General features: G+C 38.5%; 6 protein-coding genes and 1 long non-coding RNA gene across 7 annotated transcripts; 1 reads left to right on the top strand and 6 right to left on the bottom strand.

The window, feature by feature from the left end:
- Window positions 1-2,843: 2,843 nt before the first annotated feature.
- LOC110873286 lies at window positions 2,844-4,501 on the bottom strand. The gene is made up of 4 exons (XR_002555015.2): window positions 4,132-4,501; window positions 3,920-4,040; window positions 3,303-3,555; window positions 2,844-3,217 (listed from the first exon to the last, which is right to left on the bottom strand). It is a non-coding gene; the product is annotated as an uncharacterized LOC110873286 (long non-coding RNA).
- A 3,086-nt stretch (window positions 4,502-7,587) lies between these two features.
- LOC110873285 (ammonium transporter 1 member 3) lies at window positions 7,588-9,210 on the top strand. Its single transcript, XM_022122219.2, has one exon. The coding sequence runs from the start codon at window positions 7,654-7,656 to the stop codon at window positions 9,046-9,048; it is 1,395 nt and encodes a 464-aa protein (XP_021977911.1). The 5' UTR covers window positions 7,588-7,653; the 3' UTR covers window positions 9,049-9,210.
- Window positions 9,211-19,603: 10,393 nt separating this feature from the next.
- On the bottom strand, window positions 19,604-20,788 carry LOC110870284. Its single transcript, XM_022119472.1, has 3 exons — window positions 20,377-20,788; window positions 20,171-20,289; window positions 19,604-20,089 (listed from the first exon to the last, which is right to left on the bottom strand). Exons 1-3 carry the CDS (start codon window positions 20,786-20,788, stop codon window positions 19,604-19,606), a joined length of 1,017 nt encoding a protein of 338 aa, XP_021975164.1.
- A 17,651-nt stretch (window positions 20,789-38,439) lies between these two features.
- LOC110873284 (dehydrodolichyl diphosphate synthase 2) lies at window positions 38,440-42,756 on the bottom strand. Its single transcript, XM_022122218.2, has 3 exons — window positions 42,526-42,756; window positions 42,393-42,448; window positions 38,440-38,992 (listed from the first exon to the last, which is right to left on the bottom strand). Exons 1-3 carry the CDS (start codon window positions 42,754-42,756, stop codon window positions 38,551-38,553), a joined length of 729 nt encoding a protein of 242 aa, XP_021977910.1. The 3' UTR covers window positions 38,440-38,550.
- Window positions 42,757-43,747: 991 nt separating this feature from the next.
- LOC110870283 lies at window positions 43,748-45,201 on the bottom strand. Its single transcript, XM_022119471.1, has 4 exons — window positions 44,992-45,201; window positions 44,803-44,894; window positions 44,382-44,693; window positions 43,748-44,249 (listed from the first exon to the last, which is right to left on the bottom strand). Exons 1-4 carry the CDS (start codon window positions 45,199-45,201, stop codon window positions 43,748-43,750), a joined length of 1,116 nt encoding a protein of 371 aa, XP_021975163.1.
- A 3,844-nt stretch (window positions 45,202-49,045) lies between these two features.
- On the bottom strand, window positions 49,046-50,085 carry LOC110870282 (bromodomain-containing protein 4-like). Its single transcript, XM_022119470.1, has 2 exons — window positions 49,878-50,085; window positions 49,046-49,770 (listed from the first exon to the last, which is right to left on the bottom strand). The coding sequence occupies exons 1-2, from the start codon at window positions 50,083-50,085 to the stop codon at window positions 49,046-49,048; spliced, it is 933 nt and encodes a 310-aa protein (XP_021975162.1).
- A 6,160-nt stretch (window positions 50,086-56,245) lies between these two features.
- LOC110870281 lies at window positions 56,246-58,445 on the bottom strand. Its single transcript, XM_022119469.1, has 6 exons — window positions 58,205-58,445; window positions 57,928-58,159; window positions 57,567-57,813; window positions 56,919-57,143; window positions 56,514-56,866; window positions 56,246-56,306 (listed from the first exon to the last, which is right to left on the bottom strand). Exons 1-6 carry the CDS (start codon window positions 58,443-58,445, stop codon window positions 56,246-56,248), a joined length of 1,359 nt encoding a protein of 452 aa, XP_021975161.1.
- Window positions 58,446-71,603: the final 13,158 nt, after the last annotated feature.

Here is a 71,603-nt window from a genome sequence, read left to right as displayed (position 1 = left end):
CCTAACATGCTTAGCATCACTGAACTGGGCAATTTGCTCGGGACAACACGACTATGAGCAAACATGGTCACAATATTTACACGTGCTATATTATACGTCGAATAATTCTTATGCAAGCACGCGGACCCAGATAGGGAATTTCTCTCAATGCCGCCTCAATCGTTGGATTATTATATTCGATAGACAATCTCGAACTTGGCACAAGCGTTATGTCAGACATCTACACACAAGACTCACAAGTGACAGGTTCTTAATCTCATCCTTAAATATGGTACTCATTCATAACCTGATAGCTTGACGGAATACTCCATAAGTTATATATTTGCTTTTCAAAATGACCTGATAATTCTTGCATATATTAAAAGGGTGCCTATTAGAATGGCCCGCTAAACGAAAAGTGTCGATAAAGGTTTCACCCCTATTGTACGCACACTTATTTACAATACGTTTAAATCGATTAATAAGCATGTTAGAGTCTTCTTCGCATGTTATACTTGCTTGTCGATTTCTTTTTAGTACTTATCAAGTTCAAAGCTACTAACATACTTTAGTAGCACTGAACTGGGGGGCTAGCAGGGTATAGCACTAGTACGCCTTAAAAGTGATCATTTTCTCATAGGCAGCACATTAAGGTGATATCCACTGCACATTAACCCGCATCGACCCTTATATAATGTGGATGTTTCAATACGTCAGACAATATTTATACTTCTCACATCATTTGGCCTACGACTATACCACTTGACACGCATATGCAATTTGGTAGTCAAGACAAACGCACGACAAAACTAGTATACTTGACTATTCGAATAAGTGTTCCACACGCTATGCGACAGGAAAAATACTTATTCGGATATGTATTCTCCACACCAGTCTGCGACATGGATAAAAGAAAACCCTCACGCCACAGTCGGCGAGGTAAACAGACATGCCGCCTACTATAAGCATTCCACACGCCAGTGCGCGTTTAGGAAAGGCATGTAGTAGCTTACATAAAGTGCTCATTCACGCCTAACGCGTATAAAGCATTTTATTATCTCAACGAGTGTTCACTCACGCCAAGCGCGTAGAAAGCACTTTGTTGTTCAAGTGTTCATTAACGCCGCGCGGGTTATAAAGCACTTTCTGATATCTACAAGTGTTCATATAAACATTTGTAAACACAACATACCACCGCATTTGAACTGCATATCACGGTAAAAAACAACCCTGACACGAAATATTTTTCATAACAACAAAGTCAGATGATCAAATTATACAGCGCTAAGAGTGGGCATCTTGGTAATAGATGTATTCAGCCACTACTACTCCAGTGGGTATCTTGGTAATAGATGCACAACCACTGATGAAAAACCAAGTACTTGTCCCACAATTATACAAACATTGTGGGGGAACATAAATAACGCTCTAAGCACCCTTCCGAGGTCACTGAGCATAGCAAGCACTTCTGCAGGGGTGCATTGCATGACATTCTTTCCGATTGCAACGATAATTGCTATAACCGGATCATCAATAACGACAGCTGGTACAACCGCCAGCAGTTCTACATTTGCCTTAGGTGGCAAAGCATCTACATGTGCATCTATGACCACTAATGGCTGCACACTACGACAACGGAGATCCTGATGACACGGACGCGTGGTAAGGATCGTTGTCACATCAACATCAACTCTTTCAATGGGTTGAACGCCGTTAGCGCACTATATGCTAACCAACAGAAGTTACATCAAAGGATGAATATTTTATAGTAGCCCACACGACCGTTCGCACCACAAAAGTCATCCAAGGACGAGACACTGAATTACCAAACTCAGCCTGTTCCAAGGTTCGTACGCGGGACCTAACCGCATACGCACAACCTTAAAAAGATCATGGTAATTCAAATGACAATTGTCTATAACCAATCAGCGTGCATCAGGTTTACCCAACCAATTTCCACGATGAGCAATCGTATAATTTACGTCGAAATGTAGATTGGCTCACTTACCAAGACGCTAATATCAGTAAATACGTCGTGGCATTGTACAAATCTTTAAAGTCATAATGGAAACACAACATACGTGCAATATTAAAGTTTGAAATAATAATATAAATAATTAAAAAAACCAAGTGTTTATGTGTGCGAGTGAAGGAATTAAAAAACAAAACCACAAACTGAAAGTCAAAAATTAAGTAGTGTATTGTATGTGTGAGAAATTGAGAATGAACTATGAAGAAACTAAGAAAAAAGGAAAAGTTATTTGAGAAACAAAGAAAAATAAAAAAAGGAAAAGATATTTGAGAAACAAAGAAAAATTCTTGTGAGTTGTGACCGAGGCAATAATGTAAATAAGCTCTAAATTTTAGACAATTCTTGCCCTGTTCACAAGCTTCAACGTCAATTGTTATTATACTAGGTTGATCCACCCGCGCCTTGCGCGTGTTTCATTTATGTAAAGATTTTAAAAAATTGGGTTCCGATTTTACAATTCTTCTAAACTGCATATGTATACTGGCTTACCATATATATGCCAGTGGGTCTTGCTGGTGGGTGGCGGTTAAGGTATCATAGCTATTTTTATTTTAAACATTGCCTTCTCAGCGTCTTGCTAGTGGGTCACAGTATAGTCTCTCTAACAACACATATCTATAGAGCTTCTAAATACAGTTCAAATGTTGTGCCAATGTGTCAGCAATGAAACTGTGTACAACACTTAACTTATACAAATAAAAAGTGTGATAAATTGATAACCATAGAGCGATAGTTGACCCGAAACATAGTTGAGCAATGCATGAGAATTAAGTGTAAACCATGTAAAATGAGCAAAGAAGCAAAGATTATCAATGGAGTTAGCCAATAAAGCTGAGATAATCAATACAACTTTAAATACAGGCTAGAAAGTATTAAAACATTATGCCAAAACACTTATGGACAATCTGTTTAAAGGTATACAAAGGTAGTCAAATAAAACTAAGAAAGCAGATTCAAGACAGGTTAATGTCTACACAAAATAACCCTTCCCCTCATTTATACAAACCTCAAAGGCGACCGGAAGGGAGGCGAGCGAAGTGTGAAGCCACTTTATAGTCCAGAATTTCATAGAGACAAACGGCTCAGCCTCTTTCTGTGCCTTTAGAGGATTAAATTTGCTAAGTTCCTCACCTCTATTTCGATGCTTCTAGGCACAATTCTAGTTTTCTTGAAATCCTTTGTAGTGTTCCTATCCGATTCAAGAACCTGTCAAAAATTGACCTCATGATTACAATTTCAGGAAAAAAATGAAACCACAAACTTACAATACGAATGAATCAAAGATACATACGCGTAGATAACGAATCGAGGAAATAAGAAATTGCTTCAGGGGAAGATGATAACTATCTATGCCTCACAAATCCAAATAAGAATTTTGTTCCCTAGCATTCAAACCCATTCCTCGTAATCAAAGCCACAGATCTAATCACCACGTCAATGGATTCCATTTATCGTGTTTTTGCCCAAATCTCCATCAATCAGCCTATCAATTTTCGGTGTTTCCTCATCGCCATACCTTCGCCACTGCCGAAAACCCCCAGCTGCTATGGTATTGTTGGAAATTTAGAGGAAAATATTTTACTACTTTATAGATAGATACCTCTTTATTAATCTTCCATGCTTCTAATTTTATTCACAGTCATGTTGCATTCAAATTGTATGAAAATTTAACACATTTTCAACTTAAACCCACATCTAAATACCCATCTAAACACAATTTGTTTACTTATAAACAAAATCCTGTTGCAAACGAATCACTAATCATACAAAAACACATGACCAAAATACCAAATCAAATTTCATCAAACAACAAACAGAATTTGTTACTCTCAAACAAAAACCTTAGAAAAAAATTATGACTAATTCAGATCAAGTTAAAAAAAACCAATAAAGTAATATAAAACTCACCGGCGCAGCTACAGAAACGATTCGTAGATAGCAGAATGCAATGATCATTTTTCCACACAAACGGTTCTTAAGCCTCTGGTGGTTCAAGTCGTCTAGTCACCGAGAACCACCGTCACAGTCCCTTATCAAGATCAAATATACGAAAACTGAGTATCACTAATTTGATCTAAACATCTAATCAGAATTATAGTGCAAGTGTACACAAACCTAACCTTAACAATCGAGGATTGCCTCAAATTGGTTCACCCTTCGTCGGAGCAACCATCACTTGGACCTCAGATGTCAACCTATGAACCCTAGCCGACGGTGTGTGGTGTCAATCGAACCATAATCGGTTGAACAAACACCACCGATACCAGCGTTATTATCCCCCTCGAGTTATGAACCCTAGCCAACGGTGTGATGTCGATTGAACCAACACGCTTTACAATTAGCGAAACGAACATCACCACGAGGATCGCCATCCTCGGTACCATCTATTGATGCGTTTCATGACCCGGATACGTTACCGGAGCCTCGATGGAGGCTCTCTTCCTCTCTCTATCTCGTAACTGATTTGCTGCCTTTCTCTAGCATCAACAGCTATCTACATAAGTAAATACCTAAAGTGCCCCTTGGCACTGTACATAGGGGTGAGCAAAAGGAAAAACCCGACCCTACTCGACCATTACCCGACCTGACCCGAGAACTGATCAAACATAAAATACAGAACCGATTCACTACCCTAAATATAGGGTCGGTTCCGGTCCATAGGTTCAAGTCGGGTTTCACCATGAAAAGAACCGAGAACCGATCCGACCCGATTTTATATGAAAAATTGGAACCAATCTAAATACCTAGGTACTTGGGTTAGGGTCGGGTTGGCTATATTTTCGGTTCGGTTCTCGGTTATTTTCGGTCCGGACCTAAACTTGCTCACCCCTAGTACATAAGAACCTACCGTAAATGTTATATAGATAATATAAAAATAATAAAAATTAATTAATAATTGATTCCAAATAATTAATTAATTAAAAGGGTTAAAAATGTTTAATTAGTTACAAATCATTACACGGGTTTGTATAGTACCCGAAAGTTAATTTACATATTTATAATATTAAAACACAAATATTAACGTATCAATATAATACAATCAGCAATAGATATATTGAACTGAAATATGTTATTAATTGTAATACAGTGCAATGAGTTCGTCATATATTACAACTAAAAAATTAACTTTTTAATAATTAACGATTCCAAACTCGTGTAATATACAGGTTCGTAATACACGTGTAATAATTAATTAAAAAAGTTTATAATTTATATTTTTCTTTTTATACGGGTTTCCAAATAAAGCCACGTATCACTCACTTGTATATTAGTAACAAAATATTAATCTACTTATTTATTTACCAATCTCAAAATAATTATAAGCAACAAATTAACGATATTATCTTTTTAAAACTATTTGTTTACGATAATATCTATTTATTCAACCCGTTTAATACACGGGGTTTTATTCTTGTACTTTAAGTCACTTTTGTGTTTTTCAAGAACTCACTTCTCACCTTTTCAAGCTCATTCAACTGCCTTCAATCGAAAGATTTTGACCAAAATCATGACTAGGCAATATGTATGGAATAAGGCAAAGAAATCATCGTGAGGTTTATTATATTGACACACATCAACATCATTGTAAACAATTGGTATCATGATCACAAAACACATTATAGTATGTTGATGTTGGTTGGTCTCTAATTCATGAAGTACCAAGTATAAGGAGTTACATGATGCATATCGTAACTTAAAGATATAAATAAATAAAACTGATAAGAGAAAAACAATCTTGAAGGTTTACATGAACCCTTGGAGGGTTTATTTGGGTTCTCCGTCGTCAGTGTGATACCTGTCTCTGAGATGATCATTAAGTTACACGATGTAACACCACAATAGGCGGATGTGATATTTGTGGTTTATTATTATGGATTATTGGATTTTAATAATCCTAAGTTTTACCTGTTGGCCTGTTGGCCGATAATAATCCTAACTCTAAAAATTTCCTCTAACAATTCCAACTTGTAAGAATTTGCCCCCCACCGATCCTTTTCTTAATTCATATTATTTAATCACATGGTTCGATCCTCCCTCTGTTCCCCAAATAACTGAAAATTATTGGAAACACTTTTTCTAAAATCTAAAATAATCTTATTAACAAGAGTAAAGTACACGAATAGTCCCTGTAGTTTACCAAAAATTGGATTTGGTCCCTAGCTTTCCAAAAGTACACAGATAGTCCCTGTGGTTTGCACTTTGTAACGCATTTAGTCCCCAACATTTTCCAAAAGTACATGGATGATCCATATGTTATGCACTTTGTAACGCATTTAGTCCCTAACTTGGCCATGCTAAAACCTTTAGATTTGTTGGCTGGGGACTATATGTGTTACAACTTACAAAGTGCAAACCATAGGGACCATTCATGTACTTTTGGAAAGTTAGGGACCAAATCCAGAATTTTGGTAAACCACAGGGACCATCCGTGTACTTTACCCTATTAACAATTATTGTTTAAAATATGATTATAGAAGTTATATTTAAGAGTGTTATAAGTATAATTTCAGTTTAACCTGTAGCATTGAGTTATGTTGTGTTTATTTGTCTTGAGGACAAACCTGTTAATAGGATGAAGGACTTGATGTGCATGAATCTAAAAGTTCAAGGGCTGAATTGTATTTATGAAGCCAGGGCTTTATATGAAAACCTCTTGTGGTCCTCATGATGAAAATGAGATGACTCCAACCAATGATTCGACTGGTTGGGTTTTGGATAACGCTTTGGCGATGTTTGTTTCCCCATAACCATAAAAGAACCTGACCCCTACCATAGCGTTGTTAGTCATGGCGGAATAGGAAGAAAGTGAACATATAGAAAAGACCATCTCATATGTTGGTTAATAGTGTCAATTGATGTTCATCATTTACAATGTCTTGTTGAACTTTAAATCATACTTTCATCTCTCAAATAACATAGATCTTATAACTACTTTCATTATTTTTTTTTTGTATATTATAATCTAAAGCTTTATCAAGATGTTATTATACAAAGATGGAATTTTGTAACAGTCAATGACCATTTTTATGTGTTAGGGGCTGTTTGTTTACCTCTTAATGAGACTCTTAATGGTTCAGACCTTTTACTGGTTCAGCACTTAATGGTTCAGACTGTTTGTTTCACGAGCAGATGTCTAAATGGTTCAGACATTTGTCTCTGAATGGTTAAGATTTATACAGAGTCTGAATGGTTAAGACCTCTAATCTGAATTGGTCAGACATTTGCCTTTGAACGGTTAAGCATCATACATGCTCTTAATGGTTCATACCTCTTACTGGTTCAGCACTTAATGGTTCAGACCTCTTACTGGTTCAACACTTAACCATTCAGATGTTGCCAAAGAAACCCTTACTTGAAAAGTGCATACATAAAGATTCCATAAAGATTCTATGGCCTAACCAGTTGGTACTTTTTTAAATAATCATTGAGTCAAACAAGTTGGAGGTGCTATCCATATGTTGAGTCAAGCCACTGGCTTAAAATGCTTGAGTTGTCACATGAACCATGGGACCATGGATGTAGCTATAGTTGTTTGTACATCTTCTACTTGCAATATTAATAAGTTAAGCCCAATTCAGTATCACCATACCCTCACATTTCTTAGCTTACACACAATATAGTGTGTTTGTGTGTGTGAAACTATGGAGGTTTCATGGGAAACAAGTGTGACAGATTCAATCAATGCCATCTACCTTCTCTTTTCAGCTTACTTGGTGTTTATGATGCAACTAGGCTTTGCAATGTTATGTGCGGGCTCGGTTCGGGCCAAGAACGCCATGAACATTATGTTGACGAATGTTGTGGACGCAGTCGTTGGCAGTCTCTCGTATTTCCTGTTCGGGTTTGCATTTGCATTTGGTGGCGGGGCGGACTCGAACCCGTTCATTGGTACTCAATACTTTGCTTTAAAAGATATCCCCTCAAGTTCTTATGACTATAGTTTCTTTCTTTATCAATGGGCTTTTGCTATAGCGGTTGCCGGGATCACTAGCGGGTCGATAGCCGAGAGAACCCAATTCAGCGCGTATCTTGTTTTTTCATTTTTTCTTACCGGGTTCGTTTACCCGATTGTGGCCCATTGGGTTTGGTCTTCTAACGGTTGGCTCAACCCGGCATCCACAAGCTTGTTGTTCGGGTCGGGTTCTATCGACTTTGCGGGTAGTGGCGTGGTGCATTTAGTTGGTGGAATTGCTGGGCTATGGGGTGCGTTAATCGAAGGGCCGAGGGTGGGCCGGTTCGATGCATTTGGAAAGCCTGTTCAAATGCGTGGCCACAATATGACTCTAGTCGTGCTTGGAACATTCTTGTTGTGGTTCGGATGGTTCGGGTTTAACCCGGGCTCATTCAACAAAATTCTCGTCTCGTATCCCGATAGTTTCGATCAAGGAAACTGGACCGCAGTGGGCCGGACTGCGGTTACAACAACACTATCCGGATCAACCGCCGGCATTGTAACCTTGTTCGGCCGACGCTTACTCGTGGGCCATTGGGACGCTTTAGACGTTTGCAACGGTGTGCTAGGTGGGTTCGTGGCCATCACATCCGGTTGCTCGGTGGTGGAACCATGGGCCGCGATTGTGTGTGGTTTCTTCGCGGCCTGTGTTCTCATTGGGCTCAATATCATAGCCATAAAGTTGCAATACGACGACCCATTAGAAGCGGCCCAATTGCACGGCGGATGTGGGGCTTGGGGGTTGATTTTCACGGGCTTGTTCGCAAAAGAGGAGTTTGTTATCCAAACATACAACTCGGGTAACATAGGGATAACAAGGCCATATGGGCTTTTGTTGGGTGGGGGTTGGGGGTTGATTGGGGCCCAAATTGTTGAAGTTGTAACTATCATGGTTTGGGTTAGTGTGACAATGGGCCCATTGTTTTATCTTTTACACAAGTTGAGGATATTAAGGATATCAAGTGATGAGGAAATTGCTGGGCTTGATATTTCAAGCCATGGTGGTTATGCCTATAATGCATACTCAGAAGAAAGTGGGCCCCAGCGGTATGGTGATTATCTAAGGCTTCAAGATCAATCTTAATCACATATCAACCGGTCTTTGTGATTTGTATATATTGTATATGATGATGATGATGTTTCCTATTTATGATGTTTGTTGTTAATGATTTATGGTATTCTTTTGTAAATTTGGGGTACTTGTTCTTTTGAAAAAAAAAATATTATGTATATTGAAATGAGATATGTGAGTTCACTATTGTGTATCCAAGTTGGGTATGATATTTAAGGCATGAACTTTATACAATGAGTATCACCAATAATTGACATGTCATTTAAAACATAAATAAAGAGATCGTTATGTATTTGTGCTTTTTTTTTAATATTAATGGTAATCCACACATATTAAACTTATTTAAAATCACAAGATCAATAGATTCTGTGGTTGGTTTGTATTGTATGGACCAACTACTCTTGGGAATGACTTTGTGTAACGTTTTCAACTTATCAAAAACGTGTTTTGTAGTTGCACCTATATGTGGCACCTAGCAGCAAATGGAGGGGTCTACTCACAACTCACTATTACAAAATATAACATTTTTAATTACATCATACCAACATAACATAGACGATGGAGATTGGTGGCTAAACGTTGTCTTTAAACTGCACTTTATTGTCTTAGAAGACAACACTCCAATCTAACCATTGGACATATCTAACTATTTGTACTTTCTCAACATAATGTTGAACATGTTGGTGTTCATGTGCTCTCGTATTTTGCTAAGTTGAGAACGTTGACAAATTGCTATCATCATAATAAGTTAGCGACCGATGTTAACAATATAATGCATTATTCCTAACATACAATGCTTGTTTAGAAATAATGCATTAGAGGAGAAAATGAAAATCACTGATTCGCTAAGAGTTTATACCTTATCAAAATAGGTTGGTACAAACACATAGTAAAGTGCTTATTTTAGGCATTCTCCCTGCAACGCCTCTTTCTTTTGGCACAATGCTAAATGCATTTAAGCCTTGTAGTACTACCAAAGGTGAACTATTTTTTAAACCCAGTTTCGAAATTATTAAAGTGAGAATCGTTTGCCTACGTTCTTAGCTTAACATGACACGAGGATGTTTCAACATAGTTAATGTAAAATGCTATTAATGTCTACCTTACGAATGTAGTTAACTCAGGATATGCGTAGCTACACAGGGGCGGAGGTTAATGGAGGCCCGGGGGTGGCTCGGTGCCTCGGCCCCCACCTATTTTTGGCTCATAGTTGTCACACCCCAACCGATAGCGGAATCATCAGGGCATGGCACTGAGCGAAACAGACTGTCCAGAAGTTTCCATAACAATTATCATTACTATTTAGTTTAAATAACACGTCCCATACCATGTCCCAAATAACAAACAAATTATTACAGATAACAACCAGTCAAATATTCTGTTCCCGACAACTCAGATTTAAATAAAACAATTAAATATTGTTCAAATGCTCCGAAAGACCCAGCCTGACAAGATCTACAGACAACTATGCTCTAGTTGTTCGTTCCTGACAGACAACTATTTGTTGGGGGCCTCTAGAGCTTTATTCTAGCCTCGATTTCCTAGCAAGCAAACATCTTAAACACCTGTCACATACGTTAAAATAAAGTCAATACATATAATGTAAAGGTGAGCATACAAGTTTGATAATAGCATATAGAGTTCGAAATAGTTTACGCATAACCAGCACGTACACAGAGGAAAATGAAGCATGTTAATTATCGACATGGACTTATCGATACCAATGACTGCGGGTTGACTGTCCGAGACAGTTCGAAATACATGATTACCACCGTAATCCATGCAAGTAATTGTCCTTAACAACCCCCGTGTGAACGGGTGCTGAGTCCAAACTATAGTACTACGTCGTTAAGGCAGGTAGACAACATTCCACGTGTAAACACAATCAACAAGCATTCATTTAGTCACATAATACCTGCATAATGGTTAGCGTTCAAATAATTGAGTAGTGTGTTCGATTGTGATTTTGATAAGTAACGTATGTAACACCCAAAAGTGCTATAAGTAAAAAGGGATCGAGTATACTTACAGCGATTGGTTGATGGATTGAAGGGAGCGCTTAAGAGTAGGGTTAGCCTGAACAGTTCGATAGCATAACGATGAATACACGTGTTGGTGCATTCATCTGTCGTATTCGTCTTATGTCGAGTCTCAGTTTCGGTGCGGATCTGAACAAGCGTGACATCATCAATATGACATCACAAGTGACATCATAATGATGACATCACAAGTCATCATTAATACAACATGCACGTGTAGTTAGAATTCATGAATTGTGAAATATGTTGAATTTAGTTTGAATAGTTGACCGTTTGAACAACATGTACGTTTGAAGGCTTTCGTTTGAACATGTTCGTTTGAAAGGGATGGCCGTTTGAAGAGTGGTGTGTCACCTTCAAACGGTCAGGGTCATCTATTATAAATAGGCTTCAAACTGTCATCATTTGTAACAGTCTTGATTCCGACGCCGTGGTGCCGTCGAAGTGTCTCCGTGACTGTATTTGCTGTATAATCAATACAAGAGGCATTTATTAGTGAATCCAAGCTAAACGAAGACCAAATTAATGTATTCCGCCTCTGATTCGGTCTGAGCGCTCTTCTGATCGACTCATAAGGTCGTTTCACGGTCCTACATGTGGTATCAGAGCTCAGGAGGAAGAGTTCTTACCGTTTAGCTCGTTTTCGCTAGAAAATTCTAACTTCTACACCTTCTTTTTAAAACTGAATAAGTTTTCACGGTTAAAATCGGCTATAATTTTCACAATGTGTGCGTAAGTGCATTTTAACAAACCCTTGAAAGTTTCAGCTTAAAATTCGAAGAAAAAGTGGTAAAAATGGATTGAAAATTGGTGACCGTATGAACGAAGTCTGACTGACCGTTTGAAAAATGCACCTTACCGTTTGAAATTGCACATGACCGTTTGAAAAATGCACCTTACCGTTTGAAAATGTTGGGTTAACCGTTTGAAGCAAGCACCTTCCAGTTTGAGGGTGTCACCGTTTGAAACATTGTCACGTGAAAGTTGTTCAGGTCATTTAAAAACATGTCAGTTTGCATGTGAATTTGGGTTGTTGACACAATCAAAGTAAAATTAGACATTAAACATTTGCATGTGAACATTAGTGGATATTAAGGTCCAATTAAAATACAATTGGTATTATAAAATTGTCAGCCTTTAAAAATTTTGCATGGGTAGTTGATAAAACATATTGAATCGGCCCAATGAAATTAATTTGGGATTGTTGATTGTCGGCCATATATCATGTGATGCCATTCATTGATCAGTGTGCTTGTGATAATAAGAATTGCATGTGAAGGTGTCAGCCCACTAAAGTTGTCGTTTTGTGCATAAGATAAGCCCATAACATCGGTCCAATAGATTTGTTTTGAGTATTAATATTGTCGGCCCATGTGCTTTAGCTGATCATTGGTTCTCGGCCCTATCATATCGATTTGCAAATTGATTTAGCTGATGTGATTTGTTCTAGTTTTTGTTGACCACTTGTGATTATAAGTGTTGAATTGAGTGTTTGAACAGTTTGTGTTTGAAAAATGGAAACGGTTTTTGATGAAAATGAAAACAAAAATCTTGAATGTTTAAATAGTTGGTATATGAGAACTGTGGATACCAATTATAGAAATGTGAGTACGGACATTTGGGTTAAAAGTTTTGAACATTTCATGTGTCAAAAGGATGAAACGTTGGAGGAGTTGGAAATACGGTTTAAAATTTTAACGGGCAATTTGAGGAATAAGGATATTAGAATATCAAATGATGAAAAGATATCGAATTTGACAAATGCGTTACCTGCTAAGTGGGATGAATTCTTGGTTGAGCTAAAAAAGAAAGATTTTTTTCAAGAACTTTATTCAAAACAGTTCTTTAATGAGGTTAATGCAGAGTTTCGTAAGGAAAATAAGAAAAAGAAGGAATTTTTGAACGAAATGGAAAAGAATTTACAAAAATTGGAATTGGATGTACTTACTGAAATTGATAAAAGAATTCGTGTGTGTCTTGTAACAAAGAGTAGTCTGAAATATGATGTTAAAAGGAAATGTTATATTGATGAAAGTATGAGTCCTTTTGATTTCGTTAAACTCTTTTGTGCAGGAACATACAAGATGAAGACAGAGCAAGTTACAAAGAATGAAGAATCTGTGAAGCTTGGATTTTCAAGTTCAGAATCAGTGTGCTCTAAATGTGACAACTTTAAGACTGACAATGACAAACTCTTGAAGGATGCGGAAAGTTTGACATCGGAAGTCAAGAAGTTGAGCGATGAGAAGCAAGCTGATATTAAACAGATTCTGGATTTACAGGGAAATTGTAAGAAGTTGAAATCTGAGAATGTTAAACTGTTAAATGACTTAAACAGTTTAATATCAGAAAACAAGGTTTTGAAAGAAAAAGAAAAAGACTTTGAAAGCAAAAAGAAATCTTCAGAAAATGAAGATTTCTGGATAAAGCTTGAGAACAAAAATTTGAAAGCTAATGAGACAAAAATTCAAGAACAGATAAAAGTTTTGGAAAATGAAAAGTCTGTTCTTGAAAACATGAAGAATGAAAATGAAAAATCAATCAAGTCTCATCTTGAAAGAATATCTCAGCTTGAAAATGAAGCTGAGAATTCAAGAAACAAGATTGATGAACTTGAGAAGAAATTGAAAGGTTTTGTGACTTCCTCAGACAGTTTAAATTTTCCTTGTCCAAAACCAATCAATTCCATTCCAATAAGTGACGATATCACAAACTTTGACAATGTCAAAGTTGAAGATTGTGATGTGAAATCTGATGATGAAAATGAAAAAATTGAAAAACAAAAATTGTTTTTGAAATTAAAGAAAAAGTTTCAGAAAACTGTTCTGCAATCAACTGAAAAAGGTGAATGCTCTAAGCAAAAACCTTTGAAGAAGAAAGCGGAACAAAAACAAAAATTAAAACTGAGAAAATTGTACAAAAAGAAAATAAAAGCTCATCAGATCGATCATCCAATCAAAATCAAAAATCACAAAAATTGAAAAATGAAAACTCAAAAACTGTTGGCAATAAGTGGTGCAGGTCGGACCACAGTGCTCAAAAGCCAAATCTAGCAAATATGAGGAAGGAATATCACCAAGCCAGACAATGCTATGATCTGAGCATTTGGTGTGAAGGTGGTACATGGTACGATAACAGAGTGTGTTACCGATGCGGTTATCAAGGACACATTGCTGTTAACTGCCAAAGTTGGAGTTATGAGACGAGAAGATGCTTTAACTGTCAAATTAGAGGTCACATTGTCAGAGATTGCCCAAGGAGATCGAATGAAAGATTGAGGGCTAAGTCTCAGAAATTGGCAAAGATTCCAGTCAAAGTCAAGCTCCATGAACAGAAGGTTCTAAAACCTAAAGTTCAAGAACAGACAATTCAAGAAAAGAAAGTTAAACTTTCATAGGGGCAGAAAGACAGACTGAGGAAGAAGAGGAAGAAGGCGAGAGAGTATCTCGAGAAGATCTTGTCCTCGGGTTCATCCGTGGGTAAGAATAAGAGTTCTGATGAATCAACTTCCGCGATTGCAAAGTCAAACAAGACGAATTCATCGGATACAAATATGAGGACGAAAGAAAAGAAGAAGAAGAAAATGGTCGGTGATGAATCTGATGCGTTAAAGTCAGACAAGCCACCTTCTGGCGATGAATCTGACAGGTCAAAGTCAGACAAGCCATGTGCAGGCAATGATTCTGGTTCGTCAAAGCCAGAGGAGCCATTGGTTGAGGTAAAAATGGAGAATTCATGTTTAACAATGGATGATGCAAACTTTCCACCATTGTTGAACAAGAATTCGAAATCACCCAAGGACTGTCAGGCTTGGGTGAATCTATTCAAATAGAAAAACCTGACTTGCCGGAGTTCCCAGGTTGGTAAGCGTGGAACATGAATCGGCACATTTCTTGAGAAATTTCACTCTGGTGATATTTCGCCTTACATGTGGTAAATCAGGGACATTAAGTTGTACTTGATTTTCTACAAATGGTTTATGGTAGAACTGGAAATGATAAATCTTTTAAATGTTTGAATAAAACAATGTGATGAAGTAACCCTGAACCTGCAAATGATTGGTAAACAAACTAAGGTTTCCTAAAAAACCATTTTGATTAAAACAAACTTAAGTGTTTTGAGATCACAATGGGAAAATAGTTTGTTGTGAGGGGGAGTTCTGATTGTTTACGCCATGTGGATGGAGAATTGATGCGATTCTCATCAAGTTGTCAGTTTTGTACAGTTTGTTTCAAATTTTCCGAGAAAATCAAAATTGAAACATATTTTGATTTTAGGGGGAGTAAAATTTTAAAAAAATTAGAAAATTTGAAAATGTCAAAAATATTGAAAAATTAAAAATGAGTTTTCATGCGAATAGGGGAAATGATAGTACATCAGCTAGACTGGCACAGTACGCTAAAGATTTGTAGTGTTTAAAATGCAATTAAGCAGTCTAGCTAAAGATGTGCCGATAGGTTTTCTCAGAATTAGTAGATCAGTTTGGGATATAAACATAAATTTCACTTGCGTCTACGTGGGGAACACCTCCAGGATATATAGGTAACCCCTGAAATCCTGTTTGAAGGGTCCCGTATTCTGAGATACTAGGTCTTTATGCTCAGTGATATTTGGGGTATTATCTCGGGACTTCTGCTGTATGGAAGTACTGACCTAGTCCCCAGATAATACTTTCTGCAAAAAGCTTTGAAATATAAGCTCGCCCTCAGCATGCTGATGAAACAATAAAATTGATAGTCGCTGCTGTTGTAAATAAAAGATCCTCTAAAGGGGACACACCTTAAAGTCGAAGCCGTCATCTCTCTGCATATACGGAAGTATCGACCTGAGCTCTCACGACCCTCGCATCTACCCCTTAACAGATAACAGATATCAGCTGTGGTATATTCACATGTAAGACTGAATATTGGGGTCTGGATACGGGAGTATATACTGAGGTGGGACACATGTAGATGTTTACGTTTTAAAACACTAATTCAGTATCCCGAACAGGTTGAAAGTTTTGTGAGAATTTAAGTGGATCAGTATATCGGCAATCAACGCGAACTGTTTAAAAGCTTAAAATGAAATAACAGCTTAACAGTGCTAGTGTCTAGTCGGCAGCTGATATGATCCTCTTGCACGAACTCACAAAAATATGTTTGTACATATTTCATTTCTGCATTTAATTTTTGCATTTATGTTTCATATTTTGTAAAATTCAAAAAGATTTTTGACAACTGATGTTGGAGAGCTGATATTCAAAATTTCAAAGGCTAAACATGATGTACAGATGGTTTGGTTAATTGTTTTGAAATGTTTAAAAATGATTCGTTAAATTGAATCAGAATTTAGAATGTTTCAAATTTTGAAAAGTTCTTTAACGAGAAGACTCTAAAATGTTTAGTTGATTCATTTAGTTGAATCACAACTTTGTTGGTTTGTAATAGAGTGTTTGAGATGTGTAGGTTTCTGATCCTGCTGCTAAGGAAAGTCAGGAGATACATCAGAACCTGAGATGAGCTTAAACAGAGATAAAGCTAGGATTTGATCTCAAGGTGATAGCAAATTCCAGATAGCGATCCCATCATGATGAAAGGGGGAGTCTGACGAGGCTAGAGCCAAAGAGAAGATCCTGGTATATGCTAAGAAAGAAAAGAGACTGATAAAGACTGAAGATGCGAAGACTCGACACTTAAGACTCGTCAACATCTGAGGGGGAGTCTGTTGGTGCATTCATCTGTCGTCTTCGTCTTATGTTGAGTCTCAGTTTCGGTGCGGATCTGAACAAGCGTGACATCATCAATATGACATCACAAGTGATATCATAATGATGACATCACAAGTCATCATTAATACAACATGCACGTGTAGTTAGAATTCATGAATTGTGAAATATGTTGACTTTAGTTTGAATAGTTGACCGTTTGAACAACATGTACGTTTGAAGGCTTTCGTTTGAACATGTCCGTTTGAAAGGGATGGCCGTTTGAAGAGTGGTGTGTCACCTTCAAACGGCTAGGGTCATCTACTATAAATAGGCTTCAAACTGTCATCATTTGTAACAGTTTTGATTCCGACGCCGAGGTGCCGTCGAAGTGTCTCCGTGACTGTATTTGCTGTATAATCAATACAAGAGGCATTTATTAGTGAATCCAAGCTAAACGAAGACCAAATCAATGTATTCCGCCTCTGATTCGGTCTGAGCGCTCTTCTGATCGACTCATTAGGTCGTTTCACGATCCTACAACACGTAAAATGGAAACAAGTGATGGTGGGTCGAATAGCCTGGTCGAACGAACAATTGGTTCGATCGAATGGGTTGTTCGTTCGGCTAGACAATCCGTTCGGACAGTCTGTTCGATCGGCCGGTAGGCTCGATCGGTTGGTCTGTTCGAGTGGATTGTTTCTTCCTTTGAGTAGGATGTGTTTATGTATGATGGTTTGACCTTTTGAAGTTTTCGTTGTAGTATTGGAGAACACTGAAGTGTTCTTACCTTTCAGGTCGATCGATCGAACGGTCTGTTCGATCGGCCGGCTTAACCGATCGGTTAGGAACTTCAGTAGTAGTCCTCAGCAGGATGTCACTCGATCGTACAACATACTCGATCGAACAACATGCTTGATCGGGTGGCATTCCAATACGTCCAACGAGTTGAAAATCGATTAAGGGTTGAAGCATAGTATCTCATGATCCGATGAGTAATGTTATCAAACGGCTCGTTCGATCGAACATCACCTCGTTCAATACTATACATCATGAAATTGTCAAAGTGTGGGACCATATGCTAGCCGATCGGCTGGCCTGGTCGATCGGCTGACATGTCCGATCGGTTGGGCTGTTCGTTCGAACAGCCTAACCGTTCGGTTAGCATCCTGACCTGGTCGGCCTGTTCGTCTAACACTTGGCTATTCTGTTGAATTGACGTTATATTGAGGTAGTTTGACAACGAGCTGAACCACGGAGCTTTCGTCCTTACTTGTTCCCCTGCTCGGACAGGAATCACCCAAGCCCGGCCGGTGAACTGTTCGGAACGGTTAGCTCAATGTTTACCCGAAATCGGTGAACCTCGTTGATAAAAATCCGAATCTTGAACCACTCATCCACTAGAATGTTTGGTGAGTTAACTCAAGCTCCGTTTCTACCGGTTTGAAGGCATTGAGTGTAAAAGAGTTGAAAGAAAGTTGGAAATCCTTCTTTCAATCCTTCAAATCATGTAAATGTTTAGCTCTCTGATAGATCTTAGCTTGTTTATGTGGAAATCGGTTAGATCCGAGCTATTCATGGTGGATTGAGGCCAGAACATGATGTTCTTGATGAACACCATGATGACATCATCCTAGAATGCTTAGATCTTGATGATTTCACGGTTAGAAATCAAGATTCGAAAGATAGAAAGGTGTAGGAGTATGTTTTGATTAAGAAAGTACAAGATTTAGGAGGAAAACTTACCGGAATCGGAAGAAATCTGAGAAAATGTGAGGAGCACGAGCTGGTCGGTCAGAGGGTTTCCAAAAGTGGAAAGAATGACAATGACAGCCCTATTTATAGGCTCCAAAAGAGGAAAGGGCTGTCCGATCGGCCAGGCATCCCGATCGGACAGCCTGCTCGATCGAACAGTCCGTCCGATCAACTGAGTTGTTCAATCGGCTGACAGCCTGATCGATCCACAGCCTGGTTCGAGTGTTCGGTGTGACGATTTTTGATATTTCGATTTCGATGGATAACGATACGAATACGATGGAGTTTCCTATTCAAATTACTTTTAATCCCAACCACTATATCTAACATACAATCATCTACATTCCATATTCGATTTCGATTTTGATTGCATTTGATTTGAGTTTCGAGTTTTGATTCGAGTTTCGATTGATTCGATTGAATACCATACCCAACATAAAGTAAGCACGCACAGGTAACACATAAGGCACTCACACACGTATAACAACAACCAAGTTCGCGTAATTCGAGATTCGAGTTCGATGATGGTTAGATCGGTTTGATTACTGATTAGTTAACTTTATCGCATTGTTACTTCCTACTATTCACAGTCGTAAATCGGTTCACGTTGATTAAACATTCGATTACTTCGATTCTTTCTGATTAACCACACTTACTCCACATAATACAGGTAAAACATAAAATAGACTAATTATAGTCAAAGAAAGTCAAAGTTGACTTGGACTTTGACTTTGACATTCGAAAACATGGGGTGTTACAATAGTGTTAGTTTTACCATAGTTATCAAATGCGTTAGGCGCACTCTAGGCGCATAGGGCTCGCTTCTCGCCTAGGCGAGAAGCGCAAAAAAAGCGATGGCCTGAGAAAAAAAAAGCGCAATCAAATAAAAACATTAAAAAAACAAAGTTATGAACCGAAAAAACCCAAATCCTCAAAATTCCGAAATTGTTCAAATATCATAAAGCTTAAAATAAAACCAACATTATTATGAATGACCAAAATATCCCAAAACCAAAACGGTTAAGACTTGAAAACAATAAAGTTCTTCCAAAAGTAAATAAAACTCAAAACCAATTGTTCTTCAACTTTAAAGATCATCATAGTCGGAATCGTCATCCACAGCAATTGCTTTGCCTTTTCCAGCAGCAGCATTCACTTGTTCTTCCTCTTGTTCTTCTTCGGAATCTTCATCAACCAATCTTCTTGAACTAGAAGGCTTTGAAGTTGAACGCCTTGAAGCAGACGGCCTTGAAGCACACGGCCTTGAAGCAGATGCCCTCGAAGCAGACGGCTGTGAAGCAGCCGACTGTGAAGATCTTGTATTGTGTATACGCTCCCCTGCTCCGCTCGCTTCTCCTACAACATCCCAAACCAAATCTCCATCATCAGTAAAAACTCTATCTTCACCCATCTTTCCTACTAACCATTCATTGCTATCATCAATATCAGTCAATGAAATGGGATCATATGCCGCATCCACATCGCGTCTATTCTTTAGCATGTTATTGTATTTAACATAGACGAGATCATGTAGTTTTTTATGCTCTAGACGATTCCTCTTCTTCGAATGGATCTGTTTAAGATTTGTATAAATATTAGATACAAGAAACGCTCAATCATAATTCATAATTAAATTTTATATTGGAATACTTACATGCTCAAATGTGCTCCAGTTTCGTTCACACCCGGATGAACTGTACGTTAAACTTAGCACTCTAATAACTAGTTGTTGCAAATTTGGAGTGCCTTTCCCATACAACTTCCACCATTCAACTGTTACATACAATCCAATTTGACACGTTATACATATAAAAATAAATTCAATAATCTAGGTAAAAGGTATGTTAACAGTTAACATACCAGGTGCTATTTTACCGTGTTGTCGCTTTGCTGTTTCTAGACTAAAAAATCCAGACTGGTTCACCCAATGAATAAACTCAACATTAATCTTATCTTGTGTGTCCTTGTTAGGCTCAAGCTTGTTAATACATTCATGTAGTCCAAGGGACACTTCGTTATCGCTTTCAATGTCAACATTGTAGCAATAAAACTCTGGGTTAAGATAGTAACCCGCTGCGTGCAAGGGATGGTGAAGTTGGCAGTTCCATCTCTTGTCAATAATTCCCGACACAACAATGTCTTCTGCATTATCTTCTCCTCCTAAAGCTGCTGCAATTGCAGTTTTTGCTCGTTCCATACCTTCGTACACGTAACCCATCGCGGGTTTTTTCTCATTGTCGACGATTCTAAGCACTCGAACAAGAGGACCCATGATTTTTAGAGTGAACAGGACATTGTTCCAGAAATTTGGGGTAAAAACAATGTCATTCGCTCTTGCTCCCTTACGTTCTTCAGCCTATTTACTTGTCGTCCACTGTTCGCTAGCAAACATATTTCTAAGTGCAGATTTTTGTTTTTGCAAGCTTTGTAACGTAAGAAACGTGGTTGCAAACCTTGTTACTCCACTCCTTGTTAGCTCGTTGTTTTTAGTGAACTCCCTCATTAAGTTCAAGACAAAACTATGGTTATAAATATAACCAACAACGAAGATAGCTTGTTCAATAGTTTTTTCACATCCGGAATCTTACCGATATCTTCTAGCATTAGATCCAAGCAGTGCGCTGCACATGGTGTCCAAAATAGATTTTTCCGCTTTTCCATTAACATTTTACCTACAAAAAATTGTAAACTAATTTGTTATAAACAGGCTGGTGCAATTTGATGAGTAATCATAAACAAAAAAATCAAAAAATAAATTAACCTACTAGCTTAAAGTTGGCCCCATTGTCGGTAATAACCTGAACAACATTTTGTTCCCCAATCCTTTCCACAAACCCATCTAGGAGCTCAAAAACTTTTCACCAGTCTTCATATACGACGATGCATCAACGGATTCCATAAACACTGTTCCTTTAGAACCGTTGACAAGAAAGTTAATCAACGTTCTTTGCTTCCTATCTGTCCATCCATCCGACATTACCGAACAACCGTACTTCATCCACTCAGTTCTATGAGTTTCGACCCACTCCTCCACATGTTGTACCTCATTGTTTAGTAACGGAACGCGAAGCTCATGGTATGATGGAGGCTTTAAATGCGGCCCATAGTTCCCAACAGCCGCAAGCATCTCTTTAAAGCAGTTTATATTAGCCACATTAAATGCAACCCCAGCCTGGTAGAAAAACGCTGCAATGGACTGTATTGTTTGGGCTCGGATCTCTTTATTACAAGCATCCTTGATGCTTGTTTGAACTTGTTTTCCTTTACCTGTTTTTATAAACATTACATACAACTGAGACAACCATAAAAACACTACTGAATTGATTAATAACACAGAATTTAAAAACATTTATTAACTGAGACAGCCATAAACAATACTAATTTGATTAAGTCAGACAGAATTTATAAACATTAATCAACTGAGACACACAATAACAGACAACTGATGTGATTAATTAACTGACACACACATTAACAGACAACTGATGTGATTAATTAACTGAGACACACATTAACAAACCACAGATGTGATTATAATTAACTGAGACACACATTAACAGACCACAGATGTGATTAATTAACTGACACACACATTAACAGACCACAGATACCACAGATGTGATTAATTAACTGAGACACACATTAACAGACCACAGATGTGATAAAAAACAATTTATCATACCTTTTGACCACATCACATCTAATGGCCCCTTCACATTAGTCTTCTACCTCTTATTTTGCTGAGTAGGTATCTCTATAACTTCATCATCCTCCTGTTCATCAGCCAACCCATCATTTGTTTTCTTGGCCTTTTGGCTCGCAACATATGCCTTCAACTCGTCTTTAACCTCTTGTGGACACCTCGTACATGACTTGACGTTTCTATTTCCTCCAATTTGGTGTAGTTTAGCACGAAAAATTCCACCTTTTGTGATCTTCTTGCAAAAGTTGCATGAAACGACATTTTTATCATCAGGATTCCTCAGATGATTGTACTTCCATCCAGGGTCCGTTTTCCTGCTCTTGGATGGTCCATCATCTTGAGAAGCCATAGCCTATAGCAGTAGCATAGTTCCGAAGGATCAACATGTACATGAATGATAAAAGAATAAATAACTAACTCACAGAAACACATACCTATACTTTTAATTTGCCGGCAGAAAGTAACAAAGCTGTGAAGGTGAATGCTGTTGCTGCGTATAGTCTGTTATATACAGAATGATATTGTATAAAAAAATAATATATCTCTTAAGTTTTTGAAATTCAAAATATCTTTTAATAATATATAAAGATTTTATGAGATATGATTCATAAATAATTAAAGTTAGCTGTTAAAAAAATCCAGTTTGTTATTATAGATAAGGTTTTTTTTTTAAAAAAAAGATCGTTGCCTTTTTCATCTAGGACATCAAAGCGGACATTGGTCGCCTTGCTCGCCTAGGTCGCCTAGGCGATCCAAGCGATCGCTTTTAACAACACTGAGTTTTACAAAAAAGTTTCGATATTTTAGTGTAAAATATTGGATTTTTAAGAGTTCGGCCCCACCGAGTTTTTGTTCAACCTCCACCACTGTAGCTACACAAAGCTGGCATAGGATTGGAAACTGTAGGAACCGTTTGCGTAATTAAATAAAATAAAACAAATTTTATTAATACGATTACAATACAGAAAATAGAAAGCTAAAATTCTAGTATAACTACAACTGAAATAAACCAAAATACAAGAAGGAGTAGAAACAGAATAGCTGAGGCACGTGTAAACACGCTTCCCTTAAAACAAATTCTGAGTCTCCCAGGAGCACTCATTTTGTTTCCCAGGGTACAACAGCCGGAGCAGTAGTACTGCCGGAGTTCGCCTACAACCCGAAGGTTACCTTGAAGAATGCAAGAGAGAGATTAGAAAAGCTGTGGAGAGAAAGTGAATTGCTGTTGTGTTGCTGGGTTTTCGTCGTGTTCTCTACAGCAAGGTAGGGAGCTGTACTTATACAGCTCCCGCTTTGAAACAGCCAAAAACGAATTAAATGAGAGGTTTAAATTGCATTAAACGTCTTCAATGCAATTTAATACGTCATTTAATTCTCAGTCAAAGCCTATTAACTCGTCAGTTACGAAGCTGGACTGAAACTGCACTGTCATTCAATGCTGGAAGCTTCTGCGCGCGCGTGCGCGCGCAAGTCACTCTGGTGCGATCGCGCCCAGGTCTGCGCGCCCATGCGCGGTGCGTCCTCTTGGCTCACTGCCATGCGCGCATGCGCCACACTGGCTCAAGTCCATGCGCGCGTGCCACGTCACCTGTGAGCCCATACGAGCGCGCCACACAGTCGCGCCGTATTGGCTCACTCTGGTGCGCCGCGTATCGAACCCGTACGCCATTTCACCACTTGGTCCTTGCAGCCTCTGTGATCCACCACGCGCACATGGTCAAAAATACAAAGGAGGCTCTCAAGTGGCGATGCGAGCGTGCGAAGTGCAAAGTGCGCCATCAAAGCGCCACATTGCGCCTCATCGCCCACGCCACGCGCGCGCACGCGAGCGAGCATGTGCGAGTGCGAGTGCGCGTGCGCGTGCGAGTTAGGGTGCTCCGCACCCTTCGCGAGGACACTAGTGTGTGCTTCCATGAAACAATAAGGATGGAGAGTTCCACCTTAAATACCCATTTAAGTTCCATCTCTCCTCCGATGTGGGACAAGGTGCTACTTTCCCTTTAGTTTCAGCATTGAATGTTCCAAACACCCAACTTTGAGCATCGATATCTCATTCATCCTAGCTCCATTTTGGACGTGGTTTAGTTCGTTGCGAAGCTCTTCCAACATAGAACACAAACTCACAAATAAATATATAAAACTTGCTCATTTTGTTATATTTATTTCTAGTCCAAAATAGGAAAAATTAATTTTCCTATATTTGTGAAAAATGCTATTTTCACCTATTTTTCCAACAATCCCCCACATGAAAAATGCTATTTTCATCAAATTTCCAACAATCCCCCACATGTATGGAAATGGATCTTTTCCTTACACTTTTCAATGATAAACTTCGATAGTTGAGTATTGCAAGATAGGTAGGTTGTCACCTTTGAACCTTCTTTTGTGAAGCACACTTAGCTTACTAGCGGTGTGTAGACGCGATGTCCTTGAACATACCCCCATTTGTTTAAACGACAATACACTTCACACAATACTCTCCCTGGTTTGGCCAACTCCTCATTGTTGTGTCCTATTATGGTCCTGCAACACTAGCCTGGTTCTGCGAGAGCTCTAGGATTTGCGCACCCCACAAATCCATTTGAAGCGACCCCACTTCTCTCTAACATAGGTGATTCTCCTGAATCATTAAAAGCATCATGGTTATTTGATTTCCCGAAACCGTTAACCTTAATATGCTTAGCCTCACATCAATGTCACTGATTGGAATGGACTAGGAAATATATATAACTCCCTTTTATTTAGTTTGTTTGGGGTACTCCCCCACAGTGACTCCCTTTTGGTAATATGATTAAGTTGTCCTATTGAACTTAGATCTTGGGATCTCCAGTCAACTAAGTTAGGTTTCCCTCATATTCCATTTACCACGGGCTTTAGTCCCATTCCTCTTGGCGACGTTTCTACCAACTCTTTGCTTAAGCCTTTTGTAAACGGGTCCGCAATGTTATCTGCTGATCTCACATAATCAATTGTGATAACACCCGTTGAGAGTAGTTGTCGTATCGTGTTATGCCTACGTCGCATATGCCTTGATCTGCCATTGTACATCAAGCTTTGAGCTCTACCAATCGCTGATTGGCTATCACAATGTACACATATGGCTGGTAAAGGCTTTGGCCATCTTGGAATATATTCCACGAATTGACGTAGCCATTCCGCTTCCTCGCCTGACTTATCCAAGGCGATAAATTCAGATTCCATTGTGGATCTCGCTATGACCGTTTGCTTAGAAGACTTCCAAGCAATAGCAGCTCCCCCTAGTGTAAACACGTAACCACTTGTTGATTTGGAATCTTTATTATCCGATATCCAGTTTGCATCAGTGTATCCTTCGATTACTGCTGGTTGTCGGGTATAATGCAGTCCATAATCTCTTGTGTATCTTATGTATCGAAGCACCCTCGTGATAGCCTTCCAATGATCCGTGCACGGATTGCTTGTGTATCTACTTAGCCTACTCACCACGTAAGCCAAGTCGGGTCTAGTACATGTCATTAGATACATTAGACTACCAATAATTCTTGAATACTCTAACTGAGCAACTCTATCTCCTTTATTTTTCTTGAGATGTTGGGAGGTATCAACTGGAGTTCGAGCTACACTCGTATCTCCCGAGTTGATTTTTTCAAGAATTTTATCCACATAGTGAGATTGAGTTAACACAAGACCATCTTGGGTTCTTATGATCTTTACTCCAAGAATCACATCCGCTAAACCCATGTCTTTCATGTCAAATCTCGCTTTCAACATGCTTTTAGTAGCTTTGGTAATTTTATCATTACTCCCAATGATAAGCATATCGTCTACATAAAGGCATAAAATCACATAACCTTCATTTGTGTCTTTGAAATAAACACATTTGTCGCACTCATTTATTTTGAAACCATTGTCAATCATGACATGATCAAACTTTTGGTGCCATTGTTTTGGTGCTTGCTTCAAACCTTCAGGTTGCTCCATGTAAATCTCTTCTTCTAAATCGCCATTTAGAAATGCGGTTTTAACGTCCGTTTGGTGAACTTCCAAATTTCTTAAAGCCGCTATAGCAAGAACCAATCTAATTGAGGTTATGCTCGTCACAGGCGAGTAGGTATCAAAGTAATCTAGACCTTCCTTTTGTCTAAATCCTTTAATCACCAACCTAGCCTTGTACTTATCAATACTTCCATCAGTTTTCATCTTCCTTTTGAATATCCAACGATATCCAAGTGGTTTGCAACCAGGTGGAAGATCTACTAACTCCCAAGTATGATTTTGCAATATAGAATTTCATTCCTTATTGCTTCCTTCCATTGAGGTCCTTCTGAAGAGGAAACCGCTTCGCGATATGTATTGGGCTCGCCCTCAACCATATAGCTAATAAAGTCTGGACCGAAGGATTTTTCAACCCTTGGCCTTTTACTTCGCCTGCGATCACTTTCTTCAACCTCAGGTTGTTCATGTGTCTTATCATGAACTACCTCCTCAACTGGTGTAGAAGAGCTTTCACCTACTTCAAAAGTAGGTGTTGATGACGTTGCATGTGTTTGTCTTCTCAAAGGAAACACATTTTCAAAGTAAGACACAACGTTAGGATTCACCTCCATATAGTGTTTACGTGTACATCTGGATTCTTGGACTCATGTACAAGAAAGTGATGTGCACTACTTTGATGCGCATACCCAATAAATATGCAATCAACAGTTTTGGGTCCTATCCTAAGAGCCTTAGGAGGTGGTACAATCACCTTTGCTAGGCACCCCCACACTTTCAAGTATTTGTATGAAGGTTTCTTCCTTTTCCATAACTCATATGGAGTTTCGTCTCTCTTTTTGAGTGGTATCTTGTTCAAAAGATAATTAGCCGAGAGAATGGCTTCCCCCCACATTTCCTGGCTCACCCCAGAACTTATCTACATGGCGTTCATCGTTTCTTTCAATGTGCGGTTCTTTCGTTCCGCCACGCCATTTGATTGTGGAGAATAAGGAGGTGTACACTCATGTACAATGCCACTTTTTGCGCATAAATCGGCAAAAGGTGCAACATATTCACCTCCTCGGTCGCTTCGCAAAGCTTTTATCTTCTTTTGAAGTTGATTCTCAACTTCATTTTTATACAAGATAAATTTACTTATTGCTTCATCTTTACTCTTTAGTAAATATACATAGCAATATTTAGTACTATCGTCAATAAACGTGATGAAGTACTTATTTCCATCTCTAGTGGGTACCGCTTTTAAATCACAAATATCGGTGTGAATTAAATCAAGGGGTTCGGTTATTCATTCAACCGATTTCGACGATGATCTTGTAAGTTTGGATTCTACGCAAGTTTCACATTTATAGTGTGAATCAATATGGAATGTTGGTATACAATTTAAATTGATTAAACGGCGTATTGAATTAAAATTAACGTGAACTAATCTACCATGCCATTTATTCGAATCAGAAAACTCTAGCATATAAGTAGAAGTAGTAGCAATTTTATTCATGTTCTTGACAGCCATTACATTCAATTTGAACATACCATTTTGGGCATAGCCCTTGCCTACATACATTCCTCGTTTAGTTAGTACAAATTGTTCGCTCTCGAAAACTAAACGAAATCCAAACTTATTAAGCAACCATCCCGAGACTAGATTCTTGCGCAAGTCCGGGACATACAACACGTTGCTTAGAGTGAGCTCCTTCCCCGAAGTCCACTTCAAGATCACTGTTCCTTCACCCATGATGTCAGCGGTGGCTGCATTTCCCATATACAGCTTCTCTTCTCCAGAAAGCGCTTTGAAGGTGGTAAAGAGGCTTTTGTCTACGCAAACGTGACGGGTCGCGCCCGTATCAACCCACCATCCTTTTGGAGTGTTGGTCACAGTATTGACCTCATCCATCATTGCGCTTTTGTCGGAAATCATTGCCACCAAAGGCATTCCGTCTTCATCCACCATGTGCACACGCTCACGCTTTGGTTTCTTGCATTGGTTAGCCCGATGCCCCGGCTCGTCACAGTTGTAACAAGTCCCTTGGAACGTTTGAGGTTTCTTTTTCACAACCCCTTTCTTCGGTCCAAGGTTGCTAGCCTTTGCTTTCCCTTTGTCCTTTTTCCCCTTGGCCTTCATGCCCGTAGAGGATTGCCCATGCTCAACCAAATTTGCGCTAGCACTAGTCTGCGCAAGGCTGCCTTTTTGGGCAATTCTATTGTCCTCTTCAATTCGAAGACGAACAATAAGGTCCTCTATAGTCATCTCCTTTCGTTTGTGTTTAAGATAATTCTTAAAATCAACCCAACTAGGAGGTAACTTTTCAATCATCGCTGCCACTTGGAATGTCTCGCTAAGTGTCATGCCTTCCGCAGAGATGTCATGAAGTATAATTTGGAATTCTTGGACTTGATTCATTACTGTTTTAGAATCAACCATTTTGAAATCCAAAAAACGGGCTACCACAAATTTCTTTGTGCCAGCATCCTCCGTTTTGTACTTCTTGTCTAAGGCATCCCAAAGGTCTTTGGAAGTCTTGACGTTGTAGTACACATTATACAACGCATCCGACAAGCCGTTTAACACATAGCCACGACATATGAAATCCGAATGCTTCCACGCATCTACCGCACACTGTCTTTGTGTGTCAGTCTCCCCTTCCACAGGTTGGGGAGCGGTTTCCGTTAAGAACCTCGCAAGGTTCATGGTGGTCAGATAGAAGAACATCTTCTGCTTCCACCTCTTAAAGTGTAGACCCGAGAACTTCTTGGGTCGTTCAGCGTGATTGGCCACTGTGGACGCTCCCACAGTGGTGGCGTTAAGGGGGGTTCCCGTCACAACACTTGTGTTGTTAACGTTGATGTTTTCGTTCGACATGCTGAAAATTAAAATTTTAAAGTGTAGTCCAAAATTCTGATTTACGCAAAAACCAGAAGTAAACTATTAAATTTTAATTTTACCAGAAATTTACTGTTTAGGCTTTTAAGTCCAACTTTGAAGGCCAGAAACAAATTTTTTTTTAATAATTAGAACTTACTGATTGGCTTCTAAGTAGGGATGGCAAAAATACCCGAGCCCGAAGGGTATACCCGAAACCCGACACAAATGGGACGGGTATACCCGATACCCGACGGGTATTGGGCCGGGTATGAGATTAATTTTAAAAATTTTCGCGGGTATGGGTCGGGTATGGGATTAGGTGATACCCGACCCGATTACCCGAAATCACATACCCGTTTACCCGAACTATATACCCGATTTTTTTTTAATTTATACTTTTATTTTCCATTAACCCTTGTCTATTAGTGATTTATTTTATTATGTTTATAATGTGAAAAAAAATAAATTTTCTTTTAGTATATGCTTTTGATAATAATATTTATATTTTGTATGTTGTGAAGTATATGCATGTGAGTGTATAAGTATTATAAACTTATTATTAATTTATGATAAAACTTATATGTATGTATGTACATTTTTAATTTATAATAGTTGTTGTATAAATAAAATAATATAATAATTACAATAGTAAAAAATGTATATAGAAATCCCAACGTATATCTTTTAACAAACTAATGGGTAACCCCGATACCCGTGGGTATACCCGATACCCGACGGGTAATTACCCGACAAATACCCGACGGGTATTGGGTCGGGTATGGGACGCGATTTTATAACCGGGTACGGGTATGGGATTACCAATACCCGGCCCGAACCCGACCCATTGCCATCCCTACTTCTAAGTCCAACTTTGAAGACCAAATCAGAAAGTTTATTACCAATTTATAGGACAATTCTGAAGTAATCAAAATTGTTTCCAACCAAAGTCGTTCCTTTGAAGATGAAAACAAAAAAAAATCTGTTTTTAAAACACAATCTGAGTGAAACAAAACCGGTTTGAATCACAAAACAGAAAGGTTTTGATTACAAGAACGATTTTAAAAATTTGTTTTAAGATTGTAGGAACCGTTCGCGTAATTAAATAAAATAAAACAAATTTTATTAATACAATTACAATACAGAAAATAGAAAGCTAAAATTCTAGTATAATTACAACTGAAATAAACCAAAATACAAGAAGGAGTAGAAACAGAATAGCTGAGGCACGTGTAAACACGCTTCCCTTAAAACAAATTCCGAGTCTCCCAGGAGCACTCGTTTTGTTTCCCAAGGTACAACAGCCGGAGCAGTAGTACTGCCGGAGTTCGCCTACAACCCGAAGGTTACCTTGAAGAATGCAAGAGAGAGATTAGAAAAGTTGTGGAGAGAAAGTGAATTGCTGTTGTGTTGCTGGGTTTTCGTCGTGTTCTCTACAGCAAGGTAGGGAGCTGTACTTATACAGCTCCCGGTTTGAAACGGCCAAAAACGAATTAAATGAGAGGTTTAAATTGCATTAAACGTCTTCAATGCAATTTAATACGTCATTTAATTCTCAGTCAAAGCCTATTAACTCGTCAGTTACGAAGCTGGCGAGGACACTAGTGTGTGCTTCCATGAAACAATAAGGATGGAGAGTTCCACCTTAAATACCCATTTAAGTTTCATCTCTCCTCCGATGTGGGACAAGGTGCTACTTTCCCTTTAGTTTCAGCATTGAATGTTCCAAACACCCAACTTTGAGCATCGATATCTCATTCATCTTAGCTCTATTTTGGACGTGGTTTAGTTCGTTGCGAAGCTCTTCCAACATAACACAAACCCACAGATAAATATATAAAACCCGCTCATTTTATTATATTTATTTCTAGTCCAAAATAGGAAAAAATCATTTTCCTATATTTATGAAAACTGCTATTTTCACCTATTTTTCCAATAGAAACAAATGTTATGAATACTAAAAGGTTATGAATACATATCAAGAAAACTATTTTCACTAACATTTAGTAAATAAAAAGTATGTTTTTGCGTGCATAAGTACCAAGTGTTTCATTGTGCACAACAATTCCACGTCAAGTTTTGGCATTCTTTAACTCCAACAATTGTTATGTGATCAAACATGCCCCCAATGATAAATGTGATGGCATTTCTAACTAAGGATGATCAAATGGTATCGGGTACCGATATCAAATTTTCTAAACCGATTTGATTTTTGATACCGATTTAGTACCAACATTTAGCATTTTTGGTACTGATTCGGTACCGGTATTTACCATCAACTACCTGTCCGTACCGGTACCCATTTTTTGGGATTTTCGATACCGTTACCGGTTGGTACTGATCCCTAATTCTAACATTCCGAGGTGCTTGCTCAACCTTTGCACATAATTTTGTTTGCCAAGTGTCAATAGATATAAGTAAATTCATGAGTGATATTAGGGAATTTATAAATCTACTCTTACTTATCTATATGTCATACAAAGTACATGTTTTCAAGTAAATTGTTAATTAATTAAATTTTGTAAACATCAACTGTACACAGCTTTATGTTTCCCATGTAAATCCAAGTTACAGGGCCGGCTCAACTATTTTGGTGGTCTAAGGCGGAACAAAATCTTGTGTTCTTTTTCCCAAAAAAATGTATGTAATTGAAAGTTAAACTTGAAGGGCCCAAGTGTAATTATTTGAAAGATTGTGTTAAAATTTAAAAAAAAAGGTGTTAAAATTTAAAAAAAAAGGAAAAAAAAAATTGCTGAACCAAGGATTCAAACCCGGGTCTCCAACATCCATAAATACACAAAACCACTACACTACCAACCATCAATCTGTTGATAACCCACACCCTAAATCTTTTATAAATGGACTGTGATTTCATCAAATTATGGAGGCCCTATAGTTTTGGTGGCCCAAGGCCCAAGTCTCATTTGGCTTACCCTTGGGCCGGCCCTGCCAAGTTATGATAAGGTTTAATCACAATGTTTTGTGAGATTAGGGGTCTAAATAAATTATGAACGTTCAAATCATACTAGCATTCTGGAAGTGAGGATTTTACCTTGGTTTTCTTGTAAAATTCTATATCACTCCAACGGCTCTCATAAGTGAAATTCTTTGATTCCACTTGAATGATGTCATCATAAACTTTAATAACATAAAATTAATATCTACAATCAAGGCTAAACACAAGTATCACAACATACCCTACAATACACATACACACACAGAAATGCAATATACTAATGTAACCATACACATGCACGTACACATATATAGCCACACACACACACAAACACATGCGTTCACATGTATACACATACATGCATAGATATTAGATCTCGAAATTGAAAATGACTGCCTCAAACAACATGTTAAGGGAGACAACAATGAGCGAACGATGAACAACTTTGGGTGATAGTAGTGTGTTGATCAGTTCTGTTTAAGGCATCATGGAAAACATAAAAACATACATGTGATTGCAGACATGTCAGCAGAGAATCCAGTAAGAGATGCAGCCATCGAGTTCGACATGCTTGTCAGGGTGATCTGGTTCCTCCTTAGGGTTCAATCTAATGATGGTGATGATGAACCGATAAAGGGTAATCGGTTGAGAAAGAGAGAGAGAGAGAGAGAGGCGAAAATTGATGTTGTTGAGTAATTAGGTTGTCTAACCCTTTAACCTCTATATTAGTCTCCTTATATATGCACACAAGAGGAAACCTAATTCGTTAATAAGGGTAATATGGTCCATCAACAATTACCAACTAATTATTTAATATGTTGTTATATATTTTGATCTATATAATGTAAATGATTATAATGGCTACTAGATTAAATACAACATCATAATATATTTAATCTTAAATGGTGGTTATACATATGCAACATCGGTGGTCATGCTGGCTAGCGAAGGGAGTGTGGAGGTAGAGGGAGCGAGGTGGAATGAGTGGGCATGATGGATTGAAAGGGGGTCGATTGCCTTATTCAAAGTCTTTTATTTTATTTAAAATGATGTGTTGTTTTACCGTATAACAAGTTAAATTAGTAATACCAAGTCATTTCGATATTAATGACTTATGTTAGATCATAAGTCTAATATATGGTCCTTAATGGGTAATGTTATCAAATCACATATATCAATCATACCCGTCAACTTTAGTTTGTAAATAGAACAAATCAATTTGATGTTTGACACAAAGTCAAATATGTTTACACTGGTATAAGACTCCATGCCTGCTACGCCAATGCGCTCACAGGACTCATCAATACATCCTCGTTAATCATCAAATCATGGATTTTTGGCAGTGGCGCTACCGACGCTATGAATGCGATTTATCAGATTTATGTTTTAAATCGAAACCAAAAATTAATTGTACTACTAATGGGGAACAGTCCTATTAAAGGGAGGTGGGACTATAGAAGTCTCCCCTAATCTAAAACTTTTGAAGTGTCTGTACATCCCTTCCTTGTCACATAAATTACTATCTATTAGTGATGTTACAAAAGAATTAAATTGCTCCGTTTTAATGCACCCCACCTTTTGTATCCTACAAGATATCAGGACGGGGTGATCATTAGACGTGACACTGAGCGACAAGGGCTATATTAGTAGACGAAATGACTCATCATGGTACTCCTATGTTGGCTCACGGGTCTACAAATAGGGAGGCATGGTTATAGCATAGAAGATTGGGACACCCTTCTGCTAGTTATTTACATCTTTTATTTCTAAAATTATGTTCGTCAAATAAACTATTAAATTGTGAGACTTGTGTCCTGGCAAAAAGTCATAGTCTCATATACATACCTATTATTCAAATAATACAAGGGTTACTTTATCTTTTTATCTTATTCACTCTTATTCACTCGGATGTTTGGGGACTAGTAGAAGTTATTGGGTGACAAAAAATTAGTTTTTTTTTTCTTTTTATTGATGATTGCACATGAAAGACATGGTTTTACTTTTTAAAACAAAAATATGAAGTCTTTGAAAAATTTACGATATTTTATACAATGATACAAACTCAGTTCAAAACCAACATCCAAGTCCTTCAAGTTGATAATGGAGGGTTATTTATAAATAAACCAATGGAACAATTTTGTCAAGAAAAGGAAATAATTCATCAAACGTCTTGTTCAATTCCCACACACCTAAACAAAATGGCGTTGTTAAACGAAAAAAATCGCACTCTCTTAGAAATCACTAGGGCCATCTTAATAAAATCACAAGTCCATAAGTGTTTTTGCTCCAAGCTCTAGCTTCTGCTGCTTATCTCATCAATCGGTTGCCAATTATATCCCTTAATCTCAAAACCCCGTTCCAAAATCTATCAAATCGGTCCATGTGCTGAAAAGTTCATGTTTGTGGGCTATGGTGTTAATAAAAAGGGATATCGGTGTTATAGTCCAAAAAAGACGACATATGTACACTACTATGGATCGTAATTTTTTAGAAATTGGATTTATCTACACTACCCAACACAATGGACAAGGGGGAGAAAGAGTATTATGAAACACTGGGTTGGTTAAAAATTAAAATATACTTCTATCTCAGAAGAGGCTAACTATAGTACCCACGAGGGCCAGTTCAATGAGCCCACGACCAGTGACACTGACTAGGACACTCCTAGTCTTGTACCCGAGGTAAGTAACTTCCAAACTCTTGATAATATACATAACATTGATATATCTAACCATGAGACAGCCACAAAAACTATAGAACAAGTTGTACATGATGAAGAATAAAACGAGGATATTGAAGATATACAAGAAGAAACGACCGAGAAATATGTGCTTCCTCCAAGAGCAAACAAGGGGCTCCCCCTAAACGGTACACACCTGAAAGATAGTCAAAATCATCTAGGTATCCTATGACAAATATTTCCAAAAGAAACTTATCCAAAGAAGCTAAGGCCTTTGCTTCATCTATATATGCTGAGCAAATCCCAAACTCAGTGGAGCAAGCCTTAGAATCATAAAATTGGAAGAAAGCTATGGAAGCCTTAATAGAAAATGGCCCATGGGAAAAATGTGTCCTTCCTACAGGAAAGAAACCTGTAGGATGTCGATGGGTCTTTACGATTAAACACAAACCGGACGGAAACATTGAGAGATACAAAGCTCAGCTAGTAGCTAAGGGCTATACCTAAACATATGGGATTGACTATTCAAAAACATTCTCACCAGTTGCAAAAATTAATACAATTCGTATACTCTTTTATATAGCCGCTAATGAAGGATGGCTTCCACATCATCTGGATGTCAAAAATGCTTTCCTTCATGGAGAACTAAAAGAAGAAGTATATATGGAAGCTCTAACCGTTTTTTCTCCAAAGACTTCAAGCCAAGATAGATATGTCGATTGAAGAAGTCCATTTATGGGCTTAAACAATCACCGTGTGCATGGTTAGGAAGGTTCACTCTAGCGATGAAAAACTATCGATTCCAACAAAGCAATTTTGATCACACATTGTTTCTTAAGAGGAGGGGTAAACTCGTGACTTGTTTGTTTATATATGTTGATGAGTTGATTATTACAGGTAATGATGATGAAGAAATGAAGAAATTAAAGACGAGCTTATTGTAGGAACTAGGTTCACTTTTTATTAAAAATATTAATAAAATAAATAATAACGAGACCTCGTTATTTGTGGGAAATTTTACTAGTACAATACCGATTACATAAACTAAATAAACAAATGTAAAATACAATATAATTGTACCAATCTTGATTCAAGCAAGCGTCTTTGGAAACTTCAACCGAACCTTCCAGATCGAAACTCCGCTGCAAGACAAGCAAAATATCGTTGACAGTTTTGGTTGAGGCACATGTTCAACACGCTTCCCCTAAAACAGATTCCGCGCCTCCTCTCAGATGGTTCTGTCTCCCAGGGTACAACAAACGGAACAGTATGTGTACTGCCGGAGATGACTCTCATGCCCGAGATAACACCGGTATAATTTGGTGTTCATACAATTAGGAAATATGAAGTTGTGAATAATTTAGAGAATGCTCTCCTCTAAAGTCTCATAAGATGTAGAGATTGTTCTTGAGTATATCATTCTTCTACTTCACAAATGAATAAACCATATTTATTATATAATGAGATACCTCAAGACTCATTAAACCCTCATAATTTTGACATAAACAAGATCATTAATCTTGTAATTAACAAGATAATTAATCTTGTAATTAACAAGATAATTAATCTTGTAATAAAAAGGGTTAAACTCTAACTTAATGGATATTAAGTGGTAGTAAAAAGAAATTGCCATTCAACTTATGTCACCAGTGGAAACCGTCTAACATTAACTCTCTAGTAAGTAGACTGGTTTGACCGGTCGAGCGCGCATGCAGGCGCACCTTAGTTGAGCCTGCACTACACTTCCGCGGAGACACACCTTCTTGCGCCACACGCTAATTGGAAGTCGCTACGCACACCAGGACGCCACCTGGTTATGCGCCATCCATACTCGCGCGCCACACGGATGCCACTTTGCATACTTCGCCATAGCCAATGACGTGCGTCTTGCGCCTAAGGAGCTCGCGCCGCATCGACATGTGTCATGCCATGGCATCCGCCTACGCCACCCAAAGGTGCGCCATAAGCGAACCCGCCATGTATCTGACCACGCGCTCATGGGCAAAAATACAAAGGCGGTGTGCGAAGTTCAAAGCGCACCACATTGGGCTTATAACCCCACGTCACGCGCGCATGTGTGCAGGTGCGATGCACCCTTTGGGTCCCCACTAGTGTTTGCCTTTCAAGGAGTGCTCCTCCTTATATACCACTTTAAGTTTTGTCATTCCACCTATGTGGGACAAGGTGACAAATCTCAATCCATTTTTCTCATCTTTGTTTTTTCCAAACATACAACTTCAAGCTTCGATATCTCATTCATCTTAGCTCTATTTGGACATAGTTTGAACACAAACCCATAAATAATTAATTATACAACACATATATAAATATTATTGATGTCCAAAATAATTAGTGAAAAACTCATTTTCACTAAATTTCCAACACTTATTCACCGAATTCGAAATGATAAATTTGAGAAGACTTAAGTACTTCCTTGTGATTGAAGTACTTAGGTCTAAATGGGGTATGTTTATATGCCAAAAGAAATATATATTCTTAACCTTCTAATAGAAGCATAAATGATTGATTGTATGCCTGTCGATACTCCAATGATGATCAACCGCAAACTTTACTTGGAAGAGGAAGCAAAATTAATGGATAAAGAGAGATATCAACGTTAGTAGGTAAACTTATATATCTTTCACATACTCGTCCTGACATTGCTTATGTTGTAGGGGTGGTCAACCAATTTATGCACCAACCTCAAGTTACTCACATGGAAGTCGTACGGAGGATTCTAAGATATCTCATATATCTCATAGGTAAACTTATATATCTTTCACATACTCGTTCCTGACATTGCTTATGCTGTAGGGGTGGTCAACCAATTTATGCACCAACCTCAAGTTACTCACATGGAAGTCGTACGGAGGATTCTAAGATATCTCATAGGGACATCAGGTCATGGGGTCTATTTCAACAAAACAAACATCTTAAAATCCAAGCCTACACCGATGCAGATTGGGCTGGAGGCAAAGATAATCGAAGATCAACATCAGGATACTTTACTCTAGTGGGTGGAAACCTGGTCACATGGAAAAGCAAGAAGCAGAGAGTAGTGGCTTTATCTAGTGCAAAAGCCGAATTCTGGGGGATTGCTCAGGCCTGGCTGAAGTTCTTTGGATACATAAACTCTTTACTGAGATCGGATTCCCGCCAATCGAAGCAAGTAAAGTTATGTGTGACAACAAAGTTTCAATTCAAGTTTCAGAAAACGCAGTTCAACATGATCGAACAAAGCACGTGGAGATCGATAGGCACTTCAACAAAGAAAAACTTGAGACAAGAATTATAGAAATTCCATTTGTCCAATCAGGAGATCAATCGGCTGATAATCTAACCAAATTAAGCCGTTAGTGATAGAAGTTTCAATTCCTGTCTTTACAAGTTAAGTATTGGAGTTCCCACTACTCAACTTGAGGAGAAGTGTTATAAAATAAAACATTTTTTTTTTTTTTTTTTTTTTTTGTGTAAAGAAATCTCTGGATCAGCATAACATCAGTTCCATAATTTGAAGATTTGTGCCATTCCTCCAATTACTAGTTGCAGACCATTGCAACTCAATCAAGGGGATTTGCCAGCACATGATTTGTTTCCTTAGTTCTATTTGTAATGTCTTTATAAGCCTCTTTGTGACTCTTTGTAAAACATAACAACAGCAATAAAAACCTTTTTATTCCAACTGAAAACACTTAGTTACATATCCTGGAGATCTTTTAAATTCTTATATAGTTAACAATCCTGAATCCTTATTCTTTCAAATTACAATAGATTTAATAACTATTTTACTAAACACTAATACATAGTTTTGCAGTTTCTGATCATTGTATTATTGCTATAAACACCAAGTAATATATAGTTTTTCACTTTCCACCAAACCGTCTGGATCTTTTCTGGTACGAGTCTAACGCCTCAATAAAACTAGTCTTGTTAAATTCAAGATCCTCATTTTCTACAAAGTAGAGTTCAGTATACGCCATTTGCCATATCATAAAGTTGTCAATGCTATACTTCCCACCCGTTCGAATCATCAGATCCGGGTTAGGAAACTCTGAGCACTTCGTCTCCAGTTCTTGCTGGAAAACATTTTCATCGATATCCTCGGGTTGTATAACACCATCTTTCACCTTCTCAGCAAGAACCATGCAAGCCTGAATGATGTCGCCACGTCCTGTGTAATCTATCGCTTCGATAATATGAAGCGACTTGTTGTTCTTTGTAGTTTCTTCCATCTTGTTTATGATGTCTAGCAATGAGTCTGAAATTGAGTCCCTTTTGCCTATTACCGAAACCCTAATATCATTTCTATATGAAAAAAAAAAAAAAAAAAAGTAAATGGTTTGTTAGAACTAAGGGGCAACACATTTTCTTAAAATAGAACTTAGAATTTATATACGTGTGAATTAAATTTCGGTGACTTGGGTCCATGACGAATACAATAATTTTCAGTAGGGGAGCAAAATATAGACTGGTAAAAAAAATTTCTGATAAAAATGCTAAGGACACAAATTATATATATTAGTGGTGAGGGATGATGAACAGTTTGTTTTTGTCTTTTACTTGCTTTATTTTCTTTTATATAAAGGTTGATAAGAGATTTTTATAACAATCAAGTTTGGTGCTCTGGTGGAAAAGAACCTTTCTTATAACCTTTAGCTCCCAGGTTCAAATTTCAAATTCTGAACTCTACCGGTTTTATTGCTTAGTTTTTTTATTTGGCAAAAGCAAAAATGCTTCCAATATTAAGAATTGGTCCATCAACTTCAACTATAACAAGAAGCCTTCAACCAGTAAGGCTAACAAAATACTTGGTTGACTATTTTTATTTAATTTAACAATTTTTTTTTCTTTTCTAATTCAAACTAAATGTATTTATATGTAGTTAATGATATTTTTTTTGATATTAATGATTTTTTTGTTATTACATAATAGTTAGTATTGTCATCTTAACAGACCAATGTTGATACCAGTGTCGGTTCTATTAAAATTATTATCGATACCAAAACAGGGTTTCGGTTCCGAAAGTATTTAGTACGGTACCGTATCGGATCAAAAGTAAATAACGGGTGCCGAATTGGTACAAAAAAATGGTTTGGTTCATTAGGTATCGGTACCCAGTATTATTTGTTCATTCCTACCTTTATAACTTTTACTTATATATATATATAAAAGGCAATTTGTATATACACTTGATCAAGAACCATGAATAGTAACTTTATTTTTATAAGAATATATAGCTTCTAATTATTTTTTTATTTAATGTATTATAATAGTTTATTATTATATTTGCTTTTAGTAATATATTTTTAACTTTTTTTCTTTTTTGAAAAACGTATATTTCCTTTAATATTTTTTAATAATTCTTTTTTTCTTTTTTAGAACATATATTAATTTATCGATTAATTCGATACTTCTTTAATAATTGAAGTTTATAACTTTATTTCTAAAAACTTAAGTACGTAGTTGTGTTTGATTATTTCCCTGACATTTCGTTATAAGTTTTGTTAAAAACGAAGCTATATGCAAAATAAAGTATTTATTTGGTATTATAAAACGGTACGATGATAAACTAAACAGTTCTAATGGTTTGTCTTTCTAAACAACATGTTTTATTTTTAAATTACGTTTGTTTTACATTATCATTTGTTCGGTTACGCCGCAACGCGCGATGTCAAATATACTAGTTTAATATTAATTTCCCATAACTTCTAATAAACAAAAAAGTTGGTATAAACAAAAGTTACATAAAAATAATTAACATTGATATTAGAAATGAAGAAAAAATAGAGTTATATTAGGTTCCACTACTATAAACATATCTATACTTGCATTGAAACAGAAGGTAAACGGTTAACGAACTGCGCCACTACTCCTTTTTAAATAACAAAACTAATTATTTTAAAAACTATATCCATAGATCTCGAGATTATAACATTACCATGGATGATCATTTGAATTTGACTAGGTAAAGTCATAACATTATTATGTATGAACCTTTGAACTTGACTAAATAAAGTCATAAAATTACCATAAAAGAATATTTTCAACATAGGTCACCAAGCTTTTGATTTTAGGGAAAATCTCGAAAATGCTCATTGTTCAATACCAATTTCCAAAATGGTCACCTCCCAAGGAGAAAAGTTTCACAGATCCATGTACATGGGAAGCGTCATCCAATACAAACATGACACGTGGCGCCTCCTAGAAGTCTCAGACGCTTCCCAAAAGTCTCAGACGCCTCCTAGATGTCTCCTCGAAGTCTCAAACGCTTCCTAAATGTGAGGAGTTCAGAAGTCTCAGACTTTTCCCACATGTCATGTTTGTATTGGATGACGCTTCCCATGCACACATGGATATGTGAAACGTCTCTCCCAAAACGGGATGTGGCCATTTTAAAAATAAAGCTTGGTCAATGGTTATTTTCTAGATTTTCCCTTTATTTTATTTATTTTTAATAATAAAAGGTCATACTTCTTCTATGGGCCTCATGACAGGGCCGGCTCTTGGGCCGACCAACCCCTGCCGTCGCTCGAGGCCCAAATATTTAAAGGGGCCGAAAGGTTTCTATGAGCTTTATATATATACTTAAAATTATATATTTAATATATGCATCTACTCATAATACAAAAAAGTGTTGGTTGTGAAGTGGAAAAACCATCTCAAGATAATGTAAAGGTCTCAAGTTCAAGTCTTGACTCCACTATCAAGGGTTTTTTTTTTAATTCGATTCCCCAACCACAATTTTCAATTTTGGGTCCAAATTTTTTTTGTCGCCTGAGGCCTAAATTTTTTTAAGAGGTCTCGGGAACGGCTCTACTCATGATCTTGTAATTATTATTCCCTAGGGGGTCAAGTTATTCTACAAAGGCTTCTAATTGTAAGAAGTGTAAGAAGGATTTATAGAGTGACAAGTGTCCAATGACCTAAAACTAAACCCACTACATCACCACCAAAAACCTAAACACCCACCCCCACCCCACCCCACCCCACCACCACCCAAAAACCTAACCCCCCCCCCCCCCCCCCCACACACACAAAAACCTAACCCCCCCCCCCCCCGGCAAAAAAAAAACAAAAAAAAAAACTATACCTCATTAAAAAACCCCCAAAAAACCTAACCCCCCCACCCCACCCCCAAAAACCTAAAAAAACCTAACCCCCCCCCCCCCCCCTCCAAAAAAAAAAAAAAAAACCTAAAAAAAAACTAAACACCCACCCCCACCCCCTCTCGGCAAAAAAAAAAATGTTTTTTTTTTTTTAGGGTGGGTGATGTGGGGGGGGGGTTTAGGTTTTTGGTGGTGGTGGATGTTTAAGGTTTTTTTTTTTTTTTTTTTTTTTGTAGTGGGGTTTTTTTAGGCTATTGGACACTTGTCACTCTATAAATCCTTCTTACACTTCTTACAATTAGGATCCTTTGTATTTGATCCTAATCCATTCCCTAGGACCATAGTTTTAAGCTAAGATGTTTGAAAAATGGAAACAACTTGAGTCTTATTATGTCCAGGACCATAGTTTAAAGCTAGAAATGTTTGAAAAATAAAAACTTGTGTGAAGAACTGATCTGCCTATGACTATGAGGGGCCTTTCCCCATGCTACAACACTGAATCCGCTTCTGTCTGGTCAACGGACCCTCATGACCTTTGTTTCATATATTTAAAAATATATGTTTTTTATGTTTCACTCAAATAAAGTTTGTGTAAAAACCTTTCAAGATCTTCCAAGCACAGTTTCGTTATGTTTGTTGTAACATCAACCTCCTCCTGCATTCATAATAAAAAAATTATAGCCAAGGAAATAGGAATTTAAGATGCTTGTGATTCTTGGTAAACTTTCTTACTTTGGATCGATGGACATTCGCAGAAGAAAGCGTAGAGATAGAGAGAACTTTTATTCGGAGCTCGCAGCAAATCCGTGCAATATCGTTCAACTGTTCGCCGCTAGCACCATCCATGAACATTATCGCGACGTGTGTCGGCAACAATTCTGCTTGAAGTCCATCATACAATGTTTGATATTTTAGTTCTGCTACACTATCCTCTTCTTCAGCAATTAAAATCGATGGGGCCATTTTCTTGTTTTTTGCTGTTGTATGTGTCAACCTATTTCTATTTATAGAAGGTTAATTTGGAAAAAACAAATAAATAATTTGTATCCATTATTAAAGCTCGATGGCTAAAGGCTGCTGGGCTAAACCTAGAGGGTGGCTCATCAATTTAGGGGGAGTATATTGACTTTAGTTTAATTAAAGGGTCAGGGATGAAAATGGCAAAATCAAAAGATAAATGTAACTTGACAAAAACACATCTAATTAATTGAACAAAGTTGAGGGTCGGATGGAAATGACAAAAATAGGAACCTCATGGACACAAATGAAAAAAAAAAAAAAACTGTTTGGACTAAAGTGACATTTTTGACTAAACCACATAGACTAGAATGGCAATTTAATCGATATCTTAACTATCCTGATTAAATGCTAATTGGATGGTTTATTATCTTTACCTGGTTATAAGTTATAAGCTTAAAAGCTCATTGTAACTCTTAGTTTTACCGGTTAACTGCAAGTTATCATTAGTTAGATGATTGGACTAGACGCAAACCAAAAAATTGAACATCGAGTTAAAAGACAACTTGATGAGGAGCTTATCCAAAAGTTGGCGAACTCTTACTTGGAAGAGTTGGACAAGGGAAAACAAATGCCCAATTACACCATAAGGCAGAAAAACCCATTTGCCTCATAAACCTCTAAAAGAAAGCTCCAATTAACATTGTCGTACGTCTTCTCGAAATCAATTTTAAAAATAAACGCTTTCCTACCCGCTTTTTTAAGCCACGACCACACCTCGCTCAAAATCAAAGGGCTGTCCAAAATGCATCTATCTCTAATGAAAGCAGACTGGGACTCCGAGACAATACCCTCGATAACGCCCTTTAACCAATTGGCTAAAATCTTAGAAATAACTTTACTAACCAGCCCAATTAAGTTAATCGGCCTATAGTCTTTTAAACCGATCGGGTCGACAATTTTAGGAACAAGAGAGATATAAGAAGAGCTGCAACACCTATTCGTAAAAGGAAGCCATAATATCTCTAAAGTCATCTTCAAAATATTTCCAAAAGTGCTTCAGGAATTTAAAGTTAAAACCATCCGGACCAGGAGCTTTATCCGACCCGCACTCAAAAACCGCGTTCTTAATCTCTTTACCAGTGAAACAACCCGAAATACCTGTAGCTTCCACTTCCGAAAGCCGCTTAGTGTTGTGCCAAACCAGACCAGGTCTGTTACCCACAAACTCCGTAAAGTGGTTCCTGAAAAACCCCAAAATCTCTTTCTTAACCAACTTTGGTTTCGAAACCCACGAACCACCTATCATGAGCCCTGGAATACCATTTTTCCTTTTCCTATTATTACAAAGTCTGTGGAAGAACATAGAGTTTTCATCACCATCTAACGCCCACTTACATCGAGACTTTTGCTTTAAATCCAAAAGCGCCCACCGCTCCCGTTCCCGAATATTATTAACACATTCCTCCTTAATCCATAATTCCTCTTCGCTTAAATCCCTGTCCTCACACAAAATGTCCAAAGCTTCCAATTATTCCTTATCTCTTTCCATATCTTCTTTCTCTTTTTTCAATGATTCTTTTCTCCGGTCTTTAATCCTATCTCTGATGAATCTCAGCTTCAAAGACAACCTAACGTCGGGACGGGCATCAGGATTATCAAAAGTATTGACCGCGTTTTCCACCACCTCTTCTAGATCATCCCTCTCGAGCCAAGAGTTAAAGAACTTGAATGGTTTAACTCCAAAATTTCCGCTGCTGGTCACCAGAATAACCGGACTATGATCCGAATGTAATCTCGGGATAGCTCTCAAACATGCATCAGGCCATTTGTCGAAGAAATTTTTGCAAACCAACATCCTATCGATCTTGCTAAGTTTGTTTGAATTAGGGGCCAGGAAAGTAAAACTCCTACCTTTCATGTCGTATTCAATAAGATCGTTCCTGTCAATAAAATCATTAAAATCTCTGGCACACACACTATTAAAGCTAGAATTTTTTCTTTCCGCCTGGCTTCTAACCGCGTTAAAATCTCCCAACAAAACCCACATACCGTTCCCCGAGCTGACCACACCCGATAAAGCATCCCATAAACCTTTTTTCTGACACCCGCTGAGGGTCGTAAACGTTGATTATGTTGATAAACTGATTGGAACCCACCAAATAACTACAAAAAATGGAGGAAATATCTATCCTTCGAAACCCCCTAGACCCGAAAAAAATTGGGATCCCAAATGCTAACCAAACCCCCCGATCTACCCGTCGCTCCCACAAAATCAATCTCAAAACAGTTATTGCCCCATAATTTGGAAGCCGCATCAGAGCTAAATTCCCCAATTTGAATTTCTTGCATAGCAAGAAAGCTAATCTTATGTTCTAATTTTAAACCTTTGATCCAAGCCGATTTAAAATCAGACCCCAAATCACAAATATTAATCGAAAGGAAATTCATGACGTACCCAACTGGATGCCTTCTTCCTTGATTATCTTCTTCACCAAGTGTTGATGGTTATCTAACTCAGCTCCAATTTCTTTTCCCAGATTAGCCGTGCAATCCGCTTCACGAAGAACCCAATCCTCAAAAGGTTGAACCTCTTCTCCCCTGGCATCCGCTTAAGTCTCGATCTCTTCTTGCAACGATTCATTGGCTGAGAAAACCCCCCTTATTCGGAGAAGACCCCATATCGGCATCTGCCCTAACGTTAAGGTCTAAAGAGAAGGCCTCATCTTCCGAACTGATCATATTGTCTTTCTTCGTTGACTGTTGACCAGCATTACCTAAGATATCGAATGAATCCAATGGGTCCTCAATCATCCTCCTCTTTTTGCTACTAGGCTTCCTGGATTTACTAACAAAAACGTGTGAATGGGCCTTAGGCATCCTCCTGGACAATCTATTTTTAGCCTGGACATTAGGCCCACCTTCCATATAACCTCCATTCTCAAAGCTGTTAATATTAAAAATATTTTGAAACTCACCCTCTAAATTTTTGAAACTCCCCCCATTTACCTTGGAAACTTGCACCTGCTCATTAATTCCCACATCCACCCCCATGCACGTTTCCGCCTCTACAACTTCCACATCTGTGTGGCCGGCGACGACCTTCGGACTTCCAACTCCCGACGAGAACTCCGGCGACCGACAAACAGGAGCAGGAGAATCCGACAAGTCCTTCCCCAGCTTCGTAACCTCCTCTTCAGTCCTCTCACCACTATCTACCAATCCTTCACCCTCCATAATACAATCCGGGATCTAGTCCCCTTGTTCTTCTGAGACCCAAACTTTAAACTTCCTATCGTTCCATTTCAGCGTAACATAATTGTTGATTCTTTCTCCATCCCCGACTAAGACACCAACTAAATCAGAGGTGGGATCATTAACCTCGCTCGACATCGAAGACGCATGTACCACCTTCCCGAATAATCTGCCAACAGTATCAAAAATCTCGATGTCTACCAGGTGAAGAGGAACACTGATGCGTGTGTAGCATTATATGTTTTTATTGATATTTTAAGCCCTTTTTAACATATTAGTCAAGTTTTAAATTTATAAAACACGATATTCTACTAACACTAAACACACATATGGGCAAGTGCACCCATTGTGAGCGTAGTATAGTGTTGGTAAGATACCGAGGTCGTCCAAGGACACAAGAGCTTTTAGTACCGGTTTATCCTCAACGTCTAATCAACTCAAAAGTTTTAGAAAAGGTTTTTAACATGAAAAATAAAAACTAAAAATGCTGAAAAATAAAAATAAAATAAAAACAGATAGACAAGATGAATCACTTGGATCCGACTCCCCTTTAAAGTAACCACTGATGATTTCCGCAATTTTGCACTTTTTAAGAGATTATCTTAGTTATAGTAGTAGGCCCCTCTTTTGAAGGTGACGTTACCCTCAACCCAGTGGTTTGAGTCAGCAAGGATACAATCCTAAAGGGTCGGGATATTGAAAGATAATTAATTAAGTTATTAATGCGTAATGTGGTAGGCCCCTCTTTTTGTAGGATCGTTTTGAAGATCAAATGAGTAAATCAGAGACAATACACAACTGTTTGAAAGGCGGAATCAAACAAACAGCCTAGAATCAGTGAAAGAAGGTGTAGAAAACAGAGTATATACTTAAAACAAGCTTCTCATTGATATATGACGTGAAAACACGGTGAAAATCCGACGCACTTCGTTACACTTCAGGTAGTTCCGTACCAAATGAGAAACTAGACACACCTATTTATAGGCATGTAATTCCGCATGGAATTACATGTTCCAGTTTAACGGAAATTACCGTAGGTAATTTCGTGCGGAATTACATTTCATCCTTTCATGCGAAATTACAATAAACAACCCTAAACTTTACATATTTGACATATTTGACATATTTGACCCCTATACATCATGACCTAGACTTTAGACGTAGGCTATAGACATTATGCACTAACAAACTCCCCCTTGGATATTGCCGGAGTCTTCAGTCTGGTCTTCAACACTTTCTTTACAACGACTTGAACTTCTCTTCCCTCGGCTTAGGCTTTTTCTTCAGCAGCTTCCTAAGCTTCTCGTTCTCGTCAACCCTTTTCTTTTCTTCAGCAGCCATTCTTTGATTAACTGTATGCCTTAGCATGTTATCTTTGTCTTCACGAGCTTTTCTTCACTTCTCAGCTTTTCGAGCCTCTTCTTTCTCAATCTCTCGCCACTTTGATGACCATTTGCTTTCAGGATCGATACCTTTTTGGAAACAGATGGATACAACCTTCTGAAATTGCATAGCCTGGTCTTTATCTTCAGCTTTAAACCCTATTTTGTTCACAAACAAGCATTCAATGTCTTTGGCCGAGCAGTTAACCAGCCACAGAGGATCATACACATGAATGTATCTGACTTCAGCTTCAACTCTGTAAGTAAATACAGCTTCAGTCATCAAACAGCTATATACCCAGTACAAGAACCCCTGATGAAAATCTTGCTCCATTTTTGGTACTGGAATGTTCTTGATCACTCTAGGTTTCTTCACATGCAAGATTGTTTCTTCAACTCCAGTCACTGGATCTACCCTCTTCACTTTCTTCGGGTAGTGAGGCTTCCAGTGTTTGAATCCTCGGAAGGCTTCAAATTTCTTTAAACCCCAGACAGGTACATCATACTTTCTCACCGGATAATCCAAAGTTCTCACTTTCGATAACTCTTCCACATCCTACCATGGAAGTGACATGATATCCTGAATGTACTCAAAGTATTGAACACCAAACTCTCGCCTGATAGCATACACATTCACTTGAGGCAAGAATCCCCAACTGATGATATCCCCGAGTGACACATCCCTGTCTCTTTTGTAATACTTCAATGGCCTTTTAAACTTTCGCTCATTACTCTTTCTGAACCATTTCTTTCTTTGTTCCTTATGTGCATCTTTTGTTGTACCATCAAAGTTCTTGTCTTTCAAACATTCAACAACTTTCCTTCTCAACTCATCTGCATTCTCTTGACTAAAAAATTCAACAAGAGTTGGAAAGTTTGAAGTGTCTTCAGTCACACTTTCTTCATCAGTACAATCCTCAACCTCAACCCTATCATAGACGTCTGCCTCTTCAACATACTTGTACTCACAGTCAGGTTGTTGGTTGATATCGAATGCATTCAATTCTTCTTCAAAGTTAAACTTAAAATCAGGATCATCAATTTTTGTCAACTCGATAATCTCAGCCATTGTATATGTATGCCTGATCTCACCTTCCTCTACTTCAGGCTTTAGACGCAAAATTAACTTCTCAACTTTATCAACACTTTGATCATCCACTTGCTCCCCCTCACCTGAAACATCCTCAGCCTCTTCATTCGCATCACCGTGAAGAAAATCATCAACATTTTGTTCATTTGATGCTTCAGTAACTTTAAAACCAGTACCACCCTGATCATTGTCATCATCATCATCATCATTACTGTGACTACTTGCAGAGAATACATCATCTGCATCATCAACCTTTTCTTCATCATCATCCTCATCAACATCTTCCTCGTCATTAATCACGTCATCTATCAACACGTCTTCCTCAAAAATAGCGGACACTGCTGATATAGGACGAGGATTTTGGATATGAGACTCAGAAACACCAGATGGAACTATTGATCTTTCAACAACTTCACTAACACCTTCAACACCCTTGCCTTTATTCTTCATCTGAGCATCAATTTCAGCTTGACGTTTAGCTCTAACCTCTTCAACTTCAATTTCTTCTAATCTTTGCTTTACAGACTTTCCAAGCATATTTTCTAGCACTTTATTCATCATATAAATCTCATGTTCTTTCATAGCTTTTGCAGCTTCCAATTCTTTGTTTTTTTAACTCAAAGTACTTATTTTTCTCATATCGGTGTGCTTTCTTTTCTTCTAATTCTGCAACTTTGACTTTCAAAATATCAATCTCTGTCTGATCAGCTTCAATTTTCTTTAATAATGAAGTATTTTCAGCTTCCACAGACTTTACACGCTTCTCTAACTTCCTTTCTCTATCCCACAACTTCTTATTCTCAACCAATACCTCTTCCATTTTCTTCTCTAATCTCTTCACTTGTTCATCATTGGCAAACCCAAAATCTCCAATTTCTTCAAGAGTTATACCCTCTGGAACAGTTGGAAATGTTTTGTAACCAGAAGAACCAGGTGTAATTTGGACATGTGGTTGTGTGGACGGAGGTGTTTGAAAAAATTGTTGAGATGTAACAACAGGTTGTTGTTCGTGTGGAGGTGTAGCAACATGAATATGTGGTGGCGAAAGATGTGGTGGTGATAGATGTGGTGGTGATTGGATTGGTGATGGTTGTCTTGGTGGTGTTTGATGAAGTGGTGAATGAATTGGTGATAGTTGATGTTGTGGTTCTGGTGGTGGTGTTGGTGGTTTACTTGGTTTTTGAAATGGTTTCTTCTTTAACAAAATTTTCAAACCCTTTGCTCTTAGAGTAGCAACTCTCTTTCTAGCAGATTGCTTCTTCCTCCCATCAGATGATGGAGGTGTTTGAGATTCTATCACATGTTCAGGAGAAGGATTATACAACTCATCATCTTTATCTTCTTTCCTCTTTCTCTTAAGCTGTTTTATTTTTCAATCTCAGCTTTAATTCTCCTCGCACGTTCTGTTTCATCAATATCTTCATCAGACGAACTTGATGAGCTTTTATCACCATCATCACCTTCTTCATTACCAGCTGCAAGTTCTTTATTGATAGCTTTTAACAACTTTGCAGACTCAGGAGTCAAACTAACTTGATCTCCTTCAACATTACCTTCTGCTCCAGTTTCAGCTTCAGCTTCATCTTCTTCCGGTTCATCAACAAGCATGGTTTCAACCTTTTTCTTTTGACGCTTTCGTTTAGGTTGAGAAGATGAGCCTTCTTCCTCTTGAACTTTCGGAGTTGCTTTTTCTGCTTCTCTTCTTTTTCTCTTCTTTTAAGAACCACTCGTTGCGAGATTCTTTGAAATCTTCAAGAACTTTCAGCTCATCAGCATAACTCTTTTCTTTCATTTCTTCTTCATTCCTCCAGTTCTGATGATTGATTGGATCTGGACCTTGATACTTCTTGTCTTTGATGAAGCCAAAGAATTCAACTTTTGACGATGGCTCTAGATGGTTTGGATGATATCTAAGCAACTGCTTCAAAGACTCATTATCCATACGAAATAATACCAACAGATCATTGTTTTCATTTCGCTCCAAATCAGGATACACAGGATCTATCATCATCTGAATAAAACGTGGATACACCCAAGTCTTGCTCTTTGAAGTGATATTTTCCACCATGTAATGAAATACAATCTTCAAAAAGTTATACTTCTTGTTAAGCACGAGAGCTGTCACCATATTCATTTGATAATCTCTCATCACATCGTAACCTCCCTTCCTGTGACTGAGAGCAATCAGCACTGAATGAATAAGAAACTTGTAAAGCTTTGGAAAACACGCTTTCAAATAGTTCGCCTTGTTTAGTGGACCATTGTAGCCTAACCGCAACATGCATCCCTTTACCATCCTCTCCGGAAACTTTGTAGGAGAGTCTTCATCATCAGGAAAGTTTATCACCTCTCTAACAAGCTGCTCTGTGATAATTATCGGTTTGTCTTGGCCATTTACGCTCACAATCGAATTTATTGTCTTGTTTGCCTCATCATATGTTGCATTCTCCCAAAAACGTTTAATGTGAGATCTAAATACCAAGTGTTGATTTGTTAAAGTTTTCTGAATCAGCATTCTTTCCATAAACTCAAGAATTCCTGTGAATCCAACCATCTTTGAAATCTCTTGATCATAAACACAACAAGTGTTGTGCAGTGGATCAAATAGCACATTCGAAGCCTGAAAAATAACAACATACAATCAATTCCAGCACTTTGAAAATTTTACAAACCAAGACATATTCAAACGAAATTACACTCCAAACGAAAATACATTTTGAAGCGAAATCATGGTTTGAAACGAAATTAAACTTTATGCTGAATGACTGTTTCAAACGAAATCATATCTTCAAACAGAATACCATTTACAAACGAAATTACAGTTCAAACTGAATGGCATTTTGATGCGAAATTATCTTTTGACACGAAATCACCAATTGAAACGGAATACTTATTTCGTTTGAAATCCACTTCTAATTTCGTTTGAAACTGACAATACCTACAACAAAAATTTCATGAACTTATGATCAAATTGATGATCTAGGTGTGTTCCTTAACCAATTCCGACCACACTGGTATGTTTTAATCACATTTTAGACCATCAAATAATCCTAGATCTAAGTCTGAAATCCCAGATCCACCGACTTCAAACGAAATCAGATTATTCACATCAAATTGGAACCCTAACTAAGATCTATATCAAATTCCGAGTTCAAGGGTATGTTAATCGGTCACTTTTACATCCAAACAAGCCCTAGATCTAAGTTTTCTATCACGTTCATCGCTGTTCAAATGAAATCAGTCCAGATCTAATCCAAAACACCAAGATTTCTTACCTTTCTCATGATCTAAGATGTGTAAACCAAACTTAGATCAAATAACAGACCACAATCGGGCAGTATGACGGCTTAGAATCGAAGGTTTTATGATTTCGTGTGAAATCACCTTTGACAAGAGTTTGGTGCGGAATTAGAAGACAGATGCTTTCAAACGAAATCAAGGCCCCGTTTATAGGCGTGGTAATTTCGTTTGAAATAGGCACTCAAATGTTTCAAGCGAAATCACCCCTCAAACGAAATTACTTTCTCAAACGGAATTATGTTTTTCAAGCGAAATTATCTTTTCAAACTGTAACACATTTCAAGCGAAATTATGATTTCAAGCGAAATTATTTTCAAAATTTTTCAATTTTTTACCTTTTTGAGATTTTATTGACACACCCAGTTAACCAAGTCCAAGCTAATGACCTTGGTCAACTGTTTAGCCCGCCAAGTCCAAGTTAATGACCTTGGCTGACCAGTTTATGAAGATGCTGATTTTCTGAAACAATTTTAAGTTCAATTTAATGAACTTTTGAACTTTCAAGCAATTACCAATCACTTTTTCAAACTTCTGCTTACCCAACCCTCATGATCCAGACATGTTCAGCACATAAGACTTTGATCATCTGATCCCCAACGTCCGTTGTTGAAACTAAGATGAAATGAAAATATTTTTGGTTTTTATAAAATGCTACACAAACAGACAATCTTTTTGGGTTTTTGATAAGTAAAGAAACTGTACACACAATATTTTTGTGAGCGTGTTAGGGGATCATATCAGCTTCCGACAAGACACAAATACTGTTAAGCTTAGATTTCATTTTCAGCATTAAACAATTTGCTTTGATTATCGATATACTGATCCTCTTAAATTTTCACACAATTTTCAATCTATTCGGGATACGGATTAAGTGTTTTAAGGTCTTGACTTTTACGCGTGTACCACCTCAGAATATACTTTCGTATCCAAATCACTATATTCAGTCTTACAGGTGAATGTACACTAATGATATCTGTAATGGGGTGAATGCGAGACCGTGAGAGCTCAGGCTAGAACTTCCGTTCGTACAGAGAGATGACGGCTCGACTTTCGGTGGGTTCCCTTTAGGGAATCTTTTTTACAACAGCACATGATTAACATTTTGCAATGTTTCATCATTTTTTATGCTGATGGGAGGCTTTACGAATAAAGCTGTACAAAGTATTATACGATGACTTGGCTATTGCTTCCGCAAAATCAGAAGTCCTGGTATAATACCCTAGATATCATTACGTACAAAGACCTAGTATGTCAGAAATAGGACCTTTCAAACGAGATTTCAGGGGTTACCTATATATCCTGGAGATGTTCCCCACGTAAAAGTAAGTTATTATTTTTGTTTATATCCCAAACAAATCTACTAAATGTGTAAAAACCTATCGACACATCATTTGCAAGACTGTTTAACACATTTTTTCAATACAATTCGTTAGCGTGCTGTATCTATGTAGCTATGTACTATCATTTCCCCTTTTTACACAAACTCTTTTTCAGTTTTTCAATGTTTTTGGATTTTGTCAGATTTTCTAATGTTTTTGGATTTTGAAATTTTATCATGTTTTTGTATTTTTCTGCAAACTTTCTCCCCCTAAAAATAAAGACATATTTTTGTGTTTTTTTATCGAAAGCAGAAAATAAACTGTACAAAAACTTGACAACATGACGCGGATCACATCAGATCGCCGCCCTCCTCGGCTTCACATTCAACAACCCTCCCAGAAAGCAAATTTTTCATCCCATTTAATTTCAAAAGATAGTTAAATCTCTTTTTGTCAAACGGTTTGGTGTAAAAATCAGCCCTCTGTTCATGGGTGTGTATATGTTCTATCCGAATCAATTTCTTCTCGTGACAATCACGGATGAAATGATGTTGGATTTCAATATGCTTTGTTTTAGAATGGTGAACCGGGTTTTTCGTTATATATATCGCTGCTTCATTGTCCACAAAAATAGGCGTGTCCAAGAACTGCAAACCAAAGTCTCGCATCTGCTGCTGGATCCAAAGGATCTGAGAGCAACAGCTCGAGGCCGAAACGTATTCAGCCTCACACGTAGAGAGAGCTACTGAGGTTTGTTTCTTGCACTTCCAAGTGACTAGACGAGTTCCGAAGAACTGACAGCCTGCAGTGGTGGACTTAGCATTTTGCTTGCATCTACCAAAATCCGAATCAGCATAACCTGTGAGTGAGAAGTCACCCGATTTGGGATACCACAAGCCGGTGCTTGGGCAGCCTTTCAAATACCGGAAGATGCATTTCACGATTGTCAGGTGTGACTGCTTTGGGCTTGACTGATAACGGGCGTATAAACACGTCAGATACATGATGTCTGGGCGGGAAGTAGTAAGATACATCAAGGATCCAATTATTGACCGGTAATAAGTCTCTTCCACTTTTTCTCCACTCTCATCTGGACAGATTCTGTGATTCTGAGCTAGGGGGTTGATGCTGGACTAGATTGAGCCATGTTGAACTTTTCCAGAACATCGTTCACGTATTTAGTTTGATGAATGAAGATTCCTTCGGGCATTTGCTCCACCTGCAGCCCTCGGAAGAACTTCATCTCCCCCATCAAACTCATCTCGAAATTTTTCTTCATAACTTTCTCAAAATCTTTACATAAATCGTCATTTGTCGAACCAAAAATGATGTCATCGACGTAGATCTGCACGATTAAAAGATGCCCTGCAACCTCTTTGGTAAACAACGTACTATCAATTTTCCCTCTGATGAACCCGTTGTCCAGCAGGTATTGGGAAAGCGTCTCGTACCAGGCTCTCGGGGCCTGGTGTAAACCGTAAAGCGCTTTATCTAGAAGACAGACTTTGTTTTTGTGTACTGGATCTATGAACCCCGGCGGTTGTCCAACGTACACTTCTTCCTTGATCTTGCCATATAGGGATGCAGACTTGACATCTAGTTGGTATACTTTGAATCCTTTCCAGGACGCGAATGCCAGGAAGATTCTTATCGCCTCGAGTCTAGCAACCGGTGCATATACTTCCGTGAAATCAATGCCTTCCTGCTGACTGAAACCCTGTACAACCAATCGTGCTTTATTCCTAACGATCACTCCTCTATCATCCCTCTTACATTTAAAAACCCACTTTGTCTTAATCAACTTTTGATTCTCAGGGAGATCTACCAATTTCCATACTCCCAGTTTCTTAAACTGCTGCAGCTCTTCCTGCATAGCATTCACCCAGCTTTCTTCCGTTAAGGCTTCCTTATACGTTCGAGGTTCGACCTGCGAGATGAAACACTTTAGTGAAAAATCAACTTGCAAAGGAGCGACAAATGTATAAAAACAAGTAAGTTCTCTGTTGATCTGATCCCTCGTCTTTACTCCGCTCTGAAGATCACCGATTATCTGCTCTGAAGGATGATAAGACAATGTTCTTGGCATTGCAGTGTCAGGCACATTAACTTCCGATTGCAAGTTCGTGATGTCTTGATCACCGGTGTGATCCACAGCTTCTGTCGTTGCAACATCTGGTTCCTCGTCAAAAGTCGGACCGGATTCCGATTCTGAGTGGTCAGAATTATCAAATGTTGGAGCTGGTTCTTCTGGGTCTTCGTGTGTCGTTCCACTTGGACCGGCCTCATGATCATTAGTACCCACGTCGGGTTGAGAAACTACCAACGGTCTTGGCACCTGATCTTGTGAACTAGATTGTTGTTGTTGGTATAACAGTATGAGTTCCTCGATACTTGGCTCAGTCGGAAGTTGGAAAGACTCCCAGAGTTTGTCATAATCGAACAGGAATCTTTGTCCGGAAAGTTACGGTGTAGCTGTATGCTTCTGACAATCTACATGCTGAACTTGAATTACCTTCCCCAGGCACGGAACGAACACCCTCTTCAGCGGGCTCGCGTAACCTACAAAGAAACCCTCGTTGGATTTAGCACCAAACTTGCCATCAGGATCTATAAAGGTACACGGAGATCCAAACGGTTCTAAAAACTTCAAATTCGGCTTATATCGATGAAGAAGTTCAAAACACGTTTTCTTGTATTTCTTCACTGTGAGGACTCGGTTTAGTGTGTAACACGCTGATGCAACCGCTCCACTCCAGAAAAATATTGGCAACTTGGAATCGACAAGCATTGTTCGAGCTGTTTCAATCAAGGTGCGATTCTTTCTTTCAGCTACACCGTTCTGCTGTGGAGTGTATGGTGCACTAAATTCATGAAGAATCCCTTTCTCGTTACAAAACTCGAGCATTCGATTATTCTTGAACTCCGTTCCATTATCGCTTCTTATTCTTCTGATCGGCAGCTTATACAGCGTTTCCATCTTCTTGAATAGGACCATCAGTGATTCAAATGTTTGATCTTTCCTCTCCAGACACATCACCTAGGAAAATCTAGTGAAGTCATCAGTGACTACCAGACAGTATAAGTCTCCACTAATACTTTTCACATTAACCGGCCCAAAGAGATCCATGTGGAGTCTCTCGAGCGGTACTCTAATTGAATTCAGCAACTTCTGCGGGTGTGTCTTCTTTGTCTGCTTTCCCTTCTTGCACTCTACACAATCATCATTCAAATGAAAAATTTTCAAATTTACTCCTTCAACCAGATCATTGTGTACAAGAAAGTTCATTTTCCTAACATGAATGCGGCCCATCTTTCGATGCCACATTTTTGTTTCCTTTTCTGTTGCCTTTGTTTTTGTCACAAAACATTGTTTTTTTATGATCAGTTGTTGTTGTGACGCTCATATCGAGTACATACAAGTCATTTTCTCGCGGAGCTCGCATCAACACCATGTTCTCAGGAATTTTAAAACCAGGTTTTATGATTAAGCATTCATTTTTAGTAAAGTGTACTGTAAAAGACTTGTCACAGATTTGTGAGATGCTCAACAAATTGTTTTCAAGTTCGATTATATAGTTCACTTTATCAAATGTTACTACTCCATTCGTCAGAGTTCCTTCACCAACTATCCTGCCACCCTGATTCCCAGCAAATCCCACATATCCTCCGTTGATAGATTTGACGTCATAAAGCAATGCTAGCATTCCTGTCATGTGCCTTGAAGTTCCGCTGTCCATGATCCATTTCGAGATTATTGACCTCGGAAGCCCCTGCACACATTCAAGAAATTCATTCAAACAATGAAGCCCATGATTTCTTTACAGTTGAAACACTACCAAACACAATATCACATGTCACATCAACTTTCGGAATGTTAAAAAAGACATTTGGAACATCAGTTTTGACTTTTGGTTTTAAATCTTCCTTCTTAATCGGTGGAAACTCTTCAAGCAGCTTATCAAGTTCAAATTCAAGTTTATCCACATCATTTTCAAAGACTTTTGGTTCAGTTTTCAAAACATTTTCCATCTTCTTAACCTCAATTGACTGTTTTGATTTTGCCACCCATGATTAGCTTTCAGAAATTTTCATCTTCTGGTAAATCTTAGAAGTCTTATGAGTCTTCGAAGATTCGCCAATCTCAAAGGTTGATGTCGGCTTTTCTTCGGACTTCAAAGATTCTCCTCTTTTCAAGATTCGAACGGGGGAAACCATGGGTTTTTTACCCTTAACATCAGTTTGAGTTTTATGTCTGGGTTTTTGCAAAACAAGTTTCTCAATTCTTTTCATGCACTGCTTGGCCATGTGACCAATTTCATTGCAGCGGTAACAAATTCTTTTGTCATACTCGACAAAAGTTGATTTGTAGGTCTCTTCTTTCAACTTCTTCGCTGCATTGAAATCATCAATGGCTTTTTGACTAAAAATATAATCCTTTTCAACATCAACACTCGGACCAGCAACAAAAACATCACTCATCTTTTCCTTTGGCTTGACATTCTTCTTAGCCATTTTCTTTTCAAATCCAACACCTTTGTTTTTGAAATTGTTTCCATTTCTCTTGTTATTACCACCATTGCCCACCCATTCTTTCTTTCCCGAGTTGTTTGGTTGTGATTTAACAAAAGACCTTTTAGGTTTTGAAAGAAACTCATTGTTGTTCACCTCAGAAATGTCAATCTCAACCAATTTAAACACCTTTTCAACATTTTCAATTCTTGCATTTTGAATTGGATACTCAAAATCAGAATAAAGTTTGTCAGTTCCGGTCATTGTGTAAACCACAATGATCGGATCATCATTCACGACTTTGTCTGATTTTGGTATAAACTTGTCTAAGAAGTTACCATCTTCTTCAGAATCAGAAATGGAGTTTTCAAAATGAGTTTTCATAGTCTCAAACTCCGAGTTATCACTTTCTTCATCTAACACTTGGTCAACAACGGTTTTGATCACCTGTGACTCATTATCAGTGTCGGACGGAGAAAATGTAACATCAATACTCTCAGGCAACTCATTCTCAATGGTTCTCAATTTGAGGTTCAATGCAGTTTCCACCCCATCTGGATATTTTTGAGTGTAATGATTCCACATTGGGGGTGGAACACTTTTGAAGACAGGTTTCAAATCAGATTGTTTTGGAACAATTTGATCAATCACGTATGACGAAGCCTCATAACTCATCAGTTTCTTGTCAGTTTTCTCAGTTTCGATTTTCATTAATTCAAGTTCTCTTTTTAAAGAAGCAATTGTGTCCACATGGATGTTAATTTCCATCTGTTTGTCCATGACAGTTGATTTTAGCAAATTCGTGGCTTTATCATTTTCAAGACTTTCTTTTTTAATCATTTGATAGATCTAGCCAACGTGTCATATGCTTCTTTTACTTCACTTAGATCATATTTGAGTTCATCAGTGTATTGTTTCAATTCCTAAAACTTTTTGTCTTTTTCAAGACATTCCATGCATGGTTTTAAACAATTTTTGCATGAAGTTTCAGAAATTGAATCAATCTTTTCAACAATCTTGTCCTCTTGATCAATTTTAACATCCTGTTTACCAACACCATCAGACTCTGACTCAGACACTCCTTCTGATTTGATCACCTCCCTTTCGGATTTCCCGTCAGACTCCTTTTTACCTGACTCTATTTTGACTGACACGTTTTCAACTGACTCAGTATCAACAGACTCCGGTTCTACAGATTCTGTGTCTACCTCTTTCAGTTTTCCCATCAAAGCTTTGTTAGCAATTTCCTTTAGTGTCTCTTCATTCATTTCTTTAGACACGTCATTTATCTCTTCAACAGGAGCTTTCTCAACATCGTACTGTGGGCAGAATCCAGTAGTTGGCTCATTGAAAAAACCTACAAAAGATTCAATCATATTAGGAGGCATTATTGATTTGAAAGAACTAGCAATAACCTCCTATTCAGATTGATAATAGTAGACTTCTGCAACAACTTCTTCAAGATTATCCAAACTCTCTTCAGACAAATCTTCACTGACTACCTCTGTTTCAACAACACACTCCGGTTCTTCCACAATTTCTGCCATCATTGCCATACCCTCCTTGCCAGGGATATACTTATTTCAACTAAAACCCTCAGCAACCTTTTCATCATCCTGATTCACTAGAAGAGCTTTTTCAGGCTTGTTTTCGATCTGAGGTCTTTGAGTGAATGATTGTTGACTTGGCTTGTGATAAATGGCTTGTCTGTGGTAATCGTTTGAGAACGGATTTTGATGGTTGTTGACCTCTCTATTCGGACACTCACGCTTGAAATGTCCTCTCTCTTTGCATTTAAAACACGTGACTTTAGATTTGTCAAACCCGAGCTTTTGATCCGGTCCTGAAAGACTGTTCCTTCCAGTTATTTCCATAAATCGTTGAGCTCTCCTCACCAAGCTCGCCATCCCCCACTTGATATCAATCAATTCCAGCTCTTCTGGATCTATTTGATCGCAATCCTCCTTTGTCATGTCTAGATTACCGATCCTTCCAGCTACTAAACTCTCATATGACTCAAGAACGGAAGCTAACAGTGAAATGTGTTGCTTTGCAGCAGCTTCTGTAAACTCTTGTCCATTTTTGATGTTTACAGCAATGTTACACTGTATCCCAGAAACATAACCCTGATTGTTTGAGCTTGAGGAGCTTTATGGAGTCACTTGTTCTGGAGCTTTGGGATTTGGCTCATAGCTTGCAAATGGTGAATGATTGTTGTGGCTTGATGTACTTTATGAAGCACCAGATGTTGAATCTGCACTGAAAGCAGTCTGGATCTTTGCGCTTAGATTGGTTGTTGCCGAAGAACTTCCTTTGTAGTACAAAGAAACGTCTTGTTGAACATTGGAAGCATTCATCTTTTTTATCTTCATCAGCTCAAGTTCATGTGCTTCGATCTTCTCAATGAATGAACTAAGGTTGAATCCAACATACTCTAGATTGTTTTTCAACACCAACAGATAAGTACCCCATTCATCGTATGGTAACGCATCTGCAAGTTTATCAACCCACTCTTCATCTTTCTTCTCAATCCCCAACCGCTTCATCTCAACAACTAGGTGACAATATCTCTCGATCAACGGTTTTGTTGTCTCTCCTTTCATTCCCGTGCAGATATCAAACTCTTTCTTCAGCAAAGCAGTCTTGCTTTTTATCATTGCCACACTTCCCTGAAACTTAACTTTCAAAGAATTCCAAACGGATTGTGAATTATCCTCGTGTTATAGTAACACTAAGATATCCTTTTTGATCGCCTGTTGAAGAATATTCATCATCTTCTTTTCTGCTTTGAAATCATCTTGTTCAGGTGGAGTCAAACTACCAATTGATTTCTCAAGTCCGGAACCATTCTTTGGAGGAACATATTTTGATTCGATTTTCTTCCAGCACTCGAAATGGTTTGCTTGAACCCATGTCTTAAACCTTCCAGACCAACCCGCATACTCGTCAATATTTATCAACTTAGGAGGTTTCTGCATCGTGCCGAGTTCATTCTCCATATTCACGTTTTGCACGATACTGGCTGGGTTTTGTGCTGCCGTCATTCCCCCACCGGCAAAGAAGTTATAAAATTCTTGATTGTCCATTTTATGAAATTAGTTTACGGAAAGACTTTTCAAGTTTTGAAAACAGTTCTTTTCAAGCGAAATTAGCTTCTACACGAAATTAGACTTTCGAACAAAATTACGAACAAGGTGGACTTTCAAACGAAATCAGATCTTCTCACACGAAATTAGTTTTTCAAACGAAATACCACTTTTATGCGAAATCACCTTTCACACGAAATTACCTTTTTCAAACGAAATTACACCTTCAAGCGAAATCAGGTGTCATTTCAAACGAAATTAGTAATTTGGTGCGAAATTAGCCAAATGAAATTACAGTTCGAACGAAATTAGTAATTTCGTATGAAATTACTTCAACTTTTCAAACAAAATCAGTAATTTCGTGTGAAATTACCTCAGATTTTTCAAACGAAATTAGGTGATCCTTCAAACGAAATTAACTGTTTGGCCCATTTTTGTCACTTTTACTTTGAATTTTGATCTGATTCTTTCAAGGGTTTGTTAAAACTGTATTTTACACACAATATCAAAAGTTCAGTCCATTTTGTCCGTGAATTTGTCCAGAAATATAAAAATGAGAATTCTAAGCACTGATTCAAGTGTGTTGACTCATCCTGTGCTCTGATACCACTTGTAGGATCGTTTTGACGATCAAATGAGTCAATCAGAGACAATACACAACTGTTTGAAAGGCGGAATCAAACAAACAACCTAGAATCAGTTAAAGAAGGTGTAGAAAACAGAGTATATACTTAAAACAAGCTTCTCATTGATATATGACGTGAAAACACGGTGGAAATCTGACAGCACTTCGTTACACTTCAGGTAATTCCGTACCAAATGAAACTAGACACACCTATTTATAGGCATCTAATTCTGCATGGAATTACATGTTCCAGTTCAAGAGAAATTACCCTAGGTAATTTCGTGCGGAATTACATTTCATCTTTTCATGCGAAATTACAATAAACAACCCTAAACTTTACATATTTGCCATATTTGACCCCTATACATCATGACCTAGACTTTAGATGTAGGCTATAGACATTATGCACTAACACTTTTGAAGGCGACGTTACCCTCGGCTAAGTGGTTTGAGTCAGCAGGGATACAATCCTAAGTAGCCGGGCTAATGTATTAATAGTAGTTTACATATGAGGGGATCAAGCCATTCGCACCCCCGCCATCCAATACCAGTGGTTATTGAAGGAGGTCTTAGTAAGCTTGACCCAGGTCCTTGCAGGATCTATACACTGAACAAGGCAAGAACCTTACCAAACCATTCCCTTAACCCCTGACCAGGTAGCCAACATATATCTATATAGACCGTAGAGATATGAATGGTGAAAATCCTTTATTTTATATAGACAGTAAAATAATGGCAAGACACCACAGACAAATGACAAGGAAGTTTCACCTTCAACATAAGAAACTAGTTATTAAAGTCATTAATACAAAACCAAATAAAAAGTGCGAAAAGATTAAAAATCAAAAGTATTACATTAAATGCTTGTCTTCACCAAGTGATGTAAGAGACTTAGGAAAACATGGCCTTTGATTGTCAAGAACTCTTACTATCAATCTTGGATCCCGAGACTACTACACACACTCTAAGGTGGATGATGGATGATGGTGGTGGATGTGGGTGTTGTAGTGGTGGTGGAGTGGTGGTGAAGTGGGAGAGAGGTGGTTTGCCAATGGGATGCCTTTGAAGTGAATCAAGCACCCCAATTTATAACCTGAACAGAAGCCCGGACACGGCCCCGTGTCCGCTGGACACGGCCCCGTGGCCATCCTCATTCTCTTTCTTCATTAATTGCAATTGTCTGTATTAGGCTCCACACACCCCCCCGTGTTGGCTGGGCACGACCCCAAGTGCAGAAGCGTATCTGTACTATCAAGATTTGCAAGATTCTGTGAATCTTAGCGTTGACCACGGCCCGTGTTGAGCTGGGCATGCCCCCGTGCTGGGAATAGAAGCTTCTAAAGCTTTGTCTTTTCTGCAGACATCTGACCACGCCCACGTGTCCGCTGGTACGGGGCCATGGTCAGCCTTCTGTTTCTTGTTTTTGCTTGGGAAGATACTGTCGAGGGGTCGGGCATGCCACGTTTATTCCTTTTCTTTGTATTTATGTTAGTTTTTGCTGCATATTTGTTCCTTTTGTTCATTTAAGCTCATTTGGTCCTGAAAATACAAAAGGAAGACAAAAGCACACTTTTTCCAACATTAGTACTAAAAAAGGGTTAGTTTTATGCCTCATTTGATATAATTTATATGTTGCATTTTACACACATCAAATACCCCCACACTTGAATCTTTGCTTGTCCTCAAGCAAAACTCTTTATTTTGTGGCTTACACACCCAAACGGAATGGGTAGAAGAGAAGTTTTGGGCTTGTCTTGAGTGTCGGGAGTCCATAATCTTTATTAGGTTTTATTTTTATGCTATTTACAACCCTATTCATTATGATTTATTTAGAACGTTTCATTTATTTGGGCATAACATGCCTTTCTAAATTCTATTTATATACAAGTTCACATACCTCACAGGAGATCACTCAACACTCGGCCGAAGATGTATTTTTGTGAAACACTCGAGACCGGCATGGAACTTACTTCTACCATATGCTTGCCAAGCAATCAATCCTCCTCCTTTTTAACTATAAACCTTTGTAAATATCAAGAGGACTTGGGAAAGGGTTAGGCTTGGGTTAAAGGTAGGTGGTTTTGGGTTAGTGGTTAGTAAAAATGGCTAAAAGTGTAAAAAGCGTCGATCGTCGTAAAACTTTTTGTTTTTGTGACTTTTATTCAAACTAAGCATTTTCAAACAAAGTTTCTTTGAGGAACTTGTTTTTTTATTGCTAGACTTCATTTTTTAATAAGGAGCGTCACAAGAAAACCGAGCTTTTTACTAAAATAAATGGTTTAAAAGAAAAAGGTTTTGGTGGGTAAATGGTGTTTGTTTTGTGGGTTTAGAAACGAAAAGGTTTAGGCTCAAAGGGGTTAACTAGGGGGATTTTTGGGTAGGTGATAAAAAAATGAAAAATAATGGTGTTGAAAGAAAAATGGGTTAGTCCTAATGCCTCCGTCATTTACTTACTTGGGTTCAAGTTGGTAAGGACCGGGAATGTATCGTCGTGGCAAGTTCTAGAGTCATAAGAACCAAGCGGCTATTCACACAAGAAATGAAAAATGAGCAATTAATTTAAAGATGTATGCTTGTATGCTCAATAAAGGCTCAAAACTCACTTTTTGTGGGAATGGGTTTATAATGTGATCAAGTATATATAATCAAATTTTAACTAGATTTGTCATGCCGTTTAATACTTTTCTTATGTTGGTACTTTTTATCATGACGCTATCGGTTGTAAATTTGTAAAAATATAACCTTTTCTAGAACTTGTTATTCCCAAATTAAACCAAGACAAGTAAAGAAAAAAAACGAAAAGTTTTTGAAAAAAATTTGGGGTGATTAGCAGTTACAATAGAGTTTTGTGTAAGGCTTGTTATTAGGACTTGCAAAATTCAAGGTTTAGCATTCCCCCCGCACTTAAATTACACATTGTCCTCAATGTGTCCCCAAAATAAGTTTTTTGGTTGATTGAATGTGTAAAAAGGTGTTAAAAACAAGGTTTTGGTGTTACTGGGCATCTGGACACGGCCTCGTGCTGGTTGAGCACGGCCCCGTGGTCAGACTGCCAGTAACGAAAACTTACAGAAGTTGGCCACGGGGGCGTGCCTGGTGAACACGGCCCGGTGGCGGGCAGATTTTAAACAAACAACAGGTTCACGGTGATGGACACGGGGCGTGCTGGTTGGGCACAGCCCCGTGGTGACAATCTGCAATATTTGAAAACAGTTTTTGGATTTCGGTTCTGGTTTCTGGGCTTATGTAGCACTAATACTTAGTGTTTCCAAGCCTCCTAGGTACCTGTTTTACTTAAAAATAACACACCACACAAATAACAAACATCCTGCCTTACCATAAGTTTACCATCCACAACACAAACTAAAAAAAGAAATTGTAGGAAAGTAAAAGTGTTAACAGAAAGTAAATTGTTCAACATTGGCACGCAGGCCAGATAATTGTTTTTGAGAGAAAGGGGTTAACCTGTTAAGAGCTTCAACCGTGTCACATCACCTCCAACGCCTCCATCTCAATCCATATCTTCATCCTCGTCATCCCCTCCTTGGTTCGCCATGTACTCCCGGATGATGCCGATATCATCTTGCATGTCGGAGATGTTCCTCTCCATTGCTCTGACCCGGGTGTACGTGTTGCTTGCCATATTAGAGGTGTTGCGGGTACACAAAAGGTTTTCCAGCAAGAGATCATGTAAGCTTTGAAAATTAGGAAAACCACCTCCTTGAGAGGATGATTGGCTCGGATCACCATGATACTGATACTGGTACTGGGGAGGAGGACGGATTTGTGGGGCGTGAAGGACGAGAGCCTCTTGTGGGTTCCACACATATCCCTGAACCATTTGAAATCGAACCGTCCCGTCAGTTGCTTCGTTAATGATTCCCATTGAGCGGCATATGACGAGGTCCACTTTACCCGACCATGGGCCCTTTTTGAAGGACCTTGGCATACTTTGCACAAAGTTTCTTGAAGAGGCAGTAGATCCACCCTCCAAAAAGGATAGGGGTCGGGGGATTGGCTAGCTGGTTCCGGTGCATGTTGCGGAGGAGCAGGCTCGAAAGTTGACGAAACGACCGGATTTCATCTCTAGCATCGTCGGTCTTTGCCATAGAATAGTATTCGTCCAAAAATGCTTGTTGCATTTGTTCCCAAGTTCGAATACTGTTGGCCGGAAGTGTGAGGAACCACTGTTTTGCCTTGTCTTTCAACGAAAATTGAAATAACCAAAGCTTAACTTCCTCTAGTGCGAAATTGTGCCCCCCAATAGTATCACAAATGGAAGAGAATTCCGTTAAATGTGTGTATGGTTCATCATTGGACCTCCCATTGAAGTGAGGAAGTATGTTGATGTAATGCCGTTTACAATCAAACATCCTCCTTTCGCATACTATCGGAGAATTATTCTCGGTCACTATCGATCGAAAACGGTCATTTACTCCCCGTGGAGGTTGTTGACGACGTTGTGGACCATTAACTTCTTGATCGACCGGTCTTCTATTATCCCGTCTTTCACCTCTTCGATCCTCCCTTCGATTATCCCTTGGGTTACCACCTCCCACGAAACGAGGAATCCGGTTAGGGTTTGCATTGTTGTTGTTGTTGTTATAAAACCCATCATTCTGGTTTCGTTGGTTGTTGTTTCGTGGTTGACGGTTGTTCCCATAACCATCATTTCTTCCACCCCCGTAACCGTATTCGTCGTCCCCAACGTAATTGGCATTTTGGTAACCAAATTCCTCATCGTCATACCTTCTAGCGTTGTAGACGTTTCCCCTATTCACGTAGCCCCAATCTTCGTCATCGTTAACCCGATCATCATAGTACCCCCATCGTCCGAATTTTCCGTATGAATGCTTACATGTTCCGGCGATTGATAACCGGGAACACTATATGGTTCATCATCGGGGATTGCATTCCTTAAATCGTCGATGTTGAAAAACGGGTCTTCATTTGCGGGATTGCCGCGATCCCGGTTACCTCTACGATCGGAGTTGACATTCCGATCGTCAAGGTTGATAGGTAACGATGCTTGTCGGTGAAGGGTTTGTTGTTGAGGTGTTCGTTGGGTGTTGTTGGTATTTTGGTTTCGGAAAGGTGGAGTGGGTGGTCTAGCGTTGGTGTTACCACCCGGTTGTTCTTGAGGTATAGGTTGGGTGTTTTGAGCGGGATAAAAGGTTCCTCGGGATTGGAATTGATTTGGATTGAGATTTTGGTTGAGATTGAAGTCTTGGTTGGAGCTGTGGTTTGCCATTGAATCGGTTTCAATGGTCGGTGTTTGATTGATTTGATTAGAAGCGAGAGTTGCTTCTAACCGGCTTGCTAGGTTCCTTCTTGCGAGTCTTTCGATTTCCGGTTCGTAGACTAAAGGTGAAGTCCTCCCGGAGTTCCGCGTATGCATGCACTACCTGTAACCTGCACAAGTAACACACCCCGCGTAACAAGGAAAAAGACAAATACAAAAAGAAAGCTAAAACAAATTAAACAGTTAATCACAAAAAAAAATTCAAACAATATCCAAACACAAAGCGCACGCAATCCCCGGCAGCAGCGCCAAAATTTGATCGGAGTGTCGCGCTCCGGTCAAAGATAATATTTATAAGCCCAAATTACCCTTAACAATGTGTTAGTGGTAGTAAGGGGTCGATCCACAATGAGTATGTGGTTTGTGTATGGATTTGACTGAATTATAAAGAATTGTCACAATTATGAAGCTTGCCAGATATTTTTGTATTTTTTTTGTTTAGTAGAAAGATGTGAATTTGGACTACTGAAATTGAATTACTTAATTAACAACTACTACTTAACGATTGCAAGAAATTTGGATACGAGAACAATAATAATAAAAAGGAATCATACCCGGTTTCGGTAATTGTTAACCTAGGATTTCTACAAGTTTTAGTTTCAACTCAAATGCATTTGATTAACGGATTTAGTGTACCGTGACTTAGGTGCTACTAACTATCAACGCCCCGAAGAACGGACAAAAAGACACTTTGTAATCAACACAAGTAAATCCTAACAATGATAATGCACAATTACATATCACCGTTTCGTGAAGTCATAACTTTTAACATCGCTCGACATTTCACGAATTCACAACAAATGTAACACTATTACCAAGAGTTTCAAAAATCAAATACAAATTATCACTAAGTTAAAACAAGAACAATTCGAAACCCTAAAATTAACAACTACCTACACCGGGGTGAAACCGAGATGATTAGCCGCTCATGGTTGATGCAACCTGATCACCGGAGGTTTGGAATGCGGATGGAGTCATCTTGAAGCTTGATTGGATGGTTGGTGAATGATGAAGGTTGGTGATGGATGGTGATGGTGGAAGGATTAGGGTTTGTGGAATGATTGAGTGTGTAGATGGTGATGATGATTCTTGATGATCTTCAATGATGATGATGATGATAGATGGAATTGGAGATGTAATGGTTGGTGAATTAGGCTCCAAGATGAAGTTTCAAACTCAATTCTCCGTGTAACCCCCGTATTCCATGCTAGAAAACCAATCAAATTCGAGATTAACCCCCAAAACTTCACAATACGCGTTGCTGATTTTGACAAGCCGTCGCCGACGGCCCTCAACTCGTCGGCGACGGGCTTTGGTTTTGTCTCCTGCATCCGACGGCCTAAATACCTGGATACGGAAAACATGTGCCTACGGGCTTGTCTGGAAGGCGTCGCCGACGGTCTGGACCCCGTCGGCGACGGGCTCTCCTTTGTGGATTCTCTATTTTTCGCTCCCGAGTCTCACGGTTGATCCATGACGCGTTCTGGTGCTTCGGTTTTCGACCCGGTGACCCGTAAAGCTCCCGAAAAGCTCCTTAAACTCCATCAAACCTGCATAACACATTCTTGATTAAAAGTAGGCTATTCGAAACTAAAACTTACGTAAAAACGTCAAGTTACACAATAACGAGCGCCGGTTTACAACCACGTATCACATCCCCACACTTGTCTTTTGCTTGCCCTCAAGCAAATCTGTATTTCACTTTCACGTGGGTCGAACAACGGATACACATCCCATTCCCGAGACAGAGGTTAAGGTCTATTGTCATACAAAAGTTCAAACTCTTTACAAATTTCACATATTTACCGGTTAAGTGAATAATGACATATACTAATGGTTATCCAAGACTAACCCGCCCGTAAAACTAACAACTCATGCATATCCCTCACAATGTGCTCTCCACTCGGCTTAAAATTTGCTAATGTGTATAATGTATTAGCATTTCAACAATCAATCGCTCAAAACCGATTAGAACACGTACCCGTATAGGCTTGCAACTCAATCATTCTCCACCACCGAACACAAATACTAAGCACAAGTCAAAAGGTCTTTGAAGGGTTGTAACGGGGCTAGGCTAAGGGTAGGGAATAGGACATTTTAAAGTGGCTATGGCGATGAAAATTCGATTTTTATTACAAACCACTAAATTAAACAAAACTAAATATAAACATCAACTATGGGCAATAATCTTTCACCTTTTTATTCGACAACTACTAACACTTCTTTTTGTGTTTTTCTTCAACAATTTTCAATTCTTTTCATAATATTTTCTGTTTTTCTCTCTTTTTTTTTCAATGCAAACAATCAAGTATAACTATACAAATGCGATTCCTATAATCGAATTTTCATCACACGGGTTTAGAAAGAAAAGGTTTAAGGTTTATGGGCTATAAGGTGGCCAAACGAAAGGTTTAGGCTCAAAACGGGCGACTAGGGAGTTTGTTCGGGTAAGGATAGCAAAATGGTTTTAAGAGAAAAGGTTTACCTAATGCCTTAATCATTCTCGTGCTTGTATTTGGTCTATAGTCTCAAACGTATCAAAAGTTGCAAGTTCTACAATACGCGACTAATGGTCCACTCAAACAAAGAAACATGTAAATGTAAATCTATGATATATAAGTGGCTCAAACCTCACGTATAAGGGTATGATATGTGATATGCATAAATTGCTAGTTTCTTAGGCGAATTATTCCCAAATAACCACCCGCTAAATACCCGTTATGCTTATTAATTTGAACTTGACCATGACAAAAGACCAAATGGTTTGTGACATCCCTCGTTGACTTGGTTACTTGTGCTTTTGAGATTTCTTTGAAAACAAGACATTTTTGAAAAATTTTTGAAATTTTCCCCCATCTCCACACTTGAGGTAAACATTGTCCTCAATGTGTAGTGTTTAAATGAACGGGTCAAAATCGAAAATTTTTACTACTCCCCCATCCCCACACTTGAAGTACATATTGTCCTTAATGTGTAAGAACTAGAGTTTTAGAAATGCATAAGGGATGTGACACGACTAACCTTCCCAACTTTTCACCCCGGAAATTAAAATACACATTACAATCCACTTATTCTAAACTACTAATCAAAGTAAAAAGAAACACATGCACCTGATTTTTATCACTTGATGCTCATATCCTTCATCTCTTCATAAAAATGGTTGTCCCGCGAACCCGTTATACCTACAAATTCTAATCCTTGTGTAGAAGCATGCTTCTCACAACCATCAAAATTTGTTAGTTACTTAGTTCTACCCTTTTTATGAACACATTACCAAGCCATGCATTATCCCACTTCGATTTTATGTGGAAAATATTTTACAACAACAACAAGCCTAACTCACTTTTCGTAGGAATCACGGTTGCATTTAGCGTATGCAACAAGCCCTTTTAAACCCCCCAATAGCTTGGGAGGACGAGTAGGTCTCGTGAGGGTTATATAGGGAACACACCCACAAAGTTCATTTATCTAGGCATAAATTAAATAAAAATGACAAGAAATAAAGGAACAAAATATACAACAACAACAACATAAAATATACCATACCTCTACCGCTGATATCGCTCGTTTGGATCCATTGGCGGGTTGGGTTGGTAAGGATAACCAGTGAGGGCCTCGAACATATCCCTATAGTTATCGAGGGGACTTTGCTCCCCTTGAGGCGGTGGTTGGTACGGGATTGGGACAAAGCTAGACCCTACCGCTTCGGGCCAATGTGGAGTCGGGTCGGATGGGCCTTGCGGGTGAGGAAGTTCAGAGTAATTTGTCCACCCCGAATGCTCAGCATAGGGGAGGCCAGCTTGGTAGTCTCTTTGGTGTCACTCCTGATCATGGAGCACCTTGGTGTTATTAATCGCCATTTGTTGAGAGACGTACAAAGCACTCCAACGGCGTCGGTTCAATTCTGTTTCTTCTTGTTGACGTGCTGCCGCTGCTTCTTCCCATGCCCGTCTTCGGGCAGCCTCATCCTCCTGCATTTTTGCCAACTGTTCCATGTGTGATCTTTGCATCACTTGAAACAGTTCTTGTTCTTCCATAAACTTGTTCATTCTTTCCCTCTGGGCTTCTTGAGCTGCCCAATATTCTTGCATTGCGGATCCATGCGACCCCTCCCAAGTTTCCCTTCTTCGACTGTACTCCCTTCCTTCACCTATACAAGCGGAGACATTGTCATATATCTCCTGTTGCCCCCGATCAAAATTCTTGTAGGAAGGCACCCGTCTCATGGTCACAAAACCCGCCACATCTGCGTTAATTTCCCTATGTGGCCGCATGTACCGTTGCCTTGGTCTTTGTGTACCGGAGGGTTCAACTTCCTCTTCTTCCTCCCCCATTTCTTCATCTTCTTCCTCTACTGGTGGTGCTCCAGAAGTACGGATCTCAAACTTGTTGCCCAAATCATCGGTCACAACGTACTTATTTCCCGAGAACTTAACTTCTATCTTCCAATTCTTCCTCATGTACGCCAAATTAAATTCCTCCACCGGCTTAGGAACCCATAGTGATTCCAGGGGTAAACAAATTTGTTGCACAATCATGGCGCTAATGAGGCGTGCGTACGGAATAAAACGCCTCTGGGACGACTCCCTAGTAGCCCACGTGTTCATCATTACTATATGGCGCCATGACAACGTTGGGGTTCCATAAAGCAAGGCGTGCACCACCCTACAGTCGCTCACTCTAACACCTCCACGATCACCAAACCTCGCCAAGATGTTCTCAACAGAAATCTCTTGAAGAATCTTCCCCTCAAGCGACATTTGCTTTCTTTTCATTTCTCCCCCTTTGTGGAATGGTAAGATAATATCTAACAGTTGCTCGGCATCGTTGTTGTTCAAATGATTATCCAAAAACTGCTCGATGGGTGGGTAATCATATGCTTGTACTCCCAAGGAGTCGAAACGAGCAATACGATTCATCATCTCAAGGACATTGTCATGTTCCCTCGAGTAGTCTTTCCCACCAACTTCCACTGTGATGGAGAT

Source organism: Helianthus annuus, chromosome 8 (genome assembly GCF_002127325.2).
Source record: "Helianthus annuus cultivar XRQ/B chromosome 8, HanXRQr2.0-SUNRISE, whole genome shotgun sequence".
Classification (NCBI taxonomy): Eukaryota; Viridiplantae; Streptophyta; class Magnoliopsida; order Asterales; family Asteraceae; genus Helianthus; species Helianthus annuus.
Note: the sequence above shows the minus strand (reverse complement) of the source record. Positions and strands in the feature narration are given on the sequence as shown.

What these genes read in the sequence shown, in the direction of transcription:
- LOC110873285 (XM_022122219.2), top strand. Translation starts at nt 7,654, where the DNA reads ATGGAGGTTTCATGGGAAACAAGTGTGACAGATTCAATCAATGCCATC.
- LOC110870284 (XM_022119472.1), bottom strand. Translation starts at nt 20,788, where the DNA reads ATGGGTCCTCTTGTTCGAGTGCTTAGAATCGTCGACAATGAGAAAAAA. An exon ending in ACACGGTAAAATAGCACCTG is followed by an intron (nt 20,290 to 20,376) that starts GTATGTTAACTG and finishes TGTATGTAACAG; the next exon opens with TTGAATGGTGGAAGTTGTAT. An exon ending in ACTGGAGCACATTTGAGCAT is followed by an intron (nt 20,090 to 20,170) that starts GTAAGTATTCCA and finishes AATCTTAAACAG; the next exon opens with ATCCATTCGAAGAAGAGGAA.
- LOC110873284 (XM_022122218.2), bottom strand. Translation starts at nt 42,756, where the DNA reads ATGGCCCCATCGATTTTAATTGCTGAAGAAGAGGATAGTGTAGCAGAA. An exon ending in CGAATGTCCATCGATCCAAA is followed by an intron (nt 42,449 to 42,525) that starts GTAAGAAAGTTT and finishes TTATGAATGCAG; the next exon opens with GAGGAGGTTGATGTTACAAC. An exon ending in TGCTTGGAAGATCTTGAAAG is followed by an intron (nt 38,993 to 42,392) that starts GTTTTTACACAA and finishes TTTTTCATATAG; the next exon opens with AAATGATATTAGGGTTTCGG.
- LOC110870283 (XM_022119471.1), bottom strand. Translation starts at nt 45,201, where the DNA reads ATGAATTTCCTTTCGATTAATATTTGTGATTTGGGGTCTGATTTTAAA. An exon ending in CGGGTAGATCGGGGGGTTTG is followed by an intron (nt 44,895 to 44,991) that starts GTTAGCATTTGG and finishes GGTTCCAATCAG; the next exon opens with TTTATCAACATAATCAACGT. An exon ending in GATGCCCGTCCCGACGTTAG is followed by an intron (nt 44,250 to 44,381) that starts GTTGTCTTTGAA and finishes GTGTGAGGACAG; the next exon opens with GGATTTAAGCGAAGAGGAAT.
- LOC110870282 (XM_022119470.1), bottom strand. Translation starts at nt 50,085, where the DNA reads ATGCTTGTTGATGAACCGGAAGAAGATGAAGCTGAAGCTGAAACTGGA. An exon ending in AGATATTGATGAAACAGAAC is followed by an intron (nt 49,771 to 49,877) that starts GTGCGAGGAGAA and finishes AACATGTGATAG; the next exon opens with AATCTCAAACACCTCCATCA.
- LOC110870281 (XM_022119469.1), bottom strand. Translation starts at nt 58,445, where the DNA reads ATGATTAAAAAAGAAAGTCTTGAAAATGATAAAGCCACGAATTTGCTA. An exon ending in CAAAGGAAAAGATGAGTGAT is followed by an intron (nt 57,144 to 57,566) that starts GTTTTTGTTGCT and finishes AAATCAAAACAG; the next exon opens with TCAATTGAGGTTAAGAAGAT. An exon ending in TGTTTGGTAGTGTTTCAACT is followed by an intron (nt 56,867 to 56,918) that starts GTAAAGAAATCA and finishes GAATGTGTGCAG; the next exon opens with GGGCTTCCGAGGTCAATAAT.